This window comes from Piliocolobus tephrosceles, chromosome 1 (genome assembly GCF_002776525.5).
Source record: "Piliocolobus tephrosceles isolate RC106 chromosome 1, ASM277652v3, whole genome shotgun sequence".
Classification (NCBI taxonomy): domain Eukaryota; kingdom Metazoa; phylum Chordata; class Mammalia; order Primates; family Cercopithecidae; genus Piliocolobus; species Piliocolobus tephrosceles.
Genome location: NC_045434.1, coordinates 126,282,362 through 126,354,450, shown reverse-complemented (window position 1 = coordinate 126,354,450; position 72,089 = coordinate 126,282,362). Strand labels below are relative to the sequence as shown.

At 37.1% G+C, this 72,089-nt stretch overlaps 1 long non-coding RNA gene across 1 annotated transcript; it reads right to left on the bottom strand.

Moving 5' to 3' along the window:
* Positions 1–47,467: 47,467 nt before the first annotated feature.
* LOC111555138 lies at positions 47,468–54,686 on the bottom strand. Its single transcript, XR_002735434.1, has 2 exons — positions 54,571–54,686; positions 47,468–47,651 (listed from the first exon to the last, which is right to left on the bottom strand). It is a non-coding gene; the product is annotated as an uncharacterized LOC111555138 (long non-coding RNA).
* Between the last annotated feature and the right edge of the window lie 17,403 nt (positions 54,687–72,089).

The window sequence follows — 72,089 nt, the reverse complement described above, 5'->3', positions numbered from 1 at the left end:
AGTGGTTGGGGCAATTTACACTCCTGCCAATACTTGGTACTGACCGTCTTTTTAATTTTAGTCATTAGAGTGTGTGTCTAGTGATGCTGAATATTAATAATATTGAGCACATTCTAGTATATGTTAGCCATTTGGAGATCCTCTTTTGTGAATTGTATATTCAAATCCTTCATTCATTATTCTGCTGGGCAGACTGTTGTTTTCTTATTGGGTGTACATTATGCATTCTGGATATGAGCCCTTTGTGGGATATATGTATTGCAATTAGCTTCTCTCACTCTGTGGTTTGCCTTTTCCTTGTGTCTTTTGATGAACAGAAGTTCTTTTTTTTTTTTTTTTAATAATATGACTATAAAAATAAAATTCACTCATTTTAAGGCTACAATTTGATGCCTTTTGACTCATGCACACATCTGTAATCATCAACCACTACTTCAATTGTTGGGTCCGCCAACATCCTCTCTGCTTTCTTCCTGTGTCCTGGCCAAGAAAAACAGAATGCCTTGACCACTCTGTGACCTGGCCAGCTACCTGTTTTTCCTGCATCCTTGAATCCAAGCTAGGATGTTGAACATTCCCAGCTACTGATAAAGCTGTTGAGGTTGTTGCTGGAAACACAGAGATTGATCATATTACTCTACATGTAGAAGGCGGCTCAGAAAAATTCTTTAAGCCCTCACATAAACTCCATAACTGGACCCCTCATTGCAGACATACCCAGGAAGAACATCTCCCCTCACAGACAGACCTGCTGCAGCCTCCTCCTGTGTAACTTGTAAGTTCCCCTAATACATGCTTCAGATTGGTCACCCTGGAGTTTAGTGCTTCCTTCTCTGAAACCCAAGCCAGCCCAATCTCAGGAAGTTTTGGGATAGTCCCTTGAAGGGATTCCCCTGTCACTGTTCTTGGAATGACTCCAGCTGCTGGGTTTGGCCAGAGAGAAAACCAATCTACACGTACAACCTTTCCACCTTTCCACCTCCCCAGAACCTTTCCACCTCCCCAGAAATTTCCCTCAGCCCCATTGCAGTCAGTCTCCGCCCCTCTCCCTCCTTAGGTAATCACTGTTCTGATTTCTATCACTAGATTAGCTTTGCCTGTTCTAGAATAAAGGTGTTATTGAATAATGTGTACTCTTCTGTGTCCAGCTTCTTTCGCTGTCTGTGATTTCATCTACATTATGTTGTGTATTAGTGCTTTGTTCCCTTTTATTGGTGGCCAGTAGTCCACCGTATAAATTTGTTTAGTCATTCACCTATTGATGGATATTATTAATAAAGCTGCGTAAATATTTAGGTATAAGTCTTTTTATAGATACACATTTTCACACCTTTTGGTAAATATCTAGGAGTGGAATTTCTGTGATATGTCTGTTTAATTTTATAAGAAATAGCCAAATTGTTTCCAGAGTGGTTGCACCATTTTATGCTTCCATTGGCAAGGTATTAGGTAGGTGCAAAAGTAGTTGTGGTTTTAGCCGTTACTTTGAATGCAAAAACTGTGTTTATTTTTATTTTATTTTATTTTATTTTTGAGACAGAGTTTCGCTCTTGTCACCCAGGCTGGAGTGCAATGGCACGGTTTCAGCTCATTGCAACCTCTGCCTCCCGGGTTCAAGCGATTCTCCTGCCTCAGCCTTCTGAGTAGCTGGGATTACAGGTGCCCACCACCAGATCCGGCTAATTTTTGTATTTTTAGTGGAGACAGAGTTTCGCCATGTTGGCCAGGCTGGTCTTGAGCTCCTGACCTCAGGTGATCTGCCTGCTTCAGCCTCCCAAAGTGCTGAGATTAGAGACGTGAGCCACTGCGCCCAGTCAAAAACCGTGATCACTTTTGCACCAACCTACCTATGTTCCATTCCTTCACCAAAAACAGGTATTGCTATTCTTTTTCATTTTAATCACTCTAGTGGGTGGGATATTACACGAAGGTTTATGTTTGGTTATCTGTAGCTTTCCTTAAATAGTCTGAAACAAGTAATTAGCTTGGAATAAACTATTTTAGGAACCAATGCTGGCATGATTACATCTATAAAGAGGATATTGTTCACCAGTTTTGGTTCTGAGCAATCTTGAGCTAGTCCTGTGCCGGTGTGAAGTGTGCTGGTGCTTTTTTATACAATCAGGATGCATCTTGATGGTTGGTGTCATAATTTCTGTTTCAGTGGTCTTCTGAATGTCTAGAGCCATTGTAAGGGGTATTGCCTATGGAGGCCATGCCAAGTCTCAGAGCATAGCAGAACATATTATAATACTTCTGGTGCAGTAATAGGCCACTGTGCTTTTGGGGGTCCCTTTCCGGAAACTAGTGGTCAGGATGATTAACAAAGGTCTTCTGCACAGTGAAATAAGGTGCTCACTTAAATGGAACCTGGGTAGTGGCAGGGCACCGACTCTGTTCCCAGATCGTTCCCTGGGGCTCACTCTAGGTGGTCTATGAATATCACCTTTGACTTTGTCCACCTGGTCCTTTCAGTTTGGTTCCCCTTATCTTCAGGCTCTACTGTCTCACCCTCTCAAAACAATTCCTCTAAAGGGTCTTAAACCACAACCCAGAGAAAATTATGTTCTCTAGTGGGAGAAAAGCTAGTGATGGTAGAGATCACTAGGTGTTTACATAGTTTCCATTTTAACCTTCCTTTATAGTAATGAGCCCCAATTTCTACCTAGGCACAGTGCCATTTAGAATAAAATTCATATTTTTTAGATTTCCTTTAAACTAGGCAGGGCCATAAGACCAAATTCTGGGTCCTGAATGTGACTTCCAGGAAGGCTTCTTGAAGGTGCTGGTTCACTGGGCGCTGTCTCTTTTGCTCTCCCCCTTCCTCCCCCTGGCATGTGGACACGGTCCCAGACCTTCTAAAGGCAGTCTGGGATGATGAGGTGAGCTTGAGGGTGAAAGTGGAGCAGACAATAGGAATTACCCTCTAAATGTTTTTTTATGTGAAGGAATATAACTCTGTGGCTTTCAGCCACATTTTAAGTTTTCTATCACATGTCATCAAATCTAGTCCTGATGTACATATATGAAATTTGGAGCCTACTACAAGTAACAGAGTATAAAATGTGACTGACGCTGAGTCATTCCAAATCTATTATTTATGGCTTAAACTTTTTGTCTACAGTTCTTAGAAACCTAGATTTTCTTAAAGTAAGCTTTTGAAATATAATATCCAAGAATTTAATTTTTCTTTACCTGTGTCCAGCTTTAACAACTCTTCTTTGTTGCAGTGAAGGCAAGATGACCTTGTGATTTGGGCTGAGAAAAAGACACAAACAAAATGCAAGGGGAAAAGACAAATAAGTTAATATTTTAAAATACCATCCCGTATCATATTAAATAAATATTTCTTTGACTATTTGTAGCAAACCATCACCTTAGCACATTCTCAGTTTATGTTCCTATGTTTCTAATAAAGTACAAGACAATTTGGCCTGCTTTTTTGTTATTATAGTCTGTTTCCTAGAATTATTACTAATAATTATTCATAATTTCCATGGTGTTAAGATAGTATACTTAGAATGGCACTAAAGTTCTTGCTCTTATTTCTCCTGAAGACACAGATTCTTATGAAAATAACACACAGGGTGGGGGAAAAAGGAGAAAAATCTGCTGTGAATTTAATATCTGGTCACTTCTCGGTTTTCTTTAGGCCCACTGCTGGATTTACATTATCAGGCCACAAGAGTGTGAATTCCCAAAAAACCCAAGTAGAAAGAGAATAGAGAGAAGGGCGGAAAACATTTGATTTCTTTATAGTTAGAGCTTTGTTCTAGGTCCTCAAGTATGAAGTTATTTAGATCTATTTATAAATCATCTATGTATCTATATTCATAAACCAACTCCATGTGCAAGGGAGCATCTCAGTTAACTTTGAATGAATGAAGTTCCCCACGATCCAAAGGTCAGTTCCTTAATTAGCAAGGCCTTTTTGGAAACATTTTGGAGATGAAATATTTTAAAATGTTTTAGTCATGTGCATTAGTCTGTTCTCACACTGCTATAAAGAACTACCTGAGACTAGGTAATTTACAGAGAAAAGAGGTTTCATCAGCTCTAAGTTGTGTGGGCTACATAGGCTTCTGCTTCTGGGGAGGCCTCAGGAAACTTACAATCATAGTGGAAGGTGAAGAGGAAGTAGGCATGTCTTACATGACCGGCATGAGAGACAGAGACAGAGACACAGAGATAGAGAGAGAGAGAGAGAAAGAGAGGAAGTCTATGCTCTTTATAACAACTAGATTTCATGAGAATTTATTCACTATCACAAGAACAGTAAGCGGGGAGTCTGCCCTCCATGGTTCGGTCACTTCACACCAGGCCCCTACTCCAACACTGGGATTACAATTCCACATGAGATTTGGTTGGGGACACAGAGCCAAACCAAATCAGTATATTCAAAGTAGATTGAATATACTAAGCACGGTGCAACGGGGGTTGGCACTAACAGCTTTAATTACACCCTGATGTGATATGAAGGAGCTCTCTGCAGTTCTATTGAAGTAGAAGAACCTCAGCTTCCATATTTTGCAGTCATCTGATAAGCAGAGTAGATTGAATTTACTAAGTACAATGCACCTGGGGGTTGGCACTAACAGCCCCAATTCCATCCTGTTGTGATATCAGGAAGCTCTCCAGTTCTATTGAGGGAGAAGAACCTCACCTTCCACGTTTTATGAATGGCCCCATTGCCTTCAGCTTCCAGAAAGTGTTTGACACTCTTCCTTTTGCTACCTCTGTTTCATTTCTCTCTCTGTTTTTCCCTACTTGCCATTCTTGATGCTTTTTTAAATCGCTGCCATTGTAGTGACTGGCTGCTTATTGATTTCTTTCCTCTTCCCTCTTTTTTGTTTTTTTTCCTTTTTGCTGTCTTCTCTTTCCCTTTCTTGGCACTTCTTCCAAATTTTATGGTTTTATTTTATGGTAGCAGGGGTTAGCTTTTATAGTCATCATCATTAATGAGAGTGGATCTTCTTTCAGTCAGTGCAACAACCAATCACAACAAATTTCCCTTGGTACAATTACAGGTTTTAGAAATTGGTTTTAAGTTTATGGTTTGCTCCTGAAGGTTGACAGTGCTTGACTGCATAAGTGGCGTGTTGTATATGTAGAATCCATAGACCTGAGAACTAGAAAGAACTAAAAAGATCATCTAATCTGCTTTTTTAAAAAAGTGAGGCTACTGAGGTAAGTTAACTTACCCAAGGCCACTCATATATCTGATAGCAAAACCACAACTAGGACATAGGTCTATAAAACTATACTCGGGAGATAATTAGCTCTTTAGTCCTGTATATAATGCAAAGAGAACTCAAGGAACCAATGAACAATTGTTGTCCAATAGTTACAGCCTTTTAGGGAAAATATCTGCTCCATTCTGTTCTGGTACTTTAGAGAGGAGAGATGATTTCCTTCCTTCTTTCTTTCTTTCTTTTTTTTTTGCAACAGAGTCTCCCTCTGTCACCCAGGTTGGAGTGCCGTGGTGTGATCTCGGCTCACTGCAACCTCCACCTTCTGGGTTCAAGTGATTCTCATGCCTCAGCCTCCCGAGTAGTTGGAACTATAGGCATGTGCCACCACGCCTGGCTAATTTTTGTGTTTTTAGTAGAGACAGGGTTTCTCCATGTTGGTCAGGATGGTCTTAAACTCCTGACCTCAAGTGATCCACCTGCCTCGGCCTCCCAAAGTGCTGGGATTACAGGCATGAGCCACTGCGCCTGGCCAATTTCCTTTATTCTTGAATTGTAAAATTATCCTTACATTTATACTCACAGTGAAATCCAGAGTTTCTTCACAAATAAAATCTCTTTTCTTAACATTGCAATTATTTATGTATGAATAGAACATATAGTACCTGATGCCTGAAATTTGCTATATTTCTTGTTTCATACATATTGGGAGTTTCAAATGACCAGATGATTTTTTGTTAGGGAGTAAGCATTATATGTATCACAAAATCTTGTATTTATTTTTTAAAAATCTAATTAAAATATTTGGCTGTCAGATAAATGAGCATACAATAACAATCGCATTTTGAGCCACATTTATGCATTTCATTTTATATAGACAAATAGAATTTGAAACCTGGGAAGAAGCTTAGAGATTTTTAGTTCAACTTTCCAACCAGTGCAGTAATTGTTAAAAATTGTAACTGTGATAGCCATCCACCTCCTGCTGGAAAAACTCCAGAGATTAGTGTCACCCTTGTAAGCAGCTGTGGTTACTGCACAGCACAGTAGACAGAAAGTTATTTCTTGCATTTAATCAAAATCTACATTTCTTAACCTATGGCTTTTTATTCTAGTTCTGGCCTCTGGAGCAACACAGAAATAATATACTCTTCTCTCTATGACAGCTCTTCAAATATTTGAAAGTAGTTATTATGTCTTTTCTTATTCTTCACCTCCCAAGTTTCTTGAATAATTTATCAAAAATTATAGCTTATCCCACTCACCTGGACATATGCCTTTCATTACATTCTAATTGGTCAATGTCCCTCTTAAAATGTGGCATCCAGAATTGAATTCTATGTTATAGACGTGGTTTAGCCAGAAATACAATATAACTGTCACAGGTAGTGTGGGTAGTAATTTCTCAAGGAAGCCTCATCCTCGAGATAGACTAAGACCCTTAAAAGAAAGTGGTTGCAGAAAAACACTTTGTAAATTCTAGAATGCTTTATAAATGAAATAATTTGCTATGTCCCATTTAAGACTTTAAAATACAACAGATAATCAAAGAATGTAATTTTTTAACACATTCTTTATAGCATTTTACACAGGGCTGATTTCAACCATTGTCTGCATAGTTAGCAAAAGGGTTAGTTTTTTTTTTTTTTCCTGTGGAAAACACTTTAAATCTCAGCCATTATTCTGGGTCACTGGGCCTTTCTTGAGTTGAACAAATTTTATAGTCTTTTTTAGAACATGATTTTTTGAAACAAATGATAAACGTCATTTTTCTTTTTTTACCTGTACCTACTTATTTAATGGGATAATAGCAGAATCTTCTATTGACAAGACCTTTTAATAAGTAGAACCACTTTTACATTTGAAGTAGTTTTAAATATGTAACCTATATTTCTTCAATTTTAAAGTAAATTTAGACTTTTCTGATTTTAGCTAATTTAGAGTAGAATGGGAATTTGACCTGAATATGGTTTAATACTGTCATTTGACCATTCATTCATTCTCAGTTGCTTACTTAGTATTGATTACATGGTAAGGACTTGAAAAAAATAAATTGTTAATTCTTCTTTCATTATTAACCCTAGAAAAGTTTTTTAAAAGAATAATTTTCTTCTAAGATGTTTGGCATATATCTGTATGCTGAACATTCTGATTAAGGATTCTAACATTCTAACAGCAGGTTATAGTTGGCAAATACAACTGTGAATATGAATGTGTATAAAAAATATTGTGAAATATAAATATGTGGCCCCAGTGGGATAATCATAATAATGAGTGCCCAGCACACTCCCTGGCACATAGTAGATTCTTAACTACTTAATATTCATATTTGCCATATGAATATTACACATTAGGGGAATATTATTCCTAATCTTGGCAGTGAACCTGTTATTACAATGGGAGATTGAGTCCTATAGATTTCTGTGCCATTGTTCAAATAAGTGAGACATTTTGGGACTGCACTATATTTTAAGACCTCATATCTCTTTTGGAGGAACATTATTTCTTGGTTGAAAGAAATTACTGTATTTTCTAAAACACGACAATATTGTGGTGGTTATAGTTTGATTTGTAACGTGTGTCAAACTCTAAAAAGCATAAATTCTTTAAAACTACATAAATACTCAGAATAAAATCATTTAGTACTAGCTACATTGGAAATAAATTTAAGAAAAACCTAGTAAATCACTTCTAAGGATATAGTATTCTAAAATTTATTTAGAAATATAAGAGAAAATTAGAATTCTGGAGAATCATCCATTTTTTTACACACTTTTAAAAAAATTGTGCAATTTAAACTTTTTTTTTCCTGTTACAAATCTTGGCAACTAGGGCAATGTAAATTAGAGGGTACTTGCTTTGTAAAATTAGATTTGAAGTCATGTAATTTAAATTTATACCAGTAGGTCCACACTTTCCCTTTCTATTAAATTTACTTTCTTTTTAATCGTTTAAAAAATTATTATTCAAATAGGTAAACATTTCCAGAGAAAGACTGTGTTTTCTTTTAGTTGATGAACTTAAATCTTCCTAAGCTAGGTATTATTTGGCTAATCATAGAATTTATACTCATAATAGGCTGAAGAGCTATAAATATTCTAATAGCTTCTAGTGGTTATTGTTTTTGGCAATATGATGTGTGGGCTTTTATATCAATATTAGTTAGTGTTTTCTAAACTTCATAGTATTTTCCTCCAGCAAAGAACTGTCTTTTCTGAGTAGGAAGAACATTTTTGCTTATAAAATGAGGCCATTTTGCATGTTAATTAGGAGGTCTTTGAACTCTAAGAATAAAATCCATTAATGCTTTGGGTATGGAACAATTATGCATTCAAGGACTTTAATTTTATGCTAATAATGTGACAAGCTTTACATTTTTCTTTGTTTTGTTTGCATTTTCTAAAGATAATTTAATGCAAATAATCCATCCATATACTGCATAGAGCGTGTCGGATGGTTTCCCTATAGTTAAGATTGTATCAGCTCTCCTATTATAAATCTCTATTACCCATGGTTTATAATTTAATTGAAAAAACTCACTGCAGGCAGAAATTCAACACTTAGAGTTTCAGGCTAAAAGCAATATTTCTTTTTTTAAAAATTGCCTTCTCCATTTAATTTCATAGTTAATGGAAATATAAGAAGGATGATCCTGGAGCTGATTTTCAACAAAGACAAACAGACCATTGTCTATAACTAAAATAATTTCTAAATAACAGTAGTTGATATCTTATCATTGGTCTAATACTACAATGTTTAACCAAATAAGAAAAGACAACAGTGAATTGTGTTTATCCTTTCCCTATATGAAAAATACACACTTACAAGGAGAACAAGAAAATTCTGTAAGACCAGACATGTGTAAAATGTATATTTGACAATATTGTCTGAGGTGTTATGTTTTTATTTGATCTCAAAGTGCATACTTTACACCTTTTAGTGGATCTAGACTAATGCTATGAAATCTGCTTTTTGTTGAACGAATATAGGAACAGGGCATAGGGCAGGAAGACCCATACTCTGAAATTCTTTACTTTATCTGTCTTCATCTTAAGTTTATACTTCAAATACCTTGATGGGATTCAGGGGTTAATTAACAGGCATAGTAACTTCAGCTGCCTTACCCAGTAAAACTGAGAAGAGTTTTTAGACCCACGGTGGTTTTGTCATCAGCTTTTGAACTCAAATCCTGTAGTATAGAAGAGTTAACCTGCCGGGTGATATGCAATCTCCAATCAAGAGTAGTAGTTTTATCAAGCCCAATGAGACAAAGAAAATATGAGTGAGTTAGAGCAATATGTACCCTGTTTCCCTATTTAATTCTTACTTGTAATGCTACATGTGACATATATACCATAATTTTCTAACCGTAGGTAGTTATTGGAAACTTGCTTAAAAATGATCTGGCTCTCAATATCATACTGAATGGGCAAAAACTGGAAGCATTCCATTTGAAAACTGGCACAAGACAAGGATGCCCTCTCTCACCACTCCTATTCAACATAGTGTTGGAAGTTCTGGCCAGGGCAATCAGGCAAGAGAAAGAAATAAAGTGTATTTAAATAGGAAAAGAGGAAGTAAAACTGTCTCTGTTTGCAGATGACATGATTGTATATCCAGAAAACCCCATGGTCTCAGCCCAAAATCTCCCTAAGCTGATAAACAACTTCAGCAAAGTCTCAGGATACAAAATCAATGTGCAAAACTCACAAGCATTCCTATATACCAATAACAGACAACAGAGAGCCAAATCATGAGTGAACTCCCATTCACAATTGCTTCAAAGAGACTAAAATACCTAGGAATCCAACTTACAGGGGATGTGAAGGACCTCTTCAAGAACTACAAACCACTGCTCAACGAAATAAAAGAGGACACAAACAAATGGAAGAACATTCCATGCTCATGGATAGGAAGAATCAATATCGGGGAAAATGGCCATATTGCCCAAGATAATTTATAGATTCAATGCCATCCCCATCAAGCTACCAATGACTTTCTTCACAGAATTGGAAAAATCTACTCTAAAGTTCATATGGAACCAAAAAAGAGCCCACATTGCCAAGACAATTCAAAGCAAAAAGAACAAAGCTGGAGGCATCACACTACCTGACTTCAAACTATACTACAAGGCCACAGTAACCAAAACAGTATAGTACTGGTACCAAAACAGCGATACAGATCAACAGAACAGAATAGAGCCCTCAGAAATAACACCACACATCTACAACCATCTGATCTTTCACAAACCTGACAAAGACAAGAAATGGGGAAAGAATTCCCTATTTAACAAATGGTGCTGGAAAAACTCGCTAGCCATATGTAGAAAGTTGAAACTGGATCCCTTCCTTACACTTTGTACAAAAATTAACTCAAGATGGATTAAAGGTTTAAATGTAAGACCTAAAATCATAAAAACCCTAGAAGAAAACCTAGGCAATACCATTCAGGACATAGGCATGGGCAAGGACTTCATGACTAAAACGCCAAAAGCAATGGCAACAAAAGCCAAAATTGAGAAATGGGATCTAATTAAACTAAAGAGCTTCTGCACAGCAAAAGAAACTACCATCAGAGTGAACAGGAAACCTACAGAATGGGAGAAAATTTTTATAATCCACCCATCTGACAAAGGGCTAATATCCAGAATCTACAAAGAACTTAAACAAATTTACAAGAAAAAAATCAAACAACCCCATCAAAAAGTGGGCAAATGATATGAACAGACATTTCTCAAAAGAAGACATTTATGCAACCAACAGACACATGAAAAAATGCTCATCATCACTGGCCATCAGAGAAATGCAAATCAAAACCACAATGAGATACCATCTCACGCCAGTTAGAATGGCGATCATTAAAAAGTCAGGAAACAACAAGTGCTGGAGAGGATGTGGAGAAACAGGAACACTTTTACACTGTTGGTGAGACTGTAAACTAGTTCAACCATTGTGGAAGACAGAGTGGTGATTCCTCAAGGATCTAAAACTATAAATACCATTTGACCCAGTCATTCCATTACTGGGCATATACCCAAAGGATTATAAATCATGCTGCTATAAAGATACATGCACACATATTTTTATTGCAGCACTATTCACAATAGCAAAGACTTGGAACCAACCCAAATGTCCATCAATGATAGACTGGATTAAGAAAATGTGGCACATATACACCATGGAATGCTATGCAGCCATAAAAATGGATGAGTTCATGTCCTTTGTAGGGACATGGATGAAGCTGGAAACCATCATTCTGAGCAAACTATCGCAAGGACAGAAAACCAAACACCGCATGTTCTCACTCATAGGTGGGAATTGAACAATGAGAACAGTTGGACACAGGGTGGGGAACATGACACACCAGGGCCTGTTGTGGGGTGGAGAGAGGGGGAAGGGATAGCATTAGGCAATATACCTAATGTAAATGATGAGTTAATGGGGGCAGTACACCAACATGGTACATGTATACATATGTAACAAACCTGCACATTGTGCACATGCACCCTAGAACTTAAAGTATAATAATAAAAAATAAAAAAATTTAAAAAAAGATCTGATTCTATCTATGCAATATATTGTGTTTCTAAATCAGTTTCCTTTGAGCCTCTAAGGAAAATTATTAAGGACAATATACAAACTTACATCTCTTATAACACTTCACCATCTGCAGAGGGCTTTGATACACATGATATACACCAATGCTGAGATAATAGAGAAAGCAGAAGCTAAAATATTAAGTAACTTGCTCAAGATGATGAAGCTAACAAGTGGTGCTTAGTGCTAACATTCTGTCTTCAGGCTAACATACCTTTTCCTGTAGCCCAGTGGCTCACTCCTTGTGGTTCTTTTGGGGGACCTCATATTTTTAACTTTGAGAAATAGAGTCAGTGATACTGTCTTAGTTTGTTCCTAATGTTAAAAAAAAGTATCTTAGACTAGGAAATTTATAAGTAATGGAAGTTTATTTCTTACAGTTTTGGAGGCTGGGAATCCCAAGATTAAGGGGCTGGTATATTTGGTGCCTAGTGAGGGCTTGCTTTCTGTTTCATAGATGGTGCTTTGTTGCTGCATCTTCTAGAAGGGACAAATGCAGTGTTCTCACATGGTAGAAGGAATTGAAAAAAAAAGGCAGCTCTCTGAAGCTTCTTTTTTAATAGCATTAATACCATTAATAAGGGCAAAACCCTTAATCACTCCCCAAAATACCTCACCTCTTAGACTACACAATGGAGATTAAATTTCAACATGAATTTGGGAGAGACACGAACATTAAGCATATAGCAGATATCATGAGGAGAATGCCTTGTACTTACTTGACATGTGTCAGAAACCATAAGGAAATTTATAAAGTTTCTAGTCAAATTCTTAAAATATTCCACGTTATCTTAGATTCATAAATAAATAACTTAAAGCTTAGATAAAATGTATGTACATCTTAAGTATAACCTTGAATGTAAATGGATTAAATTTCTTATTTAAAAAATATAAGACTGGCTAAATGGATTAATAAAAACACCTAAGACTCAACTATATGCTGTCTGCAAAATCTCACCTCACCAGCAAAAACACACATACACCAAAAGAGAAGGGATGGAAAAAGATACTCCATGCAATTAGAAACCAAAAATGAGCAGGAATAGCTATACATACATCAGACAAAACAGACTCCAAGTCAAAAGCTGTACAAAGACAGACATTATATGATAATAAATTGATTAATTCAGCAAGAGAATACTACAATTGTAAATATATATGCACAAAACATCAGAGCACTCAGATCTATAGAGCAAATATTATTAGATTCAAAGAAAGAGATAGACTGAAATACAATAATACCTGGGGACTTCAACATCCCACTCTCAGCATTGATCAGATCATCTAGACAGAAAATCAACATAGAAACTTTGGATTTAAATCATACCACAGACCCAATAGACCTAACAGACATTTATAGAACATTTCACCCAACTGATGCAGAATATATATATTTTTTTCATCAGTATGTGGGACATTCTCCAGGACTGACCATATGTTAGGACACAAAGCACATCTCAAAAGTTTTTTAAGAAGTGAAATCACATCAAGTTTCTTATTTGAACCATGATGGAATAATACTAGACATCAGTAATAGGAAGAACATTTGAAAATATACAAATACATGACAATTAAACAACATACTCTTGAATAACCAACAAGTGAAGAAACAAACTAAGAATAAAATTTACAAAATTTCTTGAAACAAATGAAAATAGAAATATAACTTACCAAAATATTTGAGACACAGCAAAAGCAGTATTTAAAAAAATTATTAACTTTATACAAGTTTAGAAAAGCAGTATTAAGAGCTAAGTTTATAGTAATAAATGCCTACATAAAAACTAGGTATATTTAAACAACCTAATGATGCATCTGAAGGAACTAGAAAAGCAAAAATAAACTCAATCCAAAGTCAGTAAATGGAAAGAAATAATAAAGATTAGAGCACAAATAAAGGAAATTGAGACTAAAAATACACATAAAAAATCAATGAACAAAAATGCTTTTTTGAAAAAGATAAAAAATGGGCAGACAGACTAAGAAAAACAAGAGAGAAGACCAAAATAAATAAAAGCATAAATGAAAAAGGAGACATCACAATGAATACCACATAAGTAAAAACAATCACTACAGAGTACTACGAACAACTATATGCCAACAAATTTGAAAACACAAAGAAAATAGATAAATTACTGGACAATTTATCAACCTAAAAAGATTGAATTAAGAAGAAGTAGAAAATCTGAACAGACTAAAAACATATAACAAGAGTGAATCAATAATAAAAAGTCTCCCAACAAAGAAAAGTTCAGGACTGAATGGCTTCGCTACTGAATTCTATCAAACCTTTAAAGAAAAATGAATAACAATTCTTTCAAGCTATTCAAAAAAATTAAAGCAAAGGGAATTCTTCTTGATAACTCATTCTGTGAGGCCTGTATAACCCTGATGCCAAAGTCAGATATGGACATAACAGAGAGAGACAGAGAGAGAGAGAGAGAGAGAGGGAACTACAGGTTAATAACATCCCTAATGGACACAGTTGCAAAAATTCTCAAGAAAATACTAGCAAAGCAAATCCAACAACGCATCAAGAAGATAACACACTGGCCGGGCACAGTGACTCACATCTGTAATCCCAGTACTTTGGGAGGCCGAGGCGGGTGGATCACGAGGTCAGGAGATTGAGACCATCCTGGCTAACACAGACAAACCCCGTCTCTACTAAAAATACAAAAACTTAGCCGGGTGTAGTGGTGGGCGCTTGTAGTCCCAGCTACTCCAGAGGCTGAGGCAGGAGAATGGTGTGAACCCAGGAGGCGGAGCTTGCAGCAAGCTGAGATCATGCCACTGCCTAGAGCAAGACTCCGTCTCAAAAAAAGACAACACACTATACTCAAGTGGAATTTATTCCAGGAATGCAAGGATAGTGCAACACAGGCAAATCAATAAAATGTCATGGATCACATCAGTAGAATGAAGGTCAAAAGACCATATAATTATGCAATTGTCTTAAATGTTGAAGAAAAACCATTGGGAAAATTAAACATCCCTTCATGATTAAAAATCTCAGTAAATTAAGTATAAATTACCTCAACATAATAAATGTCATGTATGAGAAACCTGCAGCTAACATCTTACTGAATGAAAAAAAGCTGAAAGCTTTTTCTCTAAGAACTGGACTAAGACAAAGATACCTGCTCTACCATTCTCATTCAATATAGTACTGCAGTTCTACCTTGAGCAATTAGGCAGGAGAAAGAAATAAAGGGCATCCAGTTTGGAAAAGAGAAAATCAAATTGTCCCTATTTGCAGATGATGTGATCTTATATATAGAAAAACCTAAAGATTCTACCATGTAATTTTTGAACTGATAAATTCAATAAAGTTGCCAGATGCAAAATCAACATAAAAAATTAGCAACATTTCTATATGCCAAGAATGAATAATCTGAAAAATAAACCAAGAAAGTAATCCTACTTATAGTAGCTACAAATACAATAAAATTCTTAGGAATAAATTTAAACCAAGGAGGTGAAAGATCTCTACAAGGAAAAGTACAAAACATGGGTAAAAGAAATTGAAGAGGATATAAACAAATGGAAGACATCCCATGATTACATATCAGAAGAATTAAAAATATTTTTAAAAAGACCATGCCAATTAAAGCCATCTGCAGATTCAATACAATCCCTATCAAAATACCAATGACATTCTTCACAGACATAGAAAAATAAAACCTAGAATGTGTGCAGAACCACACACACACACACACACACACACACACAAATCCCAAAGAGCCAAAACAATCTTAAGCAAAAAGAACAAAGCTAAAGGCATCACGTTACCAGACTTTGAAGTATAATACAATGCTGTAGTAACCAAAACAGTATGGTACTGGCATAATAACAGACACATAGACAAATGGAACAAAAGAGAGAACCCATAAACTAATCCACGTATTTACAGTCAACTGATTTTTGACAAAGGTGCCAAGAACACTTATTGTGGAAAGAGCAATCTCTTTAATAATGATGCTAGGAAAACTGGATACCCATATACAGAAGAAGGAAACTAGACCCCTAGCTCTCACTCTATACAAAAATCAACTGTAAATGGATTGAAGATCTAAATGTAACACCCAAAACTATAAAATTACTAGAAGAAAACATATGGGAAACATTGGCTTGGGAAGAGACTTATTATGAATGAGACCTCAAAAGCACAGACAGCAAAAGCAAAAATAAACAAATGGGATTATACCAAACCAAAAAGCTTTTGCACAGCAAAGGAAACAACCAATAGAGTGAAAAGACAGCCTACAGAATAGGAGAAAATATTTGCAAACTGTTCATCTGACAGGAGACTTATATCTAGAATATACAAGGAACTCAAACATCTCAATAACAAAAAGGCAAAAAAACATCTGATTAAAAAATGGGCAAAGGATCTGAACAGACATTTCTCAAAAGAAGAAATACGAACGAACAACAAAGGTATAAAAAGATGCTCAACATCAGTAATAATCAGGGACATGTAAATAAAAACAACAGTAAGATATCTTACCATGGTTTGGATGCCTATTATCAAAAAGACAAAAAATAAATGCTGGTGAGGATACAGAGAAAGGGGACTCTTACACACTGTTGGTGGGAATGTAAACTAGGGAAGTTACTATGGAGAACAACATGGGAGTTCCTCAAAAAAACACAAATAGAAGTACCATATGATTCAGCAATCCTGCTACTGGGCATTTATTCAAAGGAAAGGAAATCAGTATATTGAAGAGACTGCATCCCCATGTTTATTGCAACACTATTTATAATAGCCAAGATATGGAGTCAACCTAGGTGTCCATGAGTGGGTAAAGAAAATGTGGTATATATACACAATGAAATACTATTCAGCAATAAAAAAGTAAAATCCTGTCATTCATGGAAACATAGATGGAACTGGAGGACATTTTGTTAAGTGAAATAAGCCAGAAACAGAACATTCAATACTGCATGCCTTCACACATATGTAGAAGGTAAAAAAAAAGCAGATCTCATAGAAGTAAAAAAGTAGAATGAAGGATATTAGTGGTTTGGAAGGGGAGGGGAAAGGGAGGAATAGGGAGAAATGTATTAAAGGATACAAAATTATAGCTAGATAGAAGGAATAAGTTCTAGTATTCTATACCACTGTAGAATAACTATTGTTAACAATAGTACATAGTTTCAAATAGCTGGAAAGAGAATATTGAATGTTCCCAACACGAAGAAATAATAAATGTTTGAGATGATAGATATGCTAATTACCCTAAATCAGTCACTCTAATTGTATGTATCAAAACATTACTATGTACCCCATAAACATGTACATTGTTATGTATCAATTAAAACTACTAAAATCCATATACATCTAAGCTACACAGTAAATCAGTAATAAAATAAAAGGAAGTCATGAATTTATTAGTCTGTCTGATGAAAAATTGTTCTTAATATTTTGATTATATCAAAAACATTGCTTAGGTATTAAGATTATAAGAAAAGATTATGTGAACACATGTGATTGTTCAGTCTTAAAGAGATTTTTGAGAAAATAGTAGATAATTTCCAAGGATGTTTTAAGGTAGTAATTGTATAATAAAACAGGCAATGCACTAAGAAAACCTCTAGGATTGCTTTAATCTGGAAGTTCATATATTTTGTATATAGTGAAAAAGCAGACTACTTCTGAAATTTACAAGCCAATTCAAATTTCTTTTTTTCCATTATAAGAATTTGAATAAGCCATTACTTCTATCCCTTTAATTTGTTGCTTTTGAATTGAATAAATTTAGAATGTAAGGTAGGGTTTACTTTTAAACTTTCTTTTCTCAAAAAGATTTTCCTGACTCATTAGGTTTTGTGAATGTTGTGTGATATCGAGTTCAGGTATTCAACTTGAGAACATTTCATGTAACTGAATGGTCAGTCCATATGTCACGTAAGAACCAATAACCCTGTTTCTTTCTACCTTGTCCTGAGCAGACATTATCATCGAACTCTCTTCATTCTTACAAGTTGAATTTGTTCATCCTCTTTTATCTTTTTGCAGTGAAATACTCTTGCTAGGGCTCCCAGAGATCTCTCAACGGTAGCAACCAATGTATAATTTTTAGGCAGTACCTGGAGAGACAGTGAGATGTATTTGAAAGATGATGTGTTTTTTATTTAGACCAGGTGTTGGCAAACTTTCTGCAAAAGACCAGGTAGTAAATATTTTAGTTACTGTGGTCCATATGATCTCTGTCACAACAACTTCACTCTGCCACTGCAGCGTTAAAGCAGGTATAAGAAATATTTAAACAACTAAGCATGACTGTGTTCCAATAAATGCTATTTATGAACACTGAAACTTGAATTTCAAATAATTTATGCGTCACAAAGTCTTTTTCTAAATTTTTTCAACAACTAAAAAATATAAAAGTCAGCTGGGTGCCCGGTGGCCCACGCCTGTAATTCCAGCACTTTGGGAGGCCGAGGTGGGGGGATCACTAGAGATCAGGAGTTCGAGACCAGCCTGGCCAACATAGTGAAATCCCATCTCCACTAAAAAAACAAAAATTAGCCGGGCATGGTGGTGGGCACCTGTAATCACAGCTACTTGGAAGACTGAGGCAGGAGAATCACTTGAACCTGGGGGTGGAAGTTGCAGTGAACTGAGATCATGCCACTGCACTCCAGCCTGGGTGAGAGAGTGAAACCTAGTCTCAAAAAAACAAAACAAAACAAAACAAAACAAAACAGTAAAAGACATTCTTAGCTCTTAGGCCGTGGAAAAATGAGGGGTGGCTGGCATTTGGCATGTGGGTTGTAGTTTGCAGATCCCTCCTTGCTTTGGGCAGACCTGGCTTTACATAGCGGCTCCATTAATTGTTGGCTTTATGTTCTCGGGTAATTAATTTACTTTTCTGAGTTTCAGGTTTGTCAGTAAAATTGGAATTTGTGTATGAAATATTTGTAAGGATTAAACTAGAAATGTATGTAAAACACTTAGTGCAGTAATTGTTATAGTAAGTAATTTGTAAATAGCAAATATAAGGGCAATCCAAATTTTGAATCATAAATGATTAACTTACTTGATGACTCTTCCTCAGTTAATGCTGTTAACTTCTTTTTTCTCAAATGGAAACATCTTTCTTATTCATGATTAAAACAATACATATTATGTTAAAAATAATATGAAATAGAAAGATAAGAATAAAAAGATGATAGCCAGGCACGGTGGCTCACGCTTGTAATCCCAGCACTGTGGGAGGCCAAGGTGGGCAGATCTCCTGAGGTCAGGAGTTCGAGACCAGCCTGACCAACAAGGAGGAAACCCATCTCTACTAAAAATACTAAATTAGTCGGGCGTAGTGGTGCATGCCTGTAATCCCAGCTACTCGGAAGGCTGAGGCAGGAGAATCGCTTGAACCCGGGAGGTGGAGGTTAAAAAAAAAAGAATAATGAGACAAAGAATAAGAATAAAGATAAGAATAAGATTAACCCACAGGGTTAATCCCATAACAACCCTAGTATATAGATATGACCATCTCTTTCATTTCACATATAAGGAGACTGAGGCTTAGAGATGTTAGGTATTGCCTAAGATTACCATTTATATAATGTTTATTTACCTTTTCCTGCTCAGAAAAAAATTTCTGTCTTGGGGAATTGTGCTTTTTCTATCCCAAATGTGATTGTGGTGGGGGGTAATCAGATTCTCACACCCTGTGGCTGCAGGGTAGACATGTGTGTCAGAAAGGGTCTAACCCCACGCCCTGCTGCCCTGGCCGGCTGTATTATTTGTCCACGGTTGACCATGTGATCCAGGCATGCCCAGTCAGCAACATTTCCGGAAATAATTTTAATTGAAGCGCCAGGGAACCTCTTTTCTCTTTAGCCACGAGTCTTGGAGAACATAAGTTTACTATTACCTGAAGCCATGGATTGAACTTGTGGGAACAGCTGGCCTGGGAGAATGAAGCCAGTATGAGGAAGCAGTGCTGGTAGGCTCTGGGAAGGAGAAAGAAAAAACCTGATGACGTTTGACTCCCAAGATCCAGGCATTTCTGAAGGCAGATCTGCCCCTGGATTCCCTATGGCTTGATGGTGCAAGCCTTGACCAAAACTTCTTCCTTGGGTTGGTTTTGTTGTGTATGTTTTCCTTGGGTTGGTGTGTGTGTGTATGTTTTCAGTCAAAAGATTATTGACTGAGCAGCTAGAATCAGGATGTAAGCCCATATGTGGCTGACCCTAGAGCCTTGAGTTTCTCTCCCTTTCCTCTTCAGAGACAACCACTGCTAGTGGTTTGATATTTTTCTCATGACTGACTTTTGGTTTTTAAAATGACTGTGCAAATTTTGTGGTATATGTGAATACTTAAATTTGTCACTTATTGCCAAATTATCATCCAATTTGGCTTTATTAATTTATATTTGCCCCAACACTGTCACACTGGATATCTTCTGTTGCTTCTCCAGGTGCACCCCATACTCCTTTCCATCTGTACCAACTCCTGCCTGTTTTGTGCTCTGGGAGGCTGACCTGAGAGTAAAGGTCCCTTGGCTTCTGCCTTATGGTAGTGCTGGATTAATGAGAGATACTGGCAGGGGATGAGAAGGAAAGAGGAGAGTTCAGTTGAGGTTTGCTTCTCCTGGCTTTGTCTGCAGGGTTGATGAGCTGTGGCTGCCTCCCTTGACCCAGTGTCACAGTTCCTGGTCATTGAGCCTGTCTGCTCAGCTTTGTCCCTCTGCTTGTAGCCCTGGGGACTGCACCGTCCTTTATAGGTTCTCTCCACCCTATCCTCACCCATATTAATAATCCTTTTGTTAAACGCTCTTCAAATTACCGTATTTTAATGTGATCTTTGTTTTCTGTCTGGACTCTGAGTAATACTACTCATATAAATATCTTTTTCCTCCACATTTCATGTCAAGATATGGTATTACCACGTTTTAAATCATTTCAGTTCTCATAAGGGGAAAATGGCATCTTGTTTTAATTTTTTTTTGATTATTATTGAGTTTGAACATCTGTTCATATGTTAATTGGCTATTTGCATATTCTTGTTAATTGCTTATTAATATTCTTTGCACATTTTTCTTTTGGGTGATCTCTCTCCCTCTTAAATTCCTATTATGAGTGGAATATTTTTTCTATTATGTTTTCCAACTGATTGCTGTTGTATAAGTGAAAATTATTGATTTTGTGTTTTTCTGTATTCTTCTGAACTCTTATAAGTTTTAATAGGTTTTAGTTGATTTTCTTGGATTTTCTAATATCATTTGCAAAGAATGACAATACTGTCTCTTCCTTCCAATTTATGCCACATTTCTTTATCTTGTTTTACTGCATTGGCTAGATCCTCCAAAATACTGTTGGACAATAGTGGTGTTAATGGGAATCATTGGGCAATAGGGGCGTTAGTGGGAATCACTGGGCAATAGGGGTGTTAGTGGGGATCATTGGGCAATAGGGGTGCTAGTGGGAATTTTTGTCCCATTTGTGACTATAACTCAGCTCTTCACAGAATGTGTTTCACAGAATACTACCACAGAGAGTTAACCCCTTGAGAGAAGTTCAGACTTGTGCGGAAGCACTGCACACTCTTAAGGAGTCTCAATGCACATAAGCATGTTAAAGTCTCTGAGACTTTTATTTTGTCCTTGCCTAATATAGGTCTGGTAATGAATTTTATGCAGTACATTTTCAGTTCAATAATTTGCATGGGTCCTGGAGGGCCAAAATACAAACAAAATGTTTTGTAATAATATAGCTAAACCACTGTGGTTTTTTTATTTTTTAATTTTTAATTTTTAATTTTATTTATTTATTTTTTATTATACTTTAAGTTCTAGGGTACATGTGCATAATGTGCAGGTTGGTTACATATGTATACTTGTGCCATGATGGTGTGCTGCACCCATCAACTCGTCAGCACCCATCAATTCATCTTACACTGTTGGTGGGATTGTAAACTAGTTCAACCATTATGGAAAACAGTATGGCAATTCCTCAAGGATCTAGAACTACATGTACCACTGTGGTTTTATGGAAAATTTTTGCTGAATTATTCTAAGAATTATTTATTATACCCCTTCTCAATGCTTCTTACTTTAGAAACATAAGCCACTATATTTTGTATTAAGGGATCAGATGGATCATTCACTGTTTTGGCATGTTTGCCTTCAAAAGAAACAATTGAAATGAAAAAACTAACTTAAATGGAAGGATGGTGTTAGGAAACCATACTATTCTTGCTGCTTCCTTTTCTTCTCTGTTTTACGCACACAATACACACACACACACACACACACTCTAAACAAAAACATAAAAGCCAAACAAACAAAAAACTCCATACACCAATGGACCTCAAGTTACTATTTTTTCACATGTACACTTTCTTCTTAACTCCCTTCTCCCTTCTTTTCCTTTCCATTATTTCTTCCTTCCCCCTTTCCTCTCTTCCAATGCATGCTTAATTATCTCCAGAAAAATCTTTCTCTGTTATTGCTCATTTTCCACCTCAACTATAAGTTAAAAATTATTCTTATCATTATTGATTATTCTTATCATTTTGATGAAAACAACATTAATATTAGGGAATACCAGTAATGAGGGAAGGGAAGGGCACTAGTTTTAAAATTTACCATAATTGTACAACTAATACATATTGTTATGTAGTCATGTGAAATTAGGCCCTAATAGAGAACTGGTGGTAACCAAAGACCTTGAAAAAGCTCAGAAGTCCTTTTCAGAATGCTCACAAACATCTCATTTCATGTTGTTTTGTCATCCAGTTAAATCTATTGTTCCTAGAGCATTTAAGAATAATAAACTATCTTTTATTCTATTTGACTTTCCATTGTCTTTAATTACTAGTATGAAACAATCTTGCTTCCTGCTATATTTCATTGCAGATATTTCAGATATGCTATAAGCCTAAATTGAGCTTTTATAGATTTTTTTTTCAGGTAAGCCTAATCTTCATTTATTACTTCTAGGGTAATATTCATCATAAGTTTCAAAAATATGACATGTAAATAAACTCTGAGAAAACAACTCACTTATAAATTGGCAATTTTCTGTGTGGTGAATAAAAAGATATACCAAAAGATATACTCTTCTATATTTACAGACTTTGTTTAGTTAGTTAGATTAGGTCAAATTTGTGGGTGTGAATTTAAATCACATTTCTATTCTAGCTTAATATAGAATTACTGAAATTCAGTAGTATCTCAACTTAGTTGATATCTCATTATTTTAGTCATATGTTCTCATTTTTCATTTTAATTCAATTTCTTTTATTTTTGAAGTTAGGATTCCAATGTTTTAAAGATTAGATTCATGACTCTATGCTAAATAGAAGGGCATACTGGATATGTTTTTCTTTTGGACATGGTTGGGAGTGGTGTCTGGCAAAATGCCTTTTCCATTAAATAATCATAAAAAGAAAAATTTATTTTTGCTAATGAATTCAGGGATTTTGCTTACTAGAAGTAGTCAAGTAGTCTGATACAAAAATGCACATTGTGGTATGAACCATAACATTGCTAGGTTTGTAATGTAAGAGTTGCTAAATATATTTTGAATATCACAAAGACTATATTTCTGGCCTGGAGCATGCTCTTTGTTATACCCTCCGTTTCATATTCTTATCTTTTTCATGAGGAGTAGTGAATCTCAATAAAATCTATGGATTGTGTTATGTTTAAAGGCTCCTAACTGAACCAATATGTTCACAGATAAGATCAATAATATATGTATAAACCTTTGAAATTTAGATGGAAGTGGAAGCTGCCTAATAAAACTCTGGTACTGAATTTTATACAACATTACTAGTCTTTTAATTTTATATTCAGGTCCCGAAGGACTAGAAGGCAAACTGAACACATCTGCAATTTTCTGGATTAAACGATTATAGTTTTATGTAAAAGCTCTGAATGCACGGAAGGTTTATGTATTGTAAAGGCGTTGTGTAATGGTTATTCATTTCATTTCTTTGTTAAGAGCTTTTGTCTAATGTTGAAATTTTGAATTAAAAGTTTTATGTTTACACCTATTTAGTTGGACCATTAGTTCAAGATGCAGACTAAGGAAGCTCTATAGTTCTAAAGTACGCTTCATTCAACATTTTTTTTAGAGAGTTGGTATCTAACGCTGTATTTGTAAGGCCATCATTATCAAACCATGTAAGTGCTAAATTCCTTTTGAAGCTTTCAAGAGGTATTTTAATTAAGTTTTCAAAATTGCTTTCGGATCATACTCACAATTCTTTTGTGCTTTATTTCCATTAACAAAATAGTAATTAAAATTAAAATTTTAAAAGACATAACCACAGTAGGTCATACTTTTATTAACTTGAGGTAGATAATGAACCTGTCCTATATAAAGACTGAGCTAAATCTGCTGAGAGGCTGTAGATAGTGTATTTTAATTAAGGTAATCCTTATTTGCATCTAACTAGCAGCATTGCTACTTAGAAATTTAAGACCTTAGTGATGCATATTAGTACATTACCTCAACAAATCTAATAGAGATTTAATACTTGTGTTTTAAGGAACTATTTGTCATAAATTAAGAGTATTTGCATAGTAAATTTCAAGGATATTATTCTTTTCAGAGTTTTCTACAATTAAACAACACATTAAACATTAAAATTTTATAATTTTTGTAGTGCTAGAAATGCTTGCTTTGTTATTAAACTGAACCTCATTTTCAGCTGCACATAACCCTATGGAAAAGTCCTGTGTTAATAAAGACATAATGAATGTACTGTCACTAAGGTTTTTTCCTCTTAAATCTGAGTGATGGCCTATGTGTTTAAAGAATGTTTTAGCATGCAAAATGCAACTCGGAAGACATCCATTCAGTTGGATGGAGAGTATTTAATCATTTAAAAAGTAGGCCAAAGAGACTTATCTCAACCATACTGCTAAATAGTTATGAGCTGCATCATATATAAATTAAGTGTTCTCTAATTGGGGGTATGGATAGAATCTTTCTTTAGTCAATTAAGTGTTTACAGTATTAGTATCTACTTTAGTTAGTTAGAGCAAAGAAATTAAAGAGACCATTTTAATTAAGAATGACAACTTTATTCTCAAGGTCCTTTTTATTTTGATGGTTAACAGGATGATTTTAGCATTTACATTTTATTGATCCAGAGAGAGCGATTTTATGAAATATAGCTTAGAAATAAGGCTCAACAGTTGTGTTTACCTGTGGTCATGTAGATTTGACTTGTGGTGAAGACCTCTGTCACTTGGACATCTTTACCTGGGAGTAACTTGGGTGGGGTAAGAAGGGCAAGATTCCTTTCCTACAAAGAAGGAATTTATACCTCGTTCTGCTTACCTTAGACTTCTGTGTGTTCTTTCTTCTCATTATCTTCTCCCATAAACTAACAAAATCCCTTTGCCTTTCCAACCAAGAGGAAAAGGTCTAGAAAGTGTTTGCCCCCAGTGTCTAGACAGTTCATTGGCTCCCCTTGCTTGTAGTAGTTTAAAAGATGCCCTACAGCAGGGAATCCAAGTGTTTAATATTCAATCAATGAGTATGATGTTTCAAAGATCTAATTCAGGTTATATGGGTGTGGGTGCTCTATATGTGGTCATTTTTAATTTAGTGTGGCATCAGTTCTAATAACAATGCTAAAATATTCAGATACATAGTTTTATCATATGTTGGAGCCAGTATAGAAGGTGTTATTTCAAGCAGTTTTTACAAACAAGAAACATTATCAATATATTTATTATTCTTATATATAATTGGCTAAAAGTGTCTAATAGTCACAATGTATAAAAACTAGTTACACCTAAGAGATAATAGTCATCAAATGTTATTTGAATTCTCCTTTCATTAGAAGGGCAAGTTGAAGTTGTGGAAATAACAGACTTCTGAAGAGACTTCACTGTGGGTTCAAATCTCAATATTGTGATTCCTGGCTGGGTGATCTTGGGCCTTAATTTCTACATTTGAACATTGGAAATCACATTGCAATGGTAAATCTTGGTTCCCTCTTTTGTACACTATCAAAGAATATATTAATTTGGAAGCTCTAGTGATTTCATGGACAAAATATATGGCAACTGTTCCTCCTCTGTCATGTTTTTGCTAACTGTTCACTCACCCTTACCCCTCATTATTATTTAAGAGATGAAAAACTGAAACCCAGAAAGATAAAATGATTGATTTGGGGTAAAACACTAATTAATTAAAAAATAAAAATGAGTAGCAAAGATCAGCTCATCTGGGTCACTTAGTCATGGTAATGCATCAAGTATTGCTGTAATCCCCAACTGCTTACTCTCTCTTACAACTGCCGCATATCACTGATGTTGAAGTTACTTTCTTGTTTCCTGTATACTTTCAAGCCCTTGAGTAAATTTCTCCTTGCACTCACTACCAAAATGCCAAGAAGAATCACCTATACTGCCATTTCAATTTCCTTATTATTCCGTTTTCTTAGCCCCTGTAATAAGCTTTTCTTTCCCAATCATATTTAAACGAAATTCTTTCCAAGGTCATTAATGACCCCTTCTTGGTTACTTAGTGAGGAATTGCCAAATTGTCTGTTACGTCAAAGAATTTATGACCCAATGTCTTAGATTAGGACTACTTTCAGGCTATTTTGCTTAGATTGCAATATTTTAGATGCTCAGTAAAACTTGATGATTGGAAGCTGAACAACTAATGAGCTGACTTGTGGGTGACCAAATCTGTCTTCTAATATAGCCATAAGAGCTAAAACTAGCACCCAACATTTAAACACTTATTCAGCACTTTCTATGTGTCCAGGATTGAGCACTTGCTCTTTATTAATTCATTTAATTATCACTACAATCCCACAATGTTGCTATTATTGCCATAACCATTTTACTTATGAGGAAACTGAGGCATAAAGAAGTTAAGAAAATCATCTGCACAAGGAAGTCATGAAACTGGGAAGCTGATCTAGACAATCTGATGCCATGGCCCAAGCTGTCGAGCACTTTGCTATTTTGGCACTTATATTTTGTAGGCTAAGGAAAACTGACACAAAAATATGTATGGGGCCCAAATCTTTCCTTCAGTATTTATTTTTTTCCATTTGAGGTAGCTTTAGTGGAGGGCATGTATGGGAAAAGATCGGAGAGGAGAAGCGAGTAATTGGAGTCAGCCAGATGTAACTGCGTTTTGGCTCTGCAACTCCCTTGTATGACCTTAGGTGAGCTGCTGAGCTCTCTGAAGTTCCTGGTCTGTGAAGGGTCATGCTAACACCCACACCATCTACATCATGGGCTTCTGTTTCATGTCATCTAAGTAGTAGATTTCTGTTCCAGCGTAAGAGCTTTATACACTGTAGCTATTGCTATTATTTGTCTACTTACTTCACCTTAGAGAGGTAAGGAATCTCAATAGTACTCTTTTACACAGAGTGCCATCATTCAAAAGTTAAGGTTTACCTCATTTTTGATATCTTGGTGGTCTGCAATTTCCCTAGTTTCTATGATAAGAGTTTTATAGTCATGTTTTCAAGTAAGTATAATTTTCTCTTCTGGTATATACATTCTCCCTCCTGTTAGAGTCATAAACATCTGCATGAAGTTCAGGGCTCACTGCATTAATCCAAAATATTTTAATGAAGAACTTATTTGCAGTTAATCTCTATGATAACACTTTGTGGGAATCAGTAGTGACTAAGTTAATTTTGGAAGAATAATTGTAACCCAGTATGTTTTCATTTGGAAAGAGGGGAGGAAGTTTCATTTTTCATTTCAATAAATTTTTATGGAGTATCTACTATGTTCCAGGTTCTGTACCTGGATAGAGTGAATACATTTCATTTTAAGTTATCACTAAGCAATTAGGCAAGGCTGTCTGTTGTGTTGTGTTAAAATGGATTATGATTCTGAGCCAGCAGGAAAGAGTGCTGGGGGTTGGGAAAGGAGACAAAATTAAACTCTGTATTTGCTGTTCATGATGTAACCACAACAATATAACCCAAATCTCAGCCTGAGTCATGTTGTATTAGAATCTCACTGTTTTTATAAAGTGCTTTGAAGATGCTGACTTAGATTATTTCTATTCTATTTTATGTTTATGTAAATACACACACATATGTAATAGAATAATGTATTAATCAAATATTATGTAATTTCTGGTATATTTTGCCTCACCCATAATATTATTTGATGCCATCTTGGTATGACCAATGTATAGGAGCTTATCTTCAAAGAGAAGTTATTAGTTATCTTCAGATACATAACATAGATGTAGTCTTTGCCCTTTAGGAGTCTGGAGTTTACAACAGGCAGTACTAAGACCAAAACACCCTATACATATCAAACAGGTACATAATTTGAATAAAACATTTTGTGTTTCCAGAAATGTCCCTTACCTACCTTAATCAGCAAGTGTGCTAGTAATTTTTGCATCTGTTTCTGCAAAACCAGAAAGAACTAATGATTCAATTCTAATGGGGAAAGAGGAAAGATGTTGCAACACCATACAGTTCTTTAAATTTGTTTGTTCCACACATCTTATTATTGTTATGCTCTTTATCTATGATTACTGCACTAAAATGTTAACCTTTTAAGAAAATTCATTGCACAGTTGGTTGCAACACTGTGATCTGCCAAATTATAGCATTCTGAATGTTTACAAGTCATCGAGATTCCCCAGAGGGGCTCCCTAAATTCCCTGAAGGGAAAGAAAAATTAAAATCTTGTTTTCCCCTTCTGCTTTTGTTCACAGAGAGAACAGACTTGTTTGTCAAGAACAAACACACAGAGGTGAGAGATCAAGAAACGGTGGGACCAGAGAGCCAGGCTCTGCTTTGCTGAACACAGTCGGAAGGAGTGAGTTCAGCAGCCAGTCACCATGAGGGGTCTCAGTGTCTGAGGAGAATTCGTGTGAACTGTCAGCTGAAAGCATCGACAGCTTCCCATTAGTAATGAATTATGGAAATAATTTTATTAATTTCTTCACCTCAATCAGAACATGTTAGTGAAAGTTGCTCAACCAAACATCAAAGAACCATTGCATTTTAACCTTTTAGTCTTTTACCGTGTAACCAGGAACAGCGAAGAAATAAATTAGTGTAGCATTCCTTTAAAAAAAATGCCTGGAGATAAGGAGTGGACATAATTTTTTCTGTTTTTAATTTAATAGCAGGTTTATGGTTTTATGCAAAACCATTCACATTACATTTGACCCTCTGGGAGCTGCTTTTTTTTTTTTTTTCCCGTGGATATAATTTTGAGTCTTTAATAATCTGTTGTTAAACCCAGTCTGAGTTTGATTAATGAATTGTGATGAACCGGTGCATTAATTTGCAGGTTTGGTCTAATGCCCTAAAAGGCTGCTTTGTTGTCAGTTATTAATGCTCAACTCTTCAAGAGGAGCCATGGGATGGCAGTGTGTCCCAAGTAATGAACAAGTTACACATTTGAGCAGTCTCAGTGATAGAGCTGTAGCTCTAGAAGTGACCATGGAGCTATGTTATTGAAAGAAAAAAAATCCTGATTCAGCTTAATGCCCTAGAACAGGGGGCCACGGACCTCCAATTCCGGAGGTCTCTGGATGGAATTCAGGGAAATCTGTGAATTTTGCCTGGAAAAAAATCTTTAGTTAACCTCCAGCTGAAATTTAACATTGTTCAATTATGAATGTAGGTGACAACCACAGGATTCTTAGCTGTATCTGTGACTTTGTCATCTCTAGAAATCACAAATATTTCCAGAACATGTTATAGAGGTGCAAGTACCTCCCCATGTCATTTGTGCTTGTCACTACCTCAGAATTACCGTAAGTATGAGAACAGCTGCCTGACTTGTTATTTAATGTAGTAAAGAAGTACATATGTTACTATCTTGTTCATTTTTTTAAAAAAATGACTGTATTCCAATATAATTGCTTTCATTTGTAATTTTATTTTACATATTAAAAACCAAGATCCAAGAAGGGGTTTATGGATCCAAAATGGTTAAGAACACCTTTTCCTGAGTGACTGCTGTCTGTGCTGCCCCTTAGTGATACTTTACCTGTTCCTCAGTGCTCTATTTTCAGGAACATGCAAGCTTCAGATATGTTACCAATGCGGCCCTGATAGCAATGACTAAGTTGTGCAGACATCATCAACTTTTTAATTACTCTCATCCCCTTTCCTCCTCCTAAGCTCTGGAAGCTATGAACTGTTTGTTTTACTGGCTGATATTTCCCTGACTCATATCTTATTTGACACATAGTAGGCACTTTGTAAATATTTAATAAATGAGTGATAGCTTAAAGAGAAAGTAATTTTTTTTGCCCTGTTTGAGTAAATCTGAGCTTTAAAATCGTTTTTTCAAATGAAATAAAATTTGATGTCCACATTCTAAAGAGTTTATTACATTATAAAAAGTATTTAGAAGGCATTAGAAACATTTATAGGAAATAATACTCACCAGTTTATTGTTCAGCAGCTCATTTTATCAGGACACTGTAGATTCTCATAACTGATTTTTTTCAAAGCTTTATTATAATTAAACGAAGAGAACTGGAACTCTCCGAAGACATATATAGTTTTAGAGAGTTAGGAACATCAGATTAAGAAAAAAGATGAGCATGTGTGTTGGGAGTACGTGTAAGTGTGTGGATGTGTTTGTGTGTCTCTGTGTGTAAAGAGATCCAACCTGGCGAAAGAGTCTTTAGAGCTGTAAGTTGCCTTAGAGATTATTTTTCAATTTAATTTAACAAGTATTGAAACTGAAGCACAAGGAGGTTAAATGGCCAGTGACCTCCTAATTGCTAAATCCAATAAACCTTTCTCAGACCTTATCTTATTTGACCACGCGATTGCATTTTATGTTGTTTACCTTCTCCAAGCCTGTGCATACGCTGTTCCTGCCACTCAGAATGCCCTCCATTCCACTCCTTCCTATCATTGCCCCCTACTCATCTCCCAGGACATCACATCTTTTAAGCTGTCTGGTCTCCAGCCCTCAAGTAGAACTTTGTTTTAGTTTAATATTTCTCAGTTTTTCTCATTATTTCCCCCAAATAGCCTTTTTAAACATTTCCCCCCCTTAATTCTCCTCACTTTTCCCCTTACTCTATTCTCTGGTGGAATTTTAATACCACAGAAAGACTTGTGTATCTTTTTATGCATTGTGACCTTTTGGAAGGCAACAAGCCATTGTAATGTCTAGATTTTTTCCCCCTCAAGAACCAATTTCTCCTCCTTTGGGTAAGATCACCCTTGTTGAGAACATGTGCTCCAGTAGAACCCAAATGTCACAAGACTTTCCCCATCCTGTGGATTCAAAATAGGGTCACAAAGGGCTCCAAACTTTGCCCATTTTGCTAAGTAAATTCTAGTCTTTTCCATGGGATTTCCTCCCTCCCCAAACTCCTCATGGTGTTTATCTGTTTTTAGGAAATTAGTCTCTGTTCTGTCTGCCTGTTTCTACCTGTAGGGAGCTGGGGACCGGACATACCCTTCAGAATGAAGCCGTCCTCCATTTTGCCCTTGGTCATGATGGTTCAGCCTGACAAAGTGCTGCTGGTGGGCAGTGAATCTCAGAACCCTCTGTAGTTGCTGCCACAACTGCCTGGTGAGGTGGGGAAGACAGTCACTATTACTGCTCTTATTCTTGGCTGTAGGTGCTTATGTTTTCTGGCCTCAGTCTAGATATCTGGTAAAGTAATTGTTCAGTCAAGTGTGTATTGCAGCAATATTTTGTGGTGATATAACTCCTTCAACTCCCATCTCACACAGCCATGTTCTCTAGGTGCATTCAGGATACCAGGTCAAGTTTCAATTTCCTGGGGTCTCATAGTCTCTCCTGCCTTCAAGCTCAGCTCATGTTGTTCCATCTTCCCAGCATGCTCTTTCTTCTCTTTTTCCAGTAGATAATACTACTCTTGGTTGCCACATCACTTCTTTCAGGAAGCTTCTTGGATGCCCCTTTAGAATCTTTATTTGTTATCCTCCTGTGTGTTCTGATGGTGTCCTGGATTCCTAGGTTATTACATACAGATTGTTTCTTTGTCTATATATCCTATCATACTCTAAGTTCCTTGAAGGCAGAAAGCACATAGGGTTGTCAGATTTAGCAAATAAAAATACAGGACTCCTAGTTAAATGTAGTTTCCAGACAAACAACAAATAATTTTTAGTATAAGTAGTCCCATAATTGGATATTTGAATATGGAACATACATATTTGAATATTTGAGTATAGAAAATACTTATACTAAAAATTATTCATTGTTTATATGCCATTCAAATTTAACTAGTCATTCTATATTTTATCTGGCAATTCTACGGGCATATATTGTGCTTATTGTATTCCTGGAGCCTAGCACAGTTCCAATCATCTAGGAAGTATTCCATAAATGTTCATGGAATGAATAAATTTATTCTAGATGCTGGTGACATAGCAGTGAATGAAAACAAAAGTCTTTGCCTTCTTGGAGATTACCTTCTAGTGGATGAATACAGATGATAAATAAGTAAATAAAATATATAGTATGTCAATGTTGGTAAGAGGTATGGAGGAAAATAAAGGAGAAAAGAGGACATAATATGGAACTAATTTTTTTTCTCTCCAAACTTGCTCTGTGTTCATTTGTTCTCATCTCAGCTGCTGGCGATTCTATTTTTCCAGTTGCTTGGAGCAAAACTCTGGAAGTCATCCTTCCTCTTTCTCTTCTATCCCTCATCCAACCTGTTAGGAAATTTTTTTTTAAACCTTCAAAATATATCCAGAATCTGACCACTCATCACTGCCTCTACTGGTAGCTCCTTGGTCCAAGCCAGCATCACCTCTTGCCTGGGTTATTGCAATAGCATTCAAGATGGTGGCTTTTCTTCTGCCCTTGTCCTTGTATATCCCATTTTCAACACTGCAATCAGACCAAGTCTTTTAAAATGTAAGTCAGATCATACCATTTTTCTCTTTAAAACTCTCCTGTGGCTCCCCATTTTTTTCATTCTAAAAGACCAGATCCTTAAAATGGTTCTCATGGTTCTTCATGAGAATTCCTATTCCAACCCCTATTCCCCACCCTCCTCCTGTTACTTCTCTGACCTCTCCTCCAAAAAGTATATCCATCTAAGACCACCAACTAACTATCTTAGTTTGCCATGGATGCTCCTGCTTTATCACTGAAAGTCACACATCTAAGGACACCCCCGAATCCCTGGCAAACTTGGACAGTTGCTCACCCTACAAACCACTGTAGCCGTGGATGCCTTTTTACTGGTCCTCAGGCATGTCAGACACACTCACTCATATCTTTGGCCTTGACATTTGCTCTGCCAGTTTGGAAAGCTCTTCCCCTGCATCTGCATGGCTAATTTCCTTACTACCTTCAAAATTTTGTTCTGATGTTATTCTCACTAAAGCTTACCCTGAACACGCTATTTCCAATTACAACTCTTTTCTCATCCCCTCTGAACAGTGTCACTAATATCCCTTACCCTGTTCTAGTTCTCTATGCATAGCATTTATATATGTCTAACACACTGTATAATTATTAATGCATTTATGCTTATTGTTTGTTTGTTTCCCCCTGCTAGACTGTAAACCCCATGAATGCAGGAATTTTTGTTTTGTTTGCTGTTTTGCCTTGAGCACCTAGAACAGTACTTGCCTCATACTGTGTTGCTGGATTAATATTTGATGAATTAAACTGAAGAGGGATTGGAGGTTGTTTGGGGCAGAGGGAATTGCAATGAGAGATAATGGTCACAGAAGAAGGTGATATTGGAGAGACCTGCTTTGTGAATCTAGGGGAAGAAACAGGGAGAGGGAATGGTATGTGCAAATGTCATGGGGCAGGAATGTATCTGGCCTGCCTGGGAAGAGTGATGTGGCAGTAGGGCTGGAGCAGAGCAAACACAAGGTTGTGGTAGGAGGTGGTATAGGAGAGGAGATGGTGTTTCAAATCATGTAGAGACAAAGATTGCAAGAATCCTTTGGATTTTATTGTGTATGAAATAAGAATCCAATTGGGCAATTTGGTGGATGGAGATTGGTGACATGATCTGATTCAGCATTAACAGTTCACTTGGTCACTGTGTTGACCAAAGACTATAGGGAACAAGGGCAGAAGCAGGGAGAGCAGTCATGAAATTGAAATGAAGAGAGAGAGATGCTGTTGGTTCAGACAAGATTAGTAGCTGGGGAGGTAGCAGGAAATGGCCAGATTCTGGATGTACTTTGAATTAAAGGCAACAGGAAATGTTGATGAACCAAATGTGGGATGTGAGAAAAAGAGGGGTCAGGAATAATTTCTAGTTTGTTTTTAAGTAAACTTTTTCTTCAAATATAGCATGCATGCAGAAAAATGCCCAAAGCATAAATACACAACTTGGGGAATTTTTCACAAAGGTAACCACTCATACAATCTCCTCCTCCTGCAAGACATAGAACATTGCCAACTCCCAAGGGACCCTGCCTATGCTGCCTCCTGGTCATCATCCCTCTTTTCCCAAGTAACCACTGCCACTGGCTTTTTCCACTAAGACAACTTGGCCTATATCCACAAGTTTTTTTTTTTTTTTTTTTTTTTTGAGATGGAGTCTCGCTCTGTCGCCCAGGCTAGAGTGCAGTGGCCAGATCTCAGCTCACTGCAAGCTCTGCCCCCCGGGTTTAACGCCATTCTCCTGCCTCAGTCTCCCAAGAGGCTGGGACTACAGGAGCCCACCACCTCGCCCGGCTCTTTTTTTGTATTTTTTAGTAGAGACGGGGTTTCACCGTGTTAGCCAGGATGGTCTCGATCTCCTGACCTCGTGATCCGCCCATCTCGGCCTCCCAAAGTGCTGGGATTACAGGCTTGAGCCACCGTGCCCGGCCTATCCACAAGTTTTGATATGTTATGTTATTATCATTTGGTTCAAAATATTTTCTAATTTCCAATGTGATTTCTTCTTTGACCAATTTCCAGATATTTGTGGAATGTTCTAGTTATCATTTTTGTTACTGGTTTCCAGCTTAATTCTACTGAGGTCAGAGAACACATTAAAAGTTTCAATGTTTTGAAATTTTTTTGAACTGGGGGACTTGTTTTATGTCCCGGCATATGATCAGTCCTGATAAATGTCCCATGTTCCCTTATTAGATGCAGAATTTTTTATATATGAACTAAGTCAAGTTTATTAATGATACCATCTAGTTGATCATTTAGTAAGTGAGAAAAATGTGTTAAAGTATCCACTATCATTGTGGATTTATCTCTTCGTACCTTTAGCTCTGTCAATATTTGCTTTACATTTTTTGAGAGAATACACATTTGAAATTGTCTTATCTTTCCAGTAGATTAATTTTTAAACACCATTATCAAATCTCCTTTTTTATGTTTGATAGTAGTGTTTACACATCTCTCCTTCCATTCTTTTACTATCAACCTTTCTGTGTCCTTATAATTAAGATAATGCTTATTCAGGTAACATATGGTTGAATTTTTATTTTTTCTTTGAGTTGGATAAATTTTGTCTTTCAATTGAAACATTTAGTCCATTACATTTAGTGTAATTACTGCTATATTTGGAATTATATTTACTGGCTATAGTAACATGCATTCTTTACTTAACAGAGTCTAATATAAATTAGTAGTTTTATCACTTCTCAGACAATGCTAGGATTTAAGAACATATTAACTTCATTTATTTCCTTTGTTTGAATTATTGCTGTCATACATTTTAATTATACATGTATTTTAAACTCCATGAACTATTATTATTACTTTGTAGTCAATAGGCATTTATATTTATACTCATATTTACCTCACTGTTGCTCCTCATTCCTCTCTGCAATTCTGTCTTTCCAGCTGGGATCATTTCCTTTCTGTCTAAAGAACTCCTATCAGTATTTCTTTTAGTATGGATCTGCTGACGGAAATCTGTATTATCTACAACATCTTGTATAAAATTGGAAAGGTATTCGCTGGATATAGATTGCTAAGTTGCCAACAATTTCTTTCAGCACTTCAAATGTTACTCTATTTTCTTTTGGCTTCCACAGTTTCTGCTGAGAACTTAGTTGTCATTGTAGTTCCTTTGAAGGTAATTTGTTTTTTTATCTGGCTGTTCTTGTGGTGTATTATTTGTCTTTGTCATTTGGCAATTTTACTGTGAAGTGAATAGTAATGTATTTATCCTGCTGAGGTTTAACATCTTTTGTCTGTTTTGGAAAATTCGCAGACATTTTCTCTTTAAATATTGGTTTTGCCACCATTTCCTCTCTAATTCACTTCCGGGGCCTCAAGTACACTTATGTTAGGATTCTGCCATCTCCCATGTGTCTCTTGTACTCTTCTCTATGTTTTTATTTTTTTCTCTTCATGCTCTGGTCTGAGTATTTTCTACTGAGATATCTTACAGTACTAATCTTCTTTTCACCTGCGTTTAGTCCACTATTAAACTCATTGACTGAATTGTTAGCTTTATTATATTTTTTTCAGTTCTAGCATTTTCACTTGATTTCTTTAAGGTTCCGTTTGGCGAAGCTTCCTTGTCCTCTGTTTTTTGACCATTTGAATCCAATTTTGATAACTCTATTATTTGGATCATCTCTGGCCTTGTTTCTATGGTCTTTTTTCTTTTTGTCCTGTTTCTTGGTATGTTTGGCATTTTTTTTAATCGAGTGCCAGATATTTTGTATGAAAACCTCTAAAGATGACTACTCTAGAGGTTCTACCTTACACAATGGTAGGCAGCTAGAATAAGGGCAAAGAAACTCAATCTCAATCTAATCAGTGTATGACTGAAAAGAGATTGGGTTTTAGAATTTATAAGACTCTAGGGTCATCCACTGGGGCTCAATCTGCAGGCTGACTAATCTTAGGCAAGTTACTTAATATTTCTATTCATCAAATTTATCAAGAAGCACACAGGAAAAATAATAGTACTTTCCTCATAGGGTTAGAAGATTAAACAAATTAATATAGAAAAAGTGCTTAGAATAGTGCCTGGTTAACATAGTGGTCAATCACTAGTGTTTGCTAGTGTAGTTTTTTTTTTTTTTTTTCAGACAGGATCTTGCTCTGTTGCCCAGGCTGGAGTGCAGTGGCACAGTCATAGCTCACTGCAACCTTGACCTCCTGGGCTCAAGTGATTCTCCCATTTCAGCCTCCCAAATAGCTGTTTGGGACCACAGGTGTGTGCCGTTACACCAGGCTAATTTTTAAATTTTTTTGTAGAGATGGTGTCTTGTTATGTTGCTCAGGCTGATCTCAAACTCCTGGTCAGCCTCAAGTGATCCTCTTGCTCGGCCTCCCAAAGTGCTAGGATTACAGGCTACACTGTGCCCTGCCTAGTGTAGCTATTTATTTGTGCCCTGATCAGACAAAAACTTAAGGCCAAAATATTCTCTTTCATTGCCTGCCTTCAACAAATATTAATTGGGATAGCAGCTAATGGAATTCAATATGTGGAGAAAGATCAGACTTTGTTAAAAGATAGAATCAGAAAATAGAGTGGAATTATAAAACTTAAAACCTCTTGCTGTATTGAAAATAGGGCCAAATAGGTCATGCACACATCTCGGTGCTGGTCCATGGTTATCCCAGATAATTTCCTATATGTAATTCAGTCAGTTTGTATACTGCTAGATGGAGTTTCAGGGCACAAGTCTTCCCCTCTGGAGTGGATTTTGAGGACTGATCAATTTCTTGCCTTCTGTCCCTGGAGTGGGAGTGAGGAGTTGTTAAAGGAAGCAAGGCTCAAGAAGAGGAAGTGAATAACCTTAGTTCTCTCTCCATTCTCTCTCTCAGGCTTTCTTTACCCTCTTTCGGAATGATGAATTCTTGATCTATGCTCCAGGAATCATGTTCTGTCAAACTGAGAATTAGACACAATTTCATTAGAGAAGTTCCCAACTAATGTTTCTTTCTCAGTCTTATAAGAATCATCCTAGTAGGATCATTCAAGTTTGATGAGATTCAAGGTACATGATTATGCCACAGACACCGTACATAAAGCAATCTGTGTTTTGACTGGTGATAAATTGATAATCACCTACCTGGTTAAGCCAGTCCACAGAGAGGCAGTTAATATTGTGAAACTTCAATAAAGTCGGCTGTCAATGCAATAGATATTGCAGGTGAACTCCTTGATCTCTCATTATAATCCTTAGAATCTCCGTTATCTATCACTCTATAATACATTTGTTAAGCAGGGAAATAGGCCTCTAAAATCTCACCATCAAAGTAAGCCTCAACAATCATGTTTTAAAATCTGACACACAAGTCTCAACAACCATCAGAATACTATTTAGCTATCAAATTTAGAGAGGTGATGTAAATTTACGGAAGGATGGCAAGACATGGCAAAGTGTTCCCCTTTCTTTTATGGAACAGTGCAAAAGTTTTAGAGGTATCCTTTTGCACTCCCCTTACCAATCAGGCATTTGAGTAGTAGGTTTTGGTCTTAAGCTTTCCGTTTCCCTGACAGGTCAAAATGCAGACTTCCTAAAGTTTATGAGATTTTCCAATTGCTAAGTCTTAAGTGGTGCAAAGTAGAGTAAGAATCACATTATAGAAGTAAAAGCTTTATTTTCATGAGTAAATGCTGTTAAAAAACAAATAATATTGACAGATGGTTTTTATTTAGAATAAAAGATTTAATAATTAATTTATTTATCTTAGCTGTCTTGTACTTGGTTTCATTGTGAAAATGAGTTATCACTTCAATAATTCTTCCCGGGGAACCCATATTCCACAAAGGCCAAAACTCAAGAGTAAAACCAGTCATGGCTCCACTTAGCATTTCTAGGCTGTTACCCTTTATGAAGAAGACATTTGGTCTTCCCCTGGTATATTTTGAATTTATATGAACATTCTAATGAATGATCTTATTGTGTGTGGTTCAGTCTCCGAGGAAAGAATTTTCTTCTATTTAATCTCAGGAAATAGGATCAGCTCTGCCGAAGTATTATGGAGCCTAAGGAAACACTTCCTGTATTTAAATTAAGCAGTTTTAAAATTGCTTAAAGGGGTCTCACTAATTATAATTCCAGTGGAGAAAGCTTGGGAAGATTTCAGACTGTATCTGAATCCACTTCTCTTCTACTCCTGGTGGGAATTTTGAAAGGATTTTTATAGTTTCCCTAGGCAGTCAATTACAGATCTTCTTTTTCCAGTAATTTTTGAATTCATTATTCTCAAATATCAGAATGCATAAAGGAAAATATATCCTCCAAGCTATGGTATAAGACACAGTGATTCAATCAAAGGTTTCTTACAGTTTGGAAAAAATTTTCAGTTTTTCTTACCTTTATTCAGAATTGTCTTGGGAGAAGTATGTGATCAAGACTTGCTGAGGAAATTGACTTTCCTTCATGACAGCAAGCTCCTTGAGAACAGGAACATGTATGTTACACCGTAACTTCTCTTGGAGCACCATGCACAATATTTTGTACGAAATATAAGTTCAATAAATGTGTAATTAAATTTATTGATGTATATTGTCTTGACAAATACTTGTCAGGTGTTACAGAGCATTCTGGTAATTGAGAAAGATATGGGTTGTTATAGGATGTATTTCAAGGAATCCTTAGACCATTTTACTTGCAATCAGTTTCTCATACCGATGGAACATTTTTGGTGTCAGTCAAATACTGTTAGCTGATAGGATGTTTGCTTTGACTTTTAACCCTATCCTAACTAAATTTAATAAAATAAAAGTAGAGAAAGCAAGAACAATATTTCAAAACCACTTTTTCCCCCCATATGGTTCGTTATCTGCAAAAAAAGTTATATCTAATGTGGAAATTAAAGGAAATTTTTCACACACTTATTGAAGACATTGTATAATATTTTTAATCATAGTAGTAAGCAGCAAGTTAAAATATCCAGAAGAGATACAGTAATAAGAGGTAATATTTGTTGAATACTTAGATGGGCCACATGCTTTTTTCCCCTTCACATTCAAAAATTAATTTGATCCTTTCAAACAAGTGGGAATTTGGCACCATGATTAACATTTATATATGAAGAAGCCAAAGCTCAAAATGTTCATGTGGGTAAATTCTGGTTTAGGAACTAGGCAGAATGAACTAATATGGACAATTCATTATACTCTTCTTTCCTGCCCAGCTTCCACTTTTTAAATTGTGTTAAAATACACATAACATAAAACTTCCTATTATTATTATTATTATTGTTATTTTAGATGGAGTTTCGCTCTTGTTGCGTAGGCTGGAGTGCTATGGCGCCATCTCGGCTCACTGCAACCTCCGCCTTCTGGGTTCAAGTGATTCTTCTGCCTCAGCCTCCCAAGTAGCTGGGATTAGAGGCGCCCACCACCATGCCTGGCTAATTTTTTGTATTTTTAGTAGAGACGTTTTTTCACCATGTTGGCCAGGATGGTTTCAAACTCCTGACCTCAGGTAATCCACCCACCTTGGCCTCCGAAAGTGTTGGGATTACAGGCGTGAGCCACGGCACACGGCCTTTAATTATTTTTTAAGTATACAGTTCAGTGGTATTAAATACACTCCCATTGCTGTGCAACCATCACCACTACCCATCTACAGAAACTTTTTCATCTTTCTAAACCAAATCTCTGTACCCATCATAACTCCCCAGTCCCCTTTCCTCCCAGCCCAAGAAACCCCCATTCAACTTTCTGTCTCTATGAATTTGACTACTCTAGGGACCAGATGGGCCAGCTTTTTAATCTGTAGGACCATTGCTTCCCAGACCTGGGTCACATTTTCCATTTCTTTATTTGACAATTTGCTTTTTCTTAGGCAATAGACTATGTTTTAGACCCTGTGTAAGTTTTTTCACTCCTAGGGATGTGGGTCTATACTAATTTCATAGTCATACTAAAGGTTTTAGATCTTTAGCATTTGATCAGATGCTTCCAAGGACTTGCCAGAAGATTCTGTGACCTATCTACCTCCTATTTCCAATCCACATTTAGTTATCTGTTCCAGGACGTCTTTGATCATTGAACTCTAATGAATTTGAAGAGCTCACCAAAACATTTCATTTCATTAAATGCTCCCAGTGAAGCTTCATGTGCTATGTGGAGTTCCATTAATGTGTAACTCAGTGTCATTGCATCTAGACAAGGCCAGTCCACATGGCAGTCAGATGAATTCTCAGAAAGAAGGAAGCCAAAACATCCGAAGGAGGGAAATAAAGATGATAAACCAATATTGTTATTTATGAGACAGAACATGAACTTCAAGATATTTTAAAGTCATTTTCAACTTCTTTGTATGAAACAGCTGATAGGTACATTTATTGGGTTTGGGAAAGAAATATGGCTCCAGCACCATGACCATGCAGTGACAAGGTTAAGACCAGATAAGCAAGAGAGTAAAAGACCTGAGCTCTCTTGCTCACGACTTTGGAGGGCTGGTGTAGAGTAAGCTTCTAATTAACATTTGTTGAGTGAATCAACAAAATTGCTGTTAAATGAGATTTTCCAGGACACCAGATCAAAATATCCAAGACATGATCATCTCAAACGAACATTAACTCGGAATTTCCTTGGGTCTCAAGAGGTAATGGGGATAAGCACTAACCATATGCTTGTTCCCTCTAAGATTCACTGTGACCATTCACTAATATACTTCCCTATGTAAACGAAACTGATGGAAATGCAGTCCTGTGGAGCCAGTAAAACTTTTGCCTGATCTTTAAAACTTTCCTGTTTGCTTATTTGCCTCCTATACTCAATAATACCACTATGTGAGGACAGTGGGTTGGGTAATCTTAGATGAGTCACTTTGATTTCTCACCTATAAAGAAATGGGTTAGGCTGGGTGTGGTGGCTCATGTCTGCAATCTCAGCACTTTTGGAGGCCAAGGCAGGTGGATTTCTAGAGCCCAGGAGTTCAAGATCAGCGTGGGCAACATGGCAAAACCATGTCTCTACTAAAAAATTAGCCAGGTGTGTTGGCGCGCACCTGTGATCCCAGCTACTCAGGAGGCTGAGGTGGGAGGATCACCTAAGCCTGGGAAGTTAAGACTGCAGTAGCCATGATTATGCCACTGCCTTCCAGCCTGCATGATTAGAGTGAGACCCTGTCAAAAAAAAAAAAAAAAAAAAAAAAAAAAAAAAAAAAGAAAGAAAGAAAGAAAGAAAGAAAGAGAGAGGCTGTAATGAGTGAGTCTTGAAATCCATTTGCTCCATAATCTTGGATTTTCTCCTTTTTCCCCACTTCTTTGTTCTTGCAACCCACCCCCGCTAGCTAGGTGTTATACTTGTTGATATATGCAGAATTTCTGATTGTAAAAACTATTTGCAGATGGGAGGAGTACAGAAAGAAAACGGGGTGGGGTTGGGTAGTGAAGTATAAAGAGGCAGTGGAAGAAAGACTGATTCCCTGGTCCTGTATTTTAAAGAGCTTCATCAGATGAAGGATGAACTCCCCAGCAAGAGAGACTGAGCAGTGGTTTTCCTTCCTGCAGCAAGATGTTAGATAATGATCCTGAAAGGGCCTGTACGAGTCTCATCTCTGGCAGTCCACGAGCAGGAAGACTTTCTCCGGCTGGCTCTATTTCTACCCTGACTCACGCACTTTACTATGAGGCAAGCCCGCTGCTCCCTTCTGGGAGTCGTGGGACAAGATTCTCAAGACTGCGTAATATTTTAGAAAGAGGTCAACAGGTTGTTGTAACCCCTTAGCTACATTTGTCTCTGTTTCTCTAGATTGAGCAAGGATTTGCTTTTCCTTGTTTTAGGAATTACTCTATTGGCACAAGCAGCTGTTGAGTTAGTATGATGGGGAGGAAGGGCTTATCAAATTCATTTTATTTTATTTTATTTGAATTCTCATTTTTTGGAAAACAATCTATCCTGTAATTACTTCAGATACCAGTTCTAAGTTTTGTAAAGTTAGGCTTATTGAGTTTTGGGGCATTATTTCCAGTGAGTTCTTATATGTATATGTGAAAAAATTAATGTAACATCTAAAAAGTAATTATTTAAAAAATTATGAATAGAATCTTAAAATACTTTAGAAAATTTATAGATTTTTAGAAACATATTTTCAAAAATTACCTTAAACACATAAATTAGCTATAATCTTCCAGGGAATTAGGAAACCCATGCCTTTGATAATAACCCTGTTTACTAGGGACTAAAACCCCTCCTGTGTCATAACCACATCCAGTTACAGTTGAACACTAGTTGAGGACGCTGTCAGAACTCCCAAAGAATCAAAAATTACAACTGGGAATCCAAACAGAGATGCTCAGGTGTTCTTGATAAAAGAAGGCTTGGCATACAGAAGATGTTCAGTGAATATTTATTAAATACATACAACTGAAGAAGCTGCTAACTGAGTTTCTTTCATGAGGAAGTTTTTGAAGCTAGCTCCAAAAAACACAGCAAAAGCAGTGACTTCATGGAGGAAACCGCAGCATGGAGGACACTTGAAACTGACATGTGGTGAACTCTGTGTCATGGATCTAGCTCAGCCTCTGCTATAGACTTGTATCTGTGGACAAATTATTTCACCTCCATGGGTCTCAGTTTCCTCTCTGTAAAAGGAAGAGTTGTCAGTGGTTTTCAAACTGTGATTTTCTTTTTGTGATCTAAGTCTTATGAAGAATTATAATATACATACTAGGTAAAAGTCGACCCTCCTGGGTTGCATCTGGGGAGGCAGCCTGGAGTCCTGCCTGCCCTAGCACCCCTCAACTTGATGGCACACAGCTTGAAAGTGACCAGGCTTAATGATCTGTTAGGTCCCTCTCCAGCTGTGACATTCAAGGGCAGTGTTAATAATCAGTGTTACAAGGAGCAGTCTGGAGGCCAGTGGAGGATTTTTGAGGACATATTTTGAGAAGTACTTCTTCAGAGTGTCATCTTCTCCCCTTAAACCTATTTCAACCCCTGCAGCCTCTAACCTTGTTGATGGCACCATAATCTCTGTTGTCTCTTATGCTGGAAACCTAGGAGTTATCTAAGACCCATCCCATCCCTCAGGGTCCATATCCAATAAATCACTATCTCCTTTCAGTGTTCAGGTCCTTATCCTCCATCAGAATTCAGGTCCTTATCCTCTTTCTGTTGGTCCTTATCCTCTTTGACAACACTCCTGGTCAGTCTTCTGACTGTCAGTCTCCTTCCTTCCCTATATGGTCACTCCTTTACATAATGTCTTTTAATTGTTCTCCATGACCCATAGGACAGATCCCATCTCTCTGGGAGGGCAGAGAAGGTTTTCCAAGTCTTTCCTACCTCACTCCCATCTTTCTCATACTATAATTCATGCTCTGGCAATATCAAGTTTCCTGGAGTTCTTTGGATATACCATGTAGTTTTACATCTTCACTCCTTGTGATATAGTAATTTTTCTCCTATTTTGCCCTCTAATGTTTTCTCCCCCTCTTTTCTGTAGCCAATTTCTAATCTTTCTTTAAGTCAGTGCAAGTGTATTCCCTGTAAAAAACCTTTGCTGACTCCTTGGCTGAGCTAAGGGCATCCATGTATTTCTTAGGACTCTGCACATTGCTCCCACACTATATTAAAATTATTTAGGTACATGTGTCTCTTCTACTAGATTGTAATTCATTAGAAACTAAGGCTTATTTCTTTCTATCCCTCTTCCTCCCCAGTGCATGACACCCATTAGGCACTCAGTAAGTGGCCTACTGTGGGATTCTCTCTGGTCTCAAAACATCAGCTTCCTGATTCAGCTTCACGTGAGATCAGTCCAGAGATTTAAATGGCTTCAGGGTCATGTGAAGGGCTAATGTGAAGTACAATACTTTCAAAATTTAAAAACCATGTTTTCACATAAAATAATATTTATTCGATCCTAGCATTTATCATGAAGCTATTTTAAGCTTTAAAAGTACAGTTTGCTTTTCCTCTTAATAAACTCATCATTTAAGAAGAGAAGTCAAAATACACAAGTGAAATAAGCATCGAATAAATTTATTCAAGTAGACTTTTGAGTCTTTCAGTAAATTTCTCATTACAACTGTGTCCTAATGTGAGCCTCCTGGAGGGCGAATGCCCACTGTGTTCCTCAACCCCGGGGTGCATGAAACTCTGTCAGGAGAGCCATCCTCTTCGTTATGCAAGTCTCCTTCTCCTTGCCTAGCATCGGACCCTCCAGGAGCCTATATGGCACCTTTGTGTGAATTGGGAAGGCAACTCCTTTGGTGTGGTGTGGCCCCAAAGGCATGGGGCTTAGCAATAGGACTGTGCTTTGTGCTGAGAAAAAAGTGTTCTCTAGGGAGATGGCTCCAGAGGGAGTGGAGTTGGCTTTGAGCCCCTCTCCCAGGCAGCTTTGTGAAGTGTAGAGACTGACACTGCCTAAAGCAAACAAAGAGCCCCACATCTCCCCCTTGCCCCACATGGTAATCTGGGGCTGCCAACCAAGCCCGAAAGGAATAGAGATGGTCTCTCTGAAGAGCATTTTGGTGGGATTTCTTGTTAAGCCTAGCTTGCCATTCTGATGGTGCAGTAGCATACTGTGGTGCTTTCTGAGCTCTGACCCAGAGAAATCCCTTCTTTGTCACTTTGTATAGCTCATTTTGCTAAGTGACAAAGCTGAATCTGTCACAACATGAGTCAAACAAAATAGCGATCACCCCCTCACGTGTGTGGGGCCTCTTCACTTTGACGCACTCTGTGGTAAGCGTTATTCACAAGCAGTTAATTATTGGTCTTCATGCATAAAATGAATGTGACATTGGAGAAGATGTTTATTGTTTGTTACATATATATATTTTTTTCAAAACTCCAGCTACCGAAATCGGCTGAAATTACCATCATAAAGCACTGCCTTTGTACATTCAGGGTCGTATTCTGATCCCTGACCTGCAGGAACAGCATACTGATGGGGTAATATACACATGTACAGACTTTTCTTTTTATTGACAAGATGAATGGAGTTGCTTGAACAACTGTGCTCAGGCTGAAACAACTGCTGAGTTCCACCAGGGGCTGCTGTTGAACTTCTAAAAAAAGATCATCTTTTGGAGGAGAAGGGGGGTAGTAGCGGATGGGGAGGGAGGGATGGGAATGGGGGAAGAGGAATAGAAGAAAACAAATCTTGGAAGAAAACCTGACATTTCTGTCTGAGGTGAAGCATGCTTTGCTGATGCCACACATGGAATGTTTCGGAAGTGTCAGTAATAAATACTTCTATCAGAAATCTTCATATTCTATATTTCTGCTTATCATACCCCAAGGAGAGTCATACAAAGACATAGCTGTCAGGGTCTAATTTGGATCTGAAAACTATGGCGGTTGTCAGGCATCTTTTCCCATGTGTGATATTTATCTTCTCTCACAAACAAACTGAGTGCAGGGTTTTTAATTAATTTCCAAGTGTCTCCCATGGTAATTTTCCCCTAATATATTAATACGATGATTTAAGCCATCGTTCAGAGGCAGACTTTTGGTTGAAAATCACTAAAGGCTTAGATGGTGTTTAGTGTTATCAATAAGCTACACGTTCGTTGGTTTGCAGGGAATCAATAAAGTTGCCCTTTCCTCATTTTTACTTTTAGAGGCATCAATGGGATTTTATCTCTTTTAAGTTTATTAAGGAAATCACGGGTGAGCTGATTTTGTTATTTTTCTTCTTTTGATTGGAGGAAGTTCTTAGGCTGTTTCTTTTACTGCTTGTGGAAGCTTACTTTAAGAAAAGTTCTTGATTTGATGATCAAGGAGTGAATTTTCTTCTTTAAATGGTCCCCTTAAAAAAAAAAGTTGATTTTTAAAAAATAAAGGTGCCAGAAATAGGCTACTGAAAGGGGTATACCCCTGATATATACAAACCTTTTGGGGGGCAGCAAATTAATTTATCTTTTCTTTCCCTGCCCAATAGCCTTTTCAATAAAAGATGTGGAATAAAATGCATAATAAAAATTTTAAGGACAGGAGTAAAGTTGGAAGTGTAACGCATGTTTCTTAAACAGCATATTTTAACAACAAATGAACATATGTTAATAAGCTAATTTTAACCATTCCACGACGTGTGTATAGATTTCAAAACATCATGTTGTATGCAGTAAATACATACGATTTTATCTGTCAATTTAAAAAATAAATAAATTTGAGAAAAACTCCAAGCAAAACAAAACAAAACAAAACAACCTAAATGAAAATGAAACTGATGTCTTCTATGATAAGAAGTCACATTTAGAAGAGCTTTATTTATTTACTTTTGGCAATGCTTATATCTTTATTTAATATTATTATACTCTTAACTAAAAGGTTGCCTCAAATTTTGTAAAGATTTTTTTCTCAATTCTCCTTTAGGATATTTGATTACTGGGATGATAGGGCAATCTTTCAAGAAATATTTATCATTCTCTGAAAAAGGCATTCAGACATCATTGAAAACCCATAGCAATAAAAGGTAGATTTCTAGAATGTTATATGAAGCTTTTAATTATCGTCAATTAAAGATGAAATGTTTGGAAATGCATGAAACTCCTTCATGTAGAACTGGAGATTACATCTGTGACTTTTTTTCTGTATGAGGGTTTATTTCTTTCCTTCTCTCCTCAGTTCTCAGCCCAGCCATGAAAACACTTTTCCTAGATGCATTAGGAAAATTTAATAAGCAGATATCTCTCTAATGAGAAAGGAATGTTTAAGTTTGGCTGCTCTGTGCTAGTAATTTGTGTTTTTTTCCGGTCTTGCATGTTGTATGTAAGCACCACAAAAAAATCAACCTTTTAAACAGAGATTGATTCTGACAGCTTTTATTTTATCTGATTTCCAAGAATTGATATAGAAATGCTTCTTAATTGAAATAGTTCTCCTTTTTTTGGTTTTTATTCTACTGTCCTTTACTTCTTGACATCTTGTACATTAAATCAAAGGCTGTTTTAGAGACATGAAATGACAGCTTTTTCAGAGTCCGATTCTGGATCCTGATAGATCTGCATTTCTCAAAGCAGACAAGTTGCTCTCGCCAGCCTCGGAGAAGCTTCCTGCATGATGGGCATGTCACCTAGAAACAACATAAACTGCAGGTTAATCACTGAGGAATGGCTCATGTCAGTTCCCCACTGCCCTGCTTCCTGTCTAAGAGGAGTAAAGCCAAGAGTGACTGTTTCTTTGCTATTTAATTTAACAGAATCTGAACTCAACTTTAGTTTGAAATTATATTTCCTCTTGGCCAGGATGGAAAGGCTACTCATGTCATTTAGTAACGCGTTGTAAAGAAAAATCAAAGCGTCCTCATGGACTATTTTTCCCTGTTGTATCTGCCCGTGATGAGAGAACACATAAAGTGAATGAGACGTGACACAGGCATGCACAGAGAACCCATTTGTTACACTGAAATTCTGAGGAAAATGCTATTCGTGTTACTGTGATGTTTTGGAGTTAGAAAAGAGTTATTTGGGAAAAAAAGTGTCTTGATATCAGTGAGTAGAAATAAAAATGAGACAAGATACAAAAATATGATAGCACAGTAAAGAGCAGCACAACAGAGCAGACCAGGTCTCCTTAGAGGTAGAAAGTAAACATCTTATAATGGGAACAGTAACAAGATGAGTATTAGAGATTTGTTTTTCAGTTCTACCTAACTCTTTGTAACTTTACAATGTAAGATTCAGAAATTGGAGCCAATTACCATAAAATGTGGTGGTTTGGTGGGAGCATGTTCTACATCAGACAGTTAAAAGGTTTTATTGCTATTAGGAGCATGTTAATGCCCTTAATAATGTCTCTACTTGCTTTGTAATGTCTCTTGTTGAAGTATAGAATTCTTTTATCTTCTTATTACATTATGCAAAAACTTGAATTGAAAAGATATTTGCAGGAACATTTAAAGTAGTGCATCAATCAGCTTCAAAGAAGAGAAAATGTTCTCAGAATAGCTTATAAAAGGATAACTGTCAGTTTTATTTTGGATGAACAAAGGCGGCAACGTAAAAAGCACTTTATTGTAAAAGCATACTGTGCAATTCAATAAATATGCCATATAAATATAAAAGAGAAGAAAGTTCATAATTATCTGATGACTTAAATGTAATTTAAGTAATACTTTTAAAATGCACCTAGCAGTGAAGTACTCTTTTTCTATTGGGTTCTGAGTTCTAGCCACTAAGCCCCCATTAGGTGATAACTTAACTCTCTTTCTTTCTGTCTCTCTCTCTCTCTCTCTCTGATAGCGCAAGGGTTTGAATGGATTAGTCATGGTCCTGTTTTTAATATATCTCTAAAAGATATAGAAAGGAGTGTGTGTGGAAAGCATTAGCAAAAATTTTAACAACCACTTAATGGTGCAGGCTTTTCAAAATGGTTTGGTCTTATCTACATAGTATTCAATTGTTTCTCATTGTCATTGCTGCTATAAGACATTTTTGAATTTGAATGTAACCGTATTGTGACTTGAAATAGCAGTTCCCAGTGTTTTATGTTTGTTAGGAAAAGCCATTAGCAGTGCAGTTACTGGACTTTCTAAATCAGGGATGCTTTGTTACTTTTTATGTAAGGGTACTTACAATTTTCTTATAATTAGAAATCTTTTTTCTTATTTAAGATAGGTGGTTTTTAACTGTAAATGCTAGCTATACAAGCTTATTTTTCAAATGTTTCCCAGGTAATGGACTCTCACCTCATAAATGCAGCAGAGATGATTCTTTCTGATAACTCTAAAAAACCTACGATGTGAGCTACCTATTTAAAGAAAATATTCAGATCCACATGGAAAATATAATATACATTTTTATAATAGTAAAAAATCATCTATAGAACTAACCTTTCCTATAGCTTATGTTTCTACACATGTCAGTATGCATCTAAGCATGGACAGCCAGCTCCCTATATGCAGAAAGCACTTTTCAAGTATTTGTTGATAAAGGTTAGAATATAAAAATATCCCAATCAGTAAAAATCTGTATTTTGCTTTATAACCTGACAAAGGGATACGAATCCCTTATTAAATATAGTAGTATACGTTTTCCCCCAGATTCGGGTCTTTTCAAGACTCAAAACATTTCATTTGAAGTCAAAAAATCGGGTTAATTCATGCAACCACACTATTGTACCTTGTAAAATTATATTAGTGTTTGTAACACTTCTAAGAAATAATCTTCATTTATTTTAAAACTGCAAATATGGCACCTTATAATAATAAATCAATTCATAAGTTTATTTATGACATCATTTTGCTGGCGACTTGTTTTTCGTGACTATTGTTCATGAATTCATTAAAGTAATTTTCTCCTTCTTTCAGTGGGTTTCCTACAGACTCTATAGCCACAGTACTCAGTCCACTGCTACTCTTTGAGATATCCCATTTTCTCATTGCTCCTCTCTCTTGGTCTGGGAACACTCTCATTTTGAAAGTACAAGGAAAATTATCTCATAAAAGAAATGTAATAACAACAGAACTTCTGAGATTTCAAAAACGTAGAATTCTTAAGTTATTGAACTATGGGAAAAGCTGTAATTTATAACCAGTAAGTTAGTATGTTGTACACATCTGTGTACTGTTTCAGAAAATAAAGGTTGTTACCATAGCAACTACCACATAATATAGAACATACGTTATTTGTGAGATGCCAGGCTTCGTGTTAAAAAAAAAAAAAAAAAAATCCTTCCTCATGGCTGCTCCCTGGTGTTTCAAGCATTTCAGCTTTTTCTTTACTATAATAATGGATCCTCTTTTTTTAGTGTCCTGTTATTTTAAGTATTTTCCTTATTTTTATTTTCTCATTCTTTTAGGGTTTGTTAGCTAAATTGGTAAGTTTGTGTAATACTGCTATGATTTGGTTGACTGCCTTGAAGACATTTCTCACCTAGTGGTAATTTATTAATTTTTAAGTAATTAGAGTTCCTCTTTCAGATATAGCAACATGTATGTGTTAAGGATACATTTAGTTACTCTGAATACAACAGGTAGATGCAGCGGGTAACTTTTTATTTTCTGGCCCTTTGAAGATTTTTTGATTTTTGTATTGTATGACCACTATGATATTTAACCACTTTTTAAAAATAAAAATGTCACCTAGGAGTTCGTATGTATTTTACAGGTGTCATTTTTTATTTTAAAATTTGTGTCATATTTAATTTCATTTGAAATTATCATATAATGACAAAATTTAACTTCTAAAGAAGCGTAGATTTCCAGTCTTTTTTGGTAAGTGGTAATGCCACAGAATAAGAAAGTTGACAGACAATTCTGAAGTCTCTATTTTAATCCAAATCCTTTTAGTTTTAAAGGCAGAATCATGAATGAATAAAAGGAAGGAGGTAATAATGCAAAATGGAGGACCCTTCAATATGGCTGAGCAAGGGATCAGAATATCCAACCGCTTTAAAATTAGTCTGAAAACAGCTTGACACATTAGAGCAATGATTTTTGGACTCATTGTTCTCATCCACACTGTGGTAGAGATTTTTGATATGTATCTGATAAGATTGGATTTCTAGTGCATGGTGAATTTTTAGCCCAGATTCAATACATTATTGCAAACATTGACATATTTTATCAGGTTAGAGGTTTTCCAAAGAATAGCATCTGAGTTTTCCTTTGCTGGGTACCAGCTTTCCTTAGAGACAGCTACCTCTGTATCTTCGGAATGGTTCCGTGTCACAGAAATGTGCTATATCAATCCTGAAAACAAAACACTTCTGGTGAAAAATGGCAGAATAGATAATACTCCTCCTTTCTTAAAAAATAATAGTTTAATCAATAACCTTTTATTAAACATCTACCATGTGCCAGGCATACTTTTGGGGATATAAAGATGAATAACGGAGCTTCCCTGTCTCCAGGGAACTCACAAATTTAATCAGGGAGAGAAGAGCACCATTAACTGACACAATGAGCTGTATGCTGCAACCTGATCTTTCCACAGGCCTCATCAGTCAACAACAACAACAACAACACATAGTAATCATAGTCGACATTTATTGAACACTTAACTTTTTGACAGGCACCTCAGATGTATTTTGTAATTCAATCCACACAATAGTGCTCCGAGGGTTTTTTTGGACAAGAAACTGGGCTTAAAGCGTTTGAATAACTTGCCTAAGGTTACACAGTGGAGTAAGGGTTCTCATGCTTGTTAAACCCCTAAAATATTACCTAAAATAATATACCTTGACCACTTGTTGCATTGGCACTGCTACCATCCCTATCCCTGGCACCTTTGTCTCTCACTGGGCTCTGCAGTAGCCACCTGGTAGACTTTCCGGTTGCCTCTTGGCTCTATGATCCATCTTCCAAAGACTGGAAATCTACTCTTCTTAAGCTCCCAGGGTGGCCTTGTAAGAACATAAGTCAGATCACATACTTCCCGCTTGGACTTTTCCAGTGACTTCCCATTACATGCAGAACAGAATCCCAGCCCTTTCCTATGGCTTACAAGGCCCTGCAGTTTGCCACCCTTCCCTGATCCCTTAAACTTCATCTCCTACTGTTCTCCCTCTAGCTTGTTTACGATGCTTTAGACCAGGATCAGCACACTTTTCAGCACAGGGCCAAATAAATATTTTAGGCTCTGCAGGCCATACAGTCTCCCTTGTGGCTGCTCAACTCTGCTATTCTAGCATGAAAGCAGCCATAGATAATAAATAAGCAGATGAGCGTGGCTATATTCCAATAAAACTTTATTGACATACACAGGCAGCAGGCTGGATTTGGCCTGTAGACTGGAGTTTGCTGATCCTTATTTTAGATTTACTATTTTTTCTTTTTGTTCCTCCAATTTGCCAAGTCTTTCCTACCAGAGGGTTCACCTCAGATCTTCCCTGGGCTGCCTTTTCTGGCCACTGCATCCTCACTGTGAATGAGAGACTGACCCAGCTGTTTGCTCTACTCCTCTCCTACATCATTACCTACTTTATTGTCTTCACAGCCCTTATCACATGAAACGTCTCATTAATGTGTTTGCTTACTTGTTTCTCAACTGTGTCTCCCTCTGTAAGGGAACGTCCTGTGAAGAGGACACTTTTTGCCTCACTCACTGTGGTGTTTCTACCAACTAGAGCAGAGCCTGTGGCATGAAACAGGTGCTCAGTAAGTGTTTACAGTTGAATGGAGTACAAGCTTGACTGACTCTAAAGCTTGTGCTTTCTACGATTTCCCAATATTCCTCTTCTGGAAGAATGAGCTCACACCAAGGGTAATTTGAGGAATTTGTCACACTGGATTCATGAGGACCTGGCAAAGCTTCACCTCCATGAACTTCTGATCGACCCCAGGGAATTTCTCTCATGGGCATGTGAATAAGGCTGACATCTGCCCCATGGTGTCCCGGAGTATTGATCTCTCATGCTGTTCATCACTGTCTTTGCTGACAATGTCCCATGGCCACTGGGTGTCATCGCCTCCAGCAGGCTTCTGTGTCACTTCTACATAGTCTTCACTCACTGAGCACCTTGAGACGCCACCTGTGGGTGTCACAGAGACCACCTGGCGATGCCATTGCCCCTGCTGCCACCTCTATCTGAGCACCACTGCCCCTGTCATGTGCCCAAGCCTTCTGCTGGGACTACCCTTGTTTCTAGCCCCACCACGATGCCACCACTTCAATGAGCTAAGCTGCTTCTAATCGATGGTGGAATTAGGAAGATCACCCTCTTTGAATTTTCTCTCAACTTAGTGATTCTGAATTAGTGTGACTTGTGCTCCCAAATTGAATAAACTTTTACTTACCATCGTCTCTCTTCCTAAATGTAGTACCTGATGCTTACATGAGGCTCATTGTGTGCCTGGCAGTGTTGGGAGAGCTTTACATACATTAACTTGTGTAATGCTCACAACAGCCCCATATTATTTTCATCTCCACTGAGGCCAGAGAGGTTAACTGACTCACTCAAGGTGACCAGTAAGCAACAGAACTGAGATCTGAATTCAGGCAACTGGCTTTAGATTCATGCTATTAATCACCCATCTACAAGGACCTAGACATGTGTCCATGGGGCTAGGCTTGGGATAGATGTAAGAAACTGATACCATACTCCAAAGCCCTATTTCACAGTTACCCTGGGGCAAATAAGCATAGTCAGTTAAGTCTCTCAGTGCCATGTGATTCTTGGGTGCACACCACTGGCTTGCTAGATTGTGTAATTATGTCTCAACTGAAGCTGAAGCAAGGACTGTTCTCCCCAGACTCTTCTTCAAGTAAGGTGCTAAGGTAGATGCTTGAACTGTGTCTTTAACACAAAGGAGTCATGAACTATGTAGAGAAGGAAGTGAAACTTGAACTGCATCCTGAAAGATGAACGTGTTTTTACCAGAGACTTTAGAAATGGACATAACTAGACCAAGGGGCCAGAGCAACCTATATTCCCTGCAAGACAGAGAACAGGCCAAGGCATGGCAAGAGGGAAGACTGAGAAAGTAGAATGGACTGGATTTTGAAGAGCCTTGATGCTAAGGAATTTGGACTTTGTTTTCTAGGCAAAAATAGGAGTGGGAAGGTGAGGCAACTAGCTTTAGCACGTGAAAGCTAGATATCAAAGAACTCCCTGATATTCCTGTTGAATGGAGGTTTTGAATCTATGGTTCAAAGGCTTGATGTCTCCTTGGTCTGTGGGTGGTCTGTGGACTCACCTCTTATAATATTGATTGGGACAGGACTCTATCTTCTTGGCTGTCATGTGAGCTAGTGGTTGACAATGCCCCTTATCAGAATCAATTCCATTTTCCTCATTCCTTGTAATAAAGTTTACCCTCTCTACATCTGTTCCCACTGCCTGTCCCAGCAGTAGTGGAGGTAATTCCTGAGTGTTGTTATATTGGAGTGGCAGCAAGAAGTTCTAGAACTACTGCACCAGAGGACCTCAGCCATGGAGATGATGTCACGCCTGATTGTCTTGAATGGCTTTATCCAGGTTAGCCAGTCTTCTGAGCCCTGTGCCAAATCTCCCAGCCACCTCCCAGCTGGGATGATTACGAATGGACTCACTCTTAGTCTAGGAGGCTGTCTGGCAAGCATGGTCATCTCTGATGACTTTGGAGACTGTCCAGTTTTCATGTCCACTAATTAGGCAGTTATTCACGCTTCATTTCACTTACTCACAGGGCTCCCTTCCAACCGGCACACTTCTGAAGTTCTTCTGGAACATCACGATGTTCCAGATGAAGTACATCTGCTTCCCTTTGGGAATCAAATGCCCCTTTGGGATTGAGTCTCTTTTACCCAAACCACTTTTGAATCTTGTCAACTTTGTCTGTAAGAAACATTTAGGCTTATCTCACTCTTATCAGAACAGAGGTCTTACATATTTGGCAAGTATATGTAAAACTGTAGGAGAGAGCAGCCCAGTCTATCTACTTTATGTGCCCTCCCCACTTCACCTGCTTCTCCCCTAACCCCTGACCACCCCAGCTTAAGGACTAGAATGTGAGGGGAGTGGAGAGTGATTCACAAGGTGCAAGGTTAGTAGATCCCACAGGAGAACAGCATATAATTTCAGGAACCTTGTGAAGAATTAGAAAGAAACAATTAGTCTGAAGAAACATTCATCACCCTTATAACTTATATCCTGTTTTTCCAGGGTTAATCCAAGCACATTAGTTTTTTTTATTCCCATTATGTTACAAATTTTTAAAACATGAGACCCATTTCTTTCAAAGGAAATTTTCAATGACTGCTCTATTAAACAGACAAAAGTGGGGCTGTGGTGGTTGAAGGAGGTGTGGAGCCTGGAGATCGTTCCTCCTAGCGCCCCTTTCCCTCTCCTATAGTACCCCTGCCCCCCATCAAAGGTAGGGCTCTGGGGAAATGAGGGTGGAAACTTCTGTTCTACCCAACTGATTGATTCTGACATTCACTCTGGGAGGTGCAGCTTGTATAAAAAAGGATGTAAAGGAACATTTTAAGAATGACCTATTTGTCTTAATGGTGAATAACTCTAGATTTCCCTTGGTTACCACTGGAAATGGCGTGACTTCTTCAGGATAGTAGAAAGAACAAAACATGATGGTTCTCGGAAACATCCTTCTCGAGAATCTTCCTTGTGATTTTTCAAGGAATTGAAAATTCAAAATTACCCTCGTAACGTATTGCATGCAATACTCTTCCCACCAAAAAGGGAAAATGATTCTTTTTCTTCAGCTCCAATTTTTGCTCTATTTTCAATGGTGGGGGTGGGAGTGGACACAAAATCACACAACATATCTATCTCACAACCACATACAAGTAAAAGCCAACATATCACCATTTTTAGCTGAATTCTAACCTTTTTGGGGAACTGGGAATATAAAATTTTGAAGTCACCCATATATTTAAAACTCAAAAGAGAAAACAAAGAACTTTACAGAAAGAAATTCAATAATAAAAATAGAGTTTACACAGTTATAATCAGTTCAGTTGGTGAAAGACAGTTGAGGAGAAAAGAAAGGAAGGGAGGGAGGGAAGGTAAGGGAAGACAGAGGGAGCCCGAGATGTAGAGTGGTGGGAGCTTGGGAGACAGGGTGGCTGGTTGTTCCTGAAACCCTGCACCTTTGGTTGCTTCCCTCTGTGGGAGCCCCATGGAGTATCCCTCATTTGTAGGCGGTCCTCGCCTGGTGCTCAGCATCACTCTAGTTCTACCCTAGTGTGACCGCTGGAGCTGCTAGTGGCAACCCTCGCCATCTCAACTTGCCTGAGGCTCTCCTTGACAAGTTGGCTTCTTGGGAGGAGCCTTGTCAAAAAATGTCTACATCTTCCCCAGAATGCCTTCTCCAGATCTACTCTTTGCATGCAAGGGAAGTCCTTGTGCTGTGGTGCTTTTGGTCTTTTTGAAAAATGTTTTTCATGAATCAAAGGGAAAAGTAAAAACGAGAAATATTTGGTTCTTTTCTGGGTCTTTAATTTTCTTCCAAAAATTTTTTGAGAAGTACTTTTTTTCTTTCCTTCTTTCTTTTTTTTCCTTAAGAGTGCAGCTCTTGATGGAGAAGTGATTTTTCTAGGACAGTTTCCTAAACTTTAGTCATCTGCATACCTCTTTCATGATCTTTGCTCTATCTGCATACCATCTGCGCTTTTTTCTCAATATTTTCTATCAATTTAAAATGGAATAATTTAGCCTTATTCTTGGATAAATTCTTACTATTTGATAAAATTGGTGAAATCACAGGTGTGTTATATTTTTGAAAAAACAGATAGCTTAAATATTGGGGTATGGAATTAAACGAACTAGAGAGGCAAGAGCAAACACATTCAAAAGCTAGCAGAAGGCAAGAAATAACTAAGATCAGAGCAGAACTGAAGGAGACAGAGACACAAAAAACCCTCCAAAAAATCAATGAATCCAGGAGTTGGTTTTTTGAAAAGATCCACAAAATTGACAGACCGCTAGCAAGGCTAATAAAGAAGAAAAGAGAGAGGAATCAAATAGACGCAATAAAAAATGATAAAGGGGATATCACCACCGACCCCACAGAAATACAAACTACCATCAGAGAATACTATAAACACCTCTACGCAAATCAACTAGAAAATCTAGAAGAAATGGATAATTTCCTGGACACGTACACTCTCCCAAGACTAAACCAGGAAGAAGTTGAATCCCTGAATAGACCAATAGCAGGCTCTGAAATTGAGGCAACAATTAATAGCCTACCAACCAAAAAAAGCCCAGGACCAGATGGATTCACAGCTGAATTCCACCAGAGCTACAAGGAGGAGCTGGTACCATTCTTTCTGAAACTATTCCAATCAATAGAAAAAGAGGGAATCCTCCCTAACTCATTTTATGAGGCCAACATCATCCTGATACCAAAGCCTGGCAGAGACACAACAAAAAAAGAGAATTTTAGACCAATCTCCCTGATGAACATCGATGCAAAAATCCTCAATAAAATACTGGCAAACCGGATTCAGCAGCACATCAAAAAGCTTATCCACCATGATCAAGTGGGCTTCATCCCTGGGATGCAAGGCTGGTTCAACATTCGCAAATCAATCAACGTAATCCAGCATATCAACAGAACCAAAGACAAGAACCACATGATTATCTCAATAGATGCAGAAAAGGCTTTTGACAAAATTCAACAGCCCTTCATGCTAAAAACGCTCAACAAATTCGGTATTGATGGAACGTACCTCAAAATAATAAGAGCTATTTATGACAAACCCACAGCTAATATCATACTGAATGGGCAAAAACTGGAAAAATTCCCTTTGAAAACTGGCACAAGACAGGGATGCCCTCTCTCACCACTCCTATTCAACATAGTGTTGGAAGTTCTGGCTAGGGCAATCAGGCAAGAGAAAGAAATCAAGGGTATTCAGTTAGGAAAAGAAGAAGTCAAATTGTCCCTGTTTGCAGATGACATGATTGTATATTTAGAAAACCCCATCGTCTCAGCCCAAAATCTCCTTAAGCTGATAAGCAACTTCAGCAAAGTCTCAGGATACAAAATTAATGTGCAAAAATCACAAGCATTCTTATACAGCAGTAACAGACAAGCAGAGAGCCAAATCAGGAATGAACTTCCATTCACAATTGCTTCAAAGAGAATAAAATACCTAGGAATCCAACTTACAAGGGATGTCAAGGACCTCTTCAAGGAGAACTACAAACCACTGCTCAGTGAAATCAAAGAGGACACAAACAAATGGAAGAACATACCATGCTCATGGATAGGAAGAATCAATATCGTGAAAATGGCCATACTGCCCAAGGTTATTTATAGATTCAATGCCATCCCCATCAAGCTACCAATGAGTTTCTTCACCGAATTGGAAAAAACTGCTTTAAAGTTCATATGGAACCAAAAAAGAGCCTGCATTGCCAAGACAATCCTAAGTCAAAAGGACAAAGCCGGAGGCGTCACGCTACCTGACTTCAAACTATACTACAAGGCTACAGTAACCAAATCAGCATGGTACTGGTACCAAAACAGAGATATAGACCAATGGAACAGAACGGAGCCCTCAGAAATAATGCCACACATCTACAACCATCTGATCTTTGACAAACCTGACAAAAACAAGAAATGGGGAAAGGATTCCCTATTTAATAAATGGTGCTGGGAAAATTGGCTAGCCATAAGTAGAAAGCTGAAACTGGATCCTTTCCTTACTCCTTATACGAAGATTAATTCAAGATGGATTAGAGACTTAAATGTTAGACCTAATACCATAAAAACCCTAGAAGAAAATCTAGATAGTACCATTCAGGACATAGGCATGGGCAAGGACTTCATGTCTAAAACACCAAAAGCAATGGCAGCAAAAGCCAAAATTGACAAATGGGATCTAATTAAACTAAAGAGCTTCTGCACAGCAAAAGAAACTACCATCAGAGTGAACAGGCAACCTACAGAATGGGAGAAAATTTTTGCAATCTACTCATCTGACAAAGGGCTAATTTCCAGAATCTACAAAGAACTCAAACAAATATACAAGAAAAAAACAAACAACCCCATCAAAAAGTGGGGAAAGGATATGAACAGACATTTCTCAAAAGAAGACATTCATACAGCCAACAGACACATGAAAAAATGCTCATCATCACTCGCCATCAGAGAAATGCAAATCAAAACCACAATGAGATAGCATCTCACACCAGTTAGAATGGCAATCATTAAAAAGTCAGGAAACAACAGGTGTTGGAGAGGATGTGGAGAAATAGGAACAATTTTACACTGTTGGTGGGATTGTAAACTAGTTCAACCATTATGGAAAACAGTATGGCAATTCCTCAAAGATCTAGAACTAGATGTACCATATGACCCAGCCATCCCACTACTGGGTATATACCCAAAGGATTATAAATTATTCTACTACAAAGACACATGCACACGTATGTTTATTGCGGCACTATTCACAATAGCAAAGACTTGGAATCAACCCAAATGTCCATCAGTGACAGACTGGATTAAGAAAATGTGGCACATATACACCATGGAATACTATGCAGCCATAAAAAAGGATGAGTTTGTGTCCTTTGTAGGGACATGGATGCAGCTGGAAACCATCATTCTTAGCAAACTATCACAAGAAGAGAAAACCAAACACCGCATGTTCTCACTCATAGGTGGGAACTGAACAATGAGCTCACTTGGACTCGGGAAGGGGAACATCACACAATGGGGCCTGTCATGGGGAGAAGGGAGGGGGGAGGGATTGCATTGGGGAGTTATACCTGATATAAATGATGAATTGATGGGTGCTGACGAGTTGATGGGTGCAGCACACCAACATGGCACATGTATACATATGTAACAAACCTGCACGTTATGCACATGTACCCTAGAACTTAAAGTATAATAAAAAAAAAAATTGGGGTATGGGCAACTAAAATGATCTCACCAGTGACAAATCTCCACCGTTTGGGAAATATCATTTGAGGAAAAGGTCTGCTACTGGCTTATGAATTTGAATACAAACCTAGGGGCTGATACAATTGTCCACTATGAACATCAAAGAGGAAAGAAATGGGAAAGCTGATGGACTAGGAAGGAAGCTGTAGACCCCAGCATTGTATTTACTAAAACCTTGGAATTCCTTTCAAGATAAATTACATTTATATGCACTTATCATATATATGTATCACATTTACATCCCAGTTAAGAGTGATGAAGTTTTTCTAAGTCTATTGCCCAAAAGATGATTATCCACAAGGGCATGGGAAATGTGGTTTTGTCACTGGTTTCAGCAAATCATTGTAAGGAGCATTTTCTTGAAGGTGGTGTGGTGGTCCTCTCATTGCTATGTATTTGTTCTTCCTAAAATAAGCAAGATTTCTGTGATTTAAAAAAATCACACTACTTAATAATACTCTTGATCAACTGAGTACCTTTGTAGTTTCTCAGGACAAAGATAAAATTGGGTTGTATTATTACTTTATGTTTTTCTCTTTGGCATGGAGTTTTCTTTTCAGATTCCAGGGTAAATAGAACAAAGGATCAGTTTTTATAATTTATTTTTTTTTCAAGAGCATCTTCTGGTGTCTCATTATTTGGAGATAGCTGTGAAAAGAAAGATTGGGAAAATAGAAAGGCACAGTTCATTGTGTAATTCACAGTAACAGTAATTTTTTTGTTTATATGTCTGTTTGGATGCTTTTTTTCTGGGGAAGACAGAATGGAATAATATTCTCTTTTTCCTCTCTTTTACAAAACTCATTGATGCAACACAATGCGTGTTACATAATAATCACAAATATCATGACTTTGGGGAAGCAGGGTTTCAAGTAAACATGCTGTACAAAGTATTTTATGAAAATTTCAATTTTTGAGTTTGAGGATAATAAAAGGATTCCTTTGCCTCTTAGAAAAGAAATCCTAAAAACAAATGAACAAATGGACTCGGTCCATGGACACCTAGCCAAGACTGTCTCTGAGAAGAATGACATGCCTTCAGCATGAAGTAGCTACAAGAAAAGGACATGTAATTAAGAAGAAAAAAATCAAAAACTGGAGCCATTAAAGAGACTGTGATATGAGGAAAACATTGTACAGGAGATATGACCGACGATCTCAGATCTGAGAACTGAAAGGGAATGAAACTAGTTAAAATTCCACTGCTCATTCGCTCCACGGGAGAAATAACATTCCTGTGCGATGCCACTTGCCACTTCATTTTTAGAAACAATTAAAAGATGCAAATATTTATGAATCACTGTGTATGTTGTAATCCTATTTTGAAAACAAACATTGCCTTGTACTTTAGGTTCTCAATGCTAGTTGCTGTTGGGATTCAGGGGTTAAAGCAAGCACTTCAAAATGAGCTCACTATTGCTATCCAGACAAAGGGATGCAACTCTGAGAGTGTGTTCTGTTTGCCTGCAAGCTGTTGCCTATGCCAAATGAGCATTTTAAAAACCATTCAAATTAAGTTGAAAATTTGTAATTATATTTTCCCTTTTAATTGTAACTTATGCAAATGTTATATTCCAGCTGTACAAATAATTTCCATTTCAGACTACAACATTCACATTAAATCTAGCATGTAACACCCTGATACAAGATTTTTCCCAAGCTGTAGTTGCAGATTTAGAGGGCTAGAGTTGGCTCTTTTAGTTATGGCTTCCGTTGTTACCCTGCAGTTAAATATAGATTGCAATGTGGCAATAGAGGAGAGAAACACCTTTGCCATAATTTGCTGGACACAATTTATGAATAGAACACATAGAGAATGAGAAAGCAAACACATACACAAAAAGGTGCAACATCTAAGAAACTTGGATGTTTGGTAAAGTGAATATTGTGTCCTTGCTGTAATTGATGAATTCGGCTTGCAGGACATTAGTTACAGGAAGGGAATATACGTGACTCATGTGTTAATTGTCAGCCATTTAGTGCAAACAGAAATTGAGTATTTTCTATTTTCAGTGAAAATTTTACTTTGGGAATTTTATGTACGAAACCAATAAAATTTTTAACCAAGAGTGAAAGAAGCACAGATTGTTTTAAATACATGCACACACACAGTATTTAAGGGATCACACATATCTGAGAAATAAAACAAAAAAAGAAAAACCCTATAGAAATGCAGCATATTGTTCTGATTCCTGAAGAGTTTTCGTTACATAAATTTGGGAAGGTTTTCATATTCTTGAAAACCTTGGTAGGGAAACACAAGGAACCTTGATTTACTTCTATCTAGTTCACTGCTGATCAGCTTTTTGTATTTAATGGTTCTAGAAGCAATGGAAGAGACAAAAAAGGAAAGTTTATGACACATCCTCAAGTAATTCACCAGCTTGTTTATAAACAAGGCAAACTAATAGAGTAAGATAGACTGTAATAAGATGATATGTGTGTGTGTTTGTAGACCTAGCAGAGAGTTCAACACTTCATTACTCAGTTGGGCAAACTGAGATTTAGTGTGGCTTAGTGATTTGTTTAAGGTCACACGTCTAATAGTGATAACAACCAACATGTTGGAAACCTAGGAGGTCTAACTTCTGTCCTTTGTTTTTTCCATCATTAAGGCATTTGTCCATTGAAAGCTGCTCAACTAGAAATTATATTTGCCAAACATGGGTTCTTCCTGTATTTGCCTGTGAAATGAATTTTGACTTGGAAATCTCGTAGGTTTTTAACACCTGCCCAGGCCCTAGATAGAGATTGGAAGGGTTTGTTGATCTCTGATTAGCTCTGATTAGTCAAAATTGATCTTTAAACTATAGAAAATCCAAAACAAAGATTTCATAGCCCTAAAAAGTGCACTGTAAGTCTGTATGCTTCAGGTCAAAGAGCAAATGATTAAGGCCAGATTGATTCTTGTAGCAAAAGGGCAGTGCCAGAAAATGCTGGAAAATAATGACTGGGGACAAAAGGCTCTGGTGGTGTATGAGTCATCAGCCTGGGACTGCTCATGGCCTGGGCTTTGTTCATTACTGCTGTTAGCACACATTCTGTTATACAAGTAACTATGACAATGCCATATTCCCTTTACTTGTGAAAAAATGTTGGGACCCACATATGGCAAGAAAAGATTGATGATCTAGGGTTGGCGTATTGCTCTCTGTGCAATAATTTCCTACAGATGAGTGTGGCAATTCTCATTTCTCTGTACACTGATTGATTTATTCACTAGTTCGTGTATTTATTGACTCATTAATCATGCATTTTTGGGGCACTTACTATGTACCAGGCAATATTATGTTTGACACTGGGAACACAGACAGACAAAAGAAAAATTAAATCATGTATTTAATGAATATTTATTGTCTACATGTAACTCATGGTTTAATGGAAACAGAAATTTTTGACTTCTGGTCTCAGCCCTCATCCAAAGAGTGTGCTGCCCATATGTCCAAAGCCAGATGAGTTTTCCTATATGGCTTGGCATCTCTCGTTTAGCCAAACTGAGTGTAGACTCATAGATGCAGACTCTCCTGCATATCTTACCAGGAGGGCAACCCTATATCACTGAAGAGATACAGCATCTTCCACAGTAAAATTGTGGTTAAAAGCATGGGCATCAGAGTTAGACATGTAGGAGTCATATCCTGGCTCTACTGCTCACTAGGTGAGCATCCTTATTACAATTGCAATTTTCTCGTTAGTAAAATGAGTGCAATCTGTAAAGACGGCAGTGAGGATTAAATTTAAATAAATAAATGCTGACATTTAGTAAGACCTGACAAATGGTGGCTATTAATAACATTGTGCTAAAATTTGCTCCTCTTTTAATACCCACTTCCATTGGCAAGTGATGTCTCTTGCTTGCCCTACATTAGCTCCACTGTGTCCATGGCATTATTTCGCTGTGTGAGTACAAACGTAGACACCTGGAATTTGCACTCATCCTCTGGTTCCCTTCATTGACTTTGAAATGTTGCTGAAATAGTTTGATTTTCTCATTGTGGTAGTGGGAGGCTACTGAGCTCATTTATGGCTATTTTCTGGAGGACATTCTGTGGAGCAGCCAGGAGGAAAGACAACCCAGGCTGGCTTTCTGCAACCACAGCAGAGTGATTTCTGGGATGTAAACTGCATCAGAGTTCTTCCATCTTTTCTCCTGCTCCCCTCTACAACCTTCACTTTCTACTTTCTTTTCGCCCTCTCTTTCTCTTCTCTCCATCTACTCTTTAGACATTTACAAATACACATTAACTTCACAGTTCCTGACTAGGACATTATCTTTATTAACACTTGCAATGTGTGTGGATTATAGATATTTTCATGACCTCTTTAGTGCCCTAGGATACGCCACTGCCATTTATTTGTATAGTCTCCTACTTCGATGAAATGCAGATAAGTTGAAAAATCTGCCAAAAATTGTTATCCTCAGGATATTGGGAAACAAGCACACTTCCACAGTTAATTGTGTGTGCATTTTTAATCATAGTCTAATAAATTGGCTTTTTATTTCTTTAAGTTACTCTGGGAGAAGTCTCAGAATATTAACATTTTTGCTTCACTTGGGGACATCTGCTCATCCTCAGAGCACATGCAGAAATCAGCAAAATTGGGTGGGCGTGGGGACGTTTTATTTATGTTTCAGAAATAGGAGAAATTATTTCCTTCAAGCCTTGGAACCATATTAAGCATGTAGGGTAAGAAAAATTCACACACTCTATTATAGTACCCCAGTGGGCTAGGATCCACAACGTAACATTTTCCCTATCTTGCTGTCTTTTCTTTCCTTTGGGAGAGAGGTCTCTAGCCAGAGCTTCTCAGACTACAGGGCACATAAGAATCATTGGGGTGTCTATTAAAAGGCTGATTCCCAGGTTCCACCATCCAGGGATTCTGATTCATGGCATGAGTTGGGACCTGGCATCCTGCATTTCACATCAAACCACTACACAGAGTCTACTTGACTATCTCCTTTGATTTCTACCCTTGCTTCTGCCCATTTTCCCAAGCTCAGCTAAGGAAAGCTGGTGCAAGAGGAGGTGCCTGACAAAACAGATGTCGCTGTCTCAGAGCTGTTTATTCAGAGCTCACAGTGCTGCCTAATACACAGTGCCATCGGGTTGTTGCTTAGGGAGACACCTATGATTCCATTAATTATTTAGGGATCCGAAGTAGCCACCATTAATGAATTTGAATGTATTACAGTGATCCTAATCAGAGTAACAGATGCAAAATGACAATATGATACACACAATTTTCCCCCAGCGAATTACGCACTATTAAGGTCTGTTGCAGTCAATGAATCCAGATGCTTCCGTACTCTTACTGACCATGAAAGATCCTGGTTTCATTACATGAAAGAAAATAAGTTCATCCCATCATCTTGCAGAGTTAAAGCGAGATCCAATTCAGCAGCTGGTAAGGCATCATAAGTTGGTTTGCAATAATCCTGCCCCCGTTTCAGGATTGACTGAGTGGAAGAATTCTGTTGCATCTGGGCTTATCATTCCCTTTACATTATTTTTATGCTTTCCCCGATGAGATGCTTTACTCTTGCTAAGAAAGCCTCCAATGGACAAAGCAAGTTTTATACACACATAATGTGAGAAAAAAGCGAACTATTTTTATAGAGGGTAAATTCATTAAAATCAGAGTAACAAAACTAAAGTCAACCATGATAAAATGGGAAGCAGAAAGCTTCTCAAGAGTATATTCCTAAAAATGTTGTCAGATTTCTGATATAAACCAGGCTATGCATGGCAGCATTTCCCCCTTCCTGTCCTAGAAATTATGCAAAAGAAAAACCAAAAACCAAACTGAAAAGGAAAAGCTCAAAAGGCAAATATAAACCATAGACTCTGCAACATCTGTAAAGGCTGCCAGGAGACACTGAAATTGTGTGGTGGCTGCCAAGGAGGAAGCAGAAGGAGGCAGCACCGAGAGAGCCCAGGGTTGGCAGATTGGAGGAAATGCCAGCAAAAATACTCATCCTGAAGGCGCAGGACTCACCTGAAGTGCTAATGTTAACACAGTGTTCTGGAATTGAGGTTTGCAGGGTCGATGCAAAAGTGTTCCTACCGTGGTTTGGCTCTGAGAAATATCGGAGAAGGCTGAACAAAGAAACCAAAGATGAGCTGTATTTGAAGGAAGCAGTTTATTTCTGGGGCAACAGGAAGTGGAATGAAGCCTGAAAGGCCACCTGGCCCCTCCCCAGTAAAAGACCTCTTGAAAATTGTTTGGGAAAATGTAACTCATTCAGTGGTGAAAAGTTTTTTAAAAAGGGCATTGATAAAAATATCCTATATGAAAAATGGTGGGAAAGAGCAGCAAAATCACTGGCAGATGGAGAACACTCATAAGTGGATGAAAATCATGTCCTATTTGCCATGATTTAAAATAAAAACATATGAAATGAGGCAATTGAGCAATTCCTTTTTAAAAAGTGTATTCATTTATTGATCATCCACTCTGTGCTGTGCTTTATAAGACTTTAGAGACATCATTATTTATTTATTTTTAATTTTTTATTTCCATAGGTTTTTGGGGAACAGATGGTATTTGGTTACATTAGTATGTTCTTTAGTGGTGACTTGTGAGATTTTGGTGCATCCATCACCCGAGCAGTATACACTGAACCCAATTTGTAGTCTTTTATCAACCCTCTCCTACCCTTTCCCCCAAGTCCCCAAAGTCCATTGTATCATTCTTTTGCCTTTGCATCCTCATAGCTTAGCTCCCATTTATGAGCGAGAACACACAATGCTTGGTTTTCCATTCCTCAGTTAGTTTACTTAGAATACTGGTCTCCAGTTCCATCCAGGTTACTCTGAATGTCATTAATTCATTCCTTTTTATGGCTAAGTAGTATTCCATCATATATATCTATATATAAAATAAATATATAATATATTTATATACTAATAAATAAATAAAAGAAAAATACATATAATATATAAAACTATTTTTAAAAAATAGTTAATTTGTTTAAATAGAGCTACAGATAAAGGCCATACATTGCATATATATGTGTGTGTGTGTGTATGTGTGTGTGTATATATATATATATATGTGGGGCATTTGGGCTGGTTCCATATTTTTGCAATTGCAAACTGTGCTGCTATAAACATACATGTGCAAGTATCTTTTTTGTAGAATGACTTATTTTCCTCTGGGTAGATACCCAGTAGTGGGATTGGTGGATCAAATGGTAGATCTACTCTTTAGTTCTTTAAGAAATCTCCACACTGTTTTCCGTGGTGCTTGTGCTAGTTTACATTCCCACTGGCAGTGTAGAAATGTTCCCTTTTCACTGCATCCTTGCCAACATCTATTATAAAAAATGCTCAGCATCACTAATGATGGAGGAAATGCAAATCAAAACTACAATGCAATACCATCTCACTCCTGCAAGAATGGTCATAATTGAGCAATTACTTTTGAAGGAAGACCCCAAAGCAGAAACACAAGAACACAGAGGAGAAGTCAGTAGTCGATGAAAAATATGAAACATGTGCTGAAATTCAGGAAATATGTAATTCCAGAATGATGACACAACTGGAAGAAACATGAAGAGAGATGTGATAAAAACACAGTGATGGAAATAATGAACATAAAAGAAAAGAAAAGGAGATCCCAGACACATGCAATTGAAGTTGTAGATGAGAAACACAATCAATGAAACAAAACCCAAACGTTTAAAGATATGATTCGGGAAAAATTTCTGATAATAAAATATGTGACTCTACACACTGAAAAGGCACTGCGTGTCCCAGGGAAAAGTGACCCAGATCACTATCAACAAGTAATACCCTAGTAAAATTATTGAACTCTAAGAAATGAAGGAAGAATTCTTGGGCAGTAAAAGGATGAAATAACTTGGAAAGGGAAAACAATCAGCTAAGTTCATCTTCATATCCATGGCCATATTCAACACCAGAGGGTGGAAAAGTGGTACCTTTCAAATTCTCAGAGAAAGAAAGTGTGAGTCAAGGATGTTATATCCACCCATGTGCACAGAAGATTTCAGGAATTCTGTTGCCAGGATCTTTTTGTGAATAAGCAACTCAAGGGAGAAGTTCTGCCATCAAGTGATGGCTTGTATAACTGTGGCAAAAGAACTAGCAGTAAGCTTTTTATTTTTCTTTCTGGAACTGAAATTTTTATTAGGAGAAAAATGAAAATATACAAAAGTAAAGAGACTAGTTTAATAAAATCTCATGTACCCATTATTCAGCTTCAACAGTTTGGATGGCCAATCTTGATTCATCTATATCTCATCATTCTCTCCCCATCCTCCAGTGAATAGTAATCCCTCATTTCATTTCTTCCATAACTATTTTAGTATGTATCTCTATTACACAAAAATATTTTTTAAAACACAATGCCAGTACTATTATCACACCTAAAAATAAATGATAGCAATTCTTTAATACCATAAAATATCCATTTAGTGGTTGTATTTCCGTGATTGCCTCAAAATTAAAAAAAAATTAAAATAATAGTTAATTTGTTTAAATAGAGCTACAAATAAAGGCCATATCTTGCAATTGATTACATCTTTGAGTTTCTTTTAGTGTACATGTTTTTTCTCTCTCTTTTTAAAGTTTGTTTTTAATTGTGGTAAAATATACATGTTTTAGTCTATTTTGTGTTGCTATAACAGAATACCACAGCCTGGTATTCTGTTATGATAATGATAATTGATAATGAACAGAAATTTACTTGGTTCACTGTCTGGAAGCTGGGCAGTCCAAGACTGAGGGGCTGCACCCCATCAGGGCCTTCTTGCTGCATCTTCACATGGTAGAAGGCATCACAGAGAGAGAGAACACTTGTGAGTTCCTCTCTCTAAGAGGAAGCCAAAGTCACTTTTGTAACCCACTCCTGTGATCATGAACTCACTCCCATGATAAGAACGGTGATTTATTGATGAGGGCAGAGCCATCATGACCTACTCATCTCTTAAAGTTTCCACTTCTCAATGCTGTTGCCCTGGGAGTTAAGCTCCCAATATATGAACTTTGTGGGACACAGTCAAACCATAGCAACACATAACAAAGAATTTATGATCTTAATCGTCTTTAAGTGTACAGGTCAGTAGTGTTAAGTATGTTTACATAGTCATGCAACCAATCTCTTGGGCTCTTCATCTTTCAAAACTAAAACTTGATTATATTTAACAATAACTCCTCATCCCCCTTTCTCTATCCCCTAGCAACCACCATTCTGCTTTCAGCCGCTACACATTTAACTACTCTAGGTACCTCATATGAGTGGAATCATTTTGTGACTTGGTTATTTTACTTAGCATAAATGTCCTCAAGATTTATCCATGTTGTAATATGTGTTAGAATTTCTTTCCTTTTTAAGGCTGAATAATATTCCATTGTAGGTATATGCCAAAATTTTGCTTATCCATTTATCCACCGATGGACACTTGGGTTTCTTCTACCTTTCAACTACTGTGAATAACGCTGCTATAAACATGGATGTACAAGTATCTCTTCAAGACTCAAGCATATACCAAGTGGAATTGCTGGATCATATGGTAGTTCTATTTTTAATTTTTTTAGGAATCACCATACTGTTTTTTTTCCCACAACAATTGCAGAGCTTTACATTTCCACCAACAAATGCAGAGGGATTCCAATTTCTCTACATTCTTGCTATGCTAGCACTTGTCATTTTTTGTTTTGTTTGTTTTATTTTATTTTTTTGATAGTGGCCATCTTAATGGGTGTCATGGGGCATCTCATTGTGGTTTTGATTTTCATTTCCCTAATGATTAGTGATGTTGAATATCTTTTCATGTGTGTATCGGTTATTTATATATCTTTTTAGAAGAAATGTCTATTCAAATCCTTTGCCCATTTTAAATTTGGGTTTATTTTTTTCTGCTGTTGTTGAGTTGTAGGAGTTCTTTATATATTCTGGATATTAGCCTCTCATCAGAGATATGATTAGCAAATATTTTCTTCTATTCTGTGGCTATCTTGGTTATCTTTTCACTCTGTTGATTGTTCTCTTTGGTGCACAGAAATATTTAATTTTAATGGAGTCCAATTTATCTGTTTTGTCTTTTCTTGTTTGTGCTTTTGGTGTCATGTACAAAAAATCATTGCCAAGCCAATGTCATGATACTTTCCCCCTGTGTTTTTAACTAAGAGTTTCGTGGTTTCAGTTCTCACACTCAGGTCTTTGATGTGTTTTAAGTTAATTTTTCCATGTGGTAAAAGATATGAATCCAGCTTTATTCTTTTATGACCATGAAGCTAACTGATATTTGAAAGACAACTGTGTAAATTAGGGTAACAGAACAGAATACAAATCTTATATAAATGACAATGTAGGAATGTCATTCCTACATGAACAACTAACTACAATGAAGAAAAGAAAGAGACAAAGAAGTTGGGAGGTAGGTTAAGTTTGCCGAGTCCTCATGGGCAACAGCTGACAATCAAACTATTTTATTGATAAGTGAGGTAATAAAAGTGAAATGCTTATTTCAAAGGACAAAGATAATATGTCATTGAATGGTAGAGGAGAAAGAGAGAGATGATGAGAAGAAAGAGAGGACAGAGAGAGAGTAAGAAACTAATAGATGTTATCGAAAAATTTAAAAATCTGAGGACTTTTTAAAAAAGTTAAAACTATAAATGCACCAATAGAATAAAAATAGAAAATTCCTCAAAGAGCAGAATGACTCTACACACATAAAGCACACCATCCTTCCTTCTCTTTTTTTCCTTCTCAAAGTTGACCAAACTAAACTTTAGAAAATATAAAATAATACAAGTGAACTGAAACAAAATATATCCATCACATTAAAAATTATAAATGAGCCTGACTCAACTATTACATGAGAAAGACCTTCAGATTAGATTCTAAAGAAACACCTAACTGTCAGCTGTATTCCAAAGACTTAAAACAAAATGATTTAGAAAAGTTGTAAATGGCAAAAGAGGCAAATTCAAACAAAAGAAATTAAGGATTGCAATCTAAATATCAGACAAAGTAGAATTCGGGTCAAAAATCATTAAATGAGACAAATAAAGCATTTTATTACATCAGTTCTGATTTTCAATTGCTTCAAAACTAACTGTTGTAAACTTAGTGACAAATAACAACCATTTTATCAAATTATAAGATTTTGTGGGAATTCAAACAGGGTATAGCAGAGATGACTTGTCTCTGCTGCACAATATCTGAGATCTCTTTTGGGAAGACACAAATAGATGAGGACTAGAAACATCTTGTAGATGCTTCACTCACATGGCCTGTGCACAGGCTAGGATTACTGAAGTCTTGGTTCATATGGGACTGTCAACCAGAGCCCCTGAGCATGATTTCTTCATGTGGCTTGGGCTTCTTCACAGCATGTTGGCTTCAGGATTGTCAGACTTCCTTTTTTAATTTTTATTTTTTGAGACAGAGTCTCACTCTGTCACCCAGGTTGGAGTACAGTGGAGTGGATCTTGGCTCACTGCAACCTCTGTCTCCTGGGCTCAAGTGGTTCTTCTGCTTCAGACACCTGAGTAGCTAAGATTACAAGTATGTGCCATCATGCCCAGCTTCTGTATTTTTAGTAGAGATGGGGTTTTGCCTTGTTGGCCAAGCTGGTCTTGAACTCCTGGCCTCAAGTGATCCACCCACCTCACTCTCCCAAAGTGCTGCGATTACAGGCGTGAGCCACTGTGCCCAGCCACACTTCTTACATTGGCAATCCAACAGCAAATGTCCACAGGGAACGAGGAGGAAGCTTCATGACCTTTTATAATTGTTGGATATGGTTTGGCTGCGTCCCTACCCAATATCTCATCTTGAATTATTGAATTTTAATTCCCATAACCCCCACTTGTCAAGGGCAGGAACAGGGAGAGGTAATCAGGTCTTGGGGGCAGTTTCCTCCATGTTGTTCTGGTGATAGTCAGTGAGTGTCATGAGATATGATTTTTTTTTTTTTTTTTTTGTGAGACGAAGTCTTGCTCTGTCGCCCAGGCTGGAGTTCAGTGGCACTGTCTTGGCTCACTGCAACCTCCACCTCCCACGTTCAAGCAATTCTCCTGCCTCAGCCTCTTGAGTAGCTGGGATTACAGGCACCTGCCACCATGCCCGGCTAATTTTTGTATTTTTGGTAGTGATGGGGTTTCACCATGTTGGCCAGGATAGTCTTGATCTCCT